The sequence below is a fragment of the Miscanthus floridulus genome, chromosome 8, assembly GCF_019320115.1.
Source record: "Miscanthus floridulus cultivar M001 chromosome 8, ASM1932011v1, whole genome shotgun sequence".
In the NCBI taxonomy this organism is placed as follows: domain Eukaryota; kingdom Viridiplantae; phylum Streptophyta; class Magnoliopsida; order Poales; family Poaceae; genus Miscanthus; species Miscanthus floridulus.
The window spans coordinates 170,472,819-170,533,766 of NC_089587.1; the positions used below are offsets into that span (position 1 = coordinate 170,472,819).

Sequence of the window (60,948 nt, forward strand, 5' to 3'; positions counted from 1 at the left end):
CAAAACCATGCCATGTTGTCTTTGTAAGTTTCCCCTCCTCATACCTCCTCTTTAATTAGTTTTTTGACCTCTTGATACTAACTTTGAGAGGGACAGGATCAGCCGAGGGACCTTATCTTCATGGATCACCTAGCGCCATTACCGAGGGATTCATCTGTGAGGGCAGTGAATCACGCTGAGGGCGAGCGGCTAAGGAAGGCAAAGGAGGACAAGAGGAAGAAGAAGCAGCAGAAGCTGTAGGTGTGGGAGCGAGGGGAGGATACCAATAGTGATGATGATGATGGAGACAATGATGAGGTAGCCGACGACATCGAGTGGGATGACCTGGAGAACAAAGATGCACTGATAGGTATTGGTTCATCCTTGTAGCAGTCAGGACCCTTCCTGTTCCATAGAGGGGAGGGCACGTCCGAGGAGCTAGCAGAGACAGGTCGTACTATTGGCCTGCCCTAGGAGCCAACGGGGGCAGGCGGCTCTACTACCATGCCCACGGTGCCAGCGAAGGTGGGTGGATACGCCGTCGCACCCCAAGATCCAAGGGGAGCGAGCCCCTATGCCCAGGAGCAGGGGGCGGGCTCGAAATGGCCTCGCTCTGATGAGGTAGAGTAAAGGTTGGGGGGTTCACCCCCAAACGTATCTGCCACCCGACAGCGCGGAGGCGAGTTAACAGCTCCTCTATTTTTCCTATTTTGGTCGGATTTCAGAGTGACTTATGCTTTTTGTCTCTTGTAGTGTCAGGAGACAGTGTAATCCTTTGGCGCTGGCACCAAAGAAGAGCATCACCCTTCAAGCAAGGCGGCAGCCATCGGCTGACATTGCGCCCATTTCGGGTGGGAGCGGTACTAGTGTGACTGTGTCGCCAGCCAGTCAAGCAACGCCCATGGTGGCGCTCGTGCCCTCGCTAGGATGGGTGGACACGGGGGCTCAAGGGATGCCTTCGGTGGTTGCAGAACAGCCAACGATGGTGGTGATACCACTGCCGACAATGGGGCGGACGGAGCTGCCAACCGCGCTCGCGGTGCTGACGGTGGCGGGCGCAGCATAGCTAATCAGGACTCCGCCGATGCACTCTCATTGTTGAATCGGGTTATTGGTGAGCCTTATGGCACTCTCATTGTCACATAGCAATAGCACTTGCTTGAATTTGATTCCAAAGTCACTCAAAGTAGTCTTCATCCAAAGTAATTGAGCACAACAACTACCGGCCAAAATGCACTCCACTTCAGCAGTTGAAAGTGCTACACTATTTTGCTTCTTTGATGACCAAGACACAAGTGATCTTCTCAATAGTTGACATGTGCCCGATGTGCTCTTTCTCTCAACTTTACATCCCGCATAATCGGAGTCCGAATATCCAATCAACTCAAATCTTGCTCCTTTGGGATACCACAATCCAACATTTTGTGTATGCTTCAAGTACCTCAATATTCTCTCTGTTGCCTTCAAATGACTTTCTCTTGGTGAGGCTTGAAATCTAGCACACATGCATACACTAAACATCACATCTGGCCTTGATGCGGTCACATAGAGTAGGCTTCCAATCATAGACCGATATATCTTTTGATCCACCATGTTGCCACTAGCATCACTATCCAAGCTTCTATTTGTCCCCATTGGTGTACTAATAGCTTTAACATCGTCCATTCCAAACTTCTTGAGTATGTCTTTGATGTACTTGCCTTGACTCACAAATATGCCATTCTTCATTTGCTTGATTTGAAGACCAAGGAAGTAACTAAGCTCTCCAATCATGGACATCTCAAACTCACTTGCCATCATCTTGCCAAACTCCTCACAAAAACTTGATTGGTTGACCCAAATATGATATCATCAACATAGATTTGTAATACAAACAAGTCATTTCCAAGCTTCTTGGTGAAGAGAGTGGTGTCAATCTTTCCCATCTTGAATCTCTTAGAGAGTAGGAGATCCCTTAATCTCTCATACCATGCTCTTGGTGCTTGTTTCAATCCATACAAAGCCTTTCTCAACTTGTAAACATGGTTGGGTTTCTTTTCATCTTCAAAGCAGGGAGGTTGCTCAACATACACAAGCTCATTGATGTACCCATTGAGAAATGCACTCTTCACATCCATTTGGTACAACTTGATGTTGTGGACACAAGCATAGGCTAACAAGATCCTAATTGCTTCCAATCTTGCAACCAGGGCATATGTTTCTCCAAAGTCAAGACCTTCAACTTGAGTGTAACCTTGAGCCACTAATCTTGCTTTGTTCCTTATTACTATCCCATCTTGATCTTGCTTATTCCAAAAGACCCACTTGGTTCCAATTACATTATGATTCATAGGCCTCTTCAACTAACTCCCATACTTGATTTCTCTTAAAGTTGTTTAGTTCTTCACGCATAGCATTGACCCAATGAACATCCTTCAGAGCTTCATCTATCTTCTTAGGTTCAATGGATGACACAAATGAGAAATGTTCACAAAATGATGCCAATTTAGATCTTGTTTGCACACATCTTGAATTATCACCAATTATAGAGTCCAAAGGATGATATCTTGCGATATTGGTTGGTTGGAGCACTTGCACTTGATTGCTTGCATTTGGTCAATCATTTGGTTGAGATGATGAACTAGCCACTTGTTGTTGATCTTGCTCTTTGTCAACACTAGCACTTGCTTGACTTTGATCTTGAGAACCAACAGCTTGTACATTTGAGTTAGAGAGCACTTGATTCTTGTCATCTTCAACATCAATCACCTCTATAGGTCTTATATCACCAATGTCCATGTTCTTCATTGCATTGACTAATTGAGTGCCTCTCACATCATCTAGATTCTCATCTTCCTCTTGGGAACTATTTGTTTCATCAAATTCCACATCATGAACCTCCTTAAGAGTACCACTAGCCAAATTCCAAACTCTATATGCATTGCTAGTAGTGGAGTAACCAAGCAAGAAACCTTCATCACATTTCTTTTCAAACTTGCTCAATCTAGTGCCTTTCTTCAATATGTAGCATTTACAACCAAAAACCCAAAAGTATGCTATGTTGGGCTTTCTTCCATTCAAAAGCTCATAAGGTGTCTTATCCATCATGGGGTGACAATAGAGTCGGTTGCTATAATAGCAAGTCATGTTGATTGCTTCAGCCCAAAAAGAATGATTCACATTGTACTCACTCAACATTGATCTTGCCATGTCAATCAAAGTTCTATTTTTTCTTCCAACTAGGCCATTTGATTGTGGAGTATACTTGGCCAAAAATTGATGCCTAATTCCAAACTCATCACACAAATCATCCACTATTGTGTTGTTGAACTCACTTTCATTGTCACTTCTCACTTTCATGATGGTTGTTTCAAACTCAATATGAATTCTCTTGATGAATGTCTTGAAGGTTGTAAACACATCACTCTTGTCAACAAGAAAGAACACCCATGTGTATCTAGTGAAATCATCCACAATCACAAATCCGTATTTGTTTCCACCAATGCTAGTGTATGTGGTTGGTCCAAACAAGTCTATGTGCACCAACTCAAATGACTTAGATGAGCTCATCATGGTCTTCTTAGGGTGTGTGTGTTACCAACTTGCTTTCTGGCTTGACATGCACTACATAGCTTATCCTTCTCAAATGTGACATCTTTTAAGCCTCTAACTAAGTCATGCTTGATCAACTTGTTCAATTATTTCATTCCAATATGACCTAGCCTTCTATGCCATAACCAACCCATGCTAGACTTAGTGAGCAAACATATTGACAATTGAGCTTCTCTAGCATTGAAATCAACCAAGTATAGATTCTCATATCTAAATCCTTTGAATATCTAGTTAGAGCCATCTATACTTATGATCTCTACATCATCCACACCAAATATGCACTTGAAACCAAGATCGCACAATTGAGCTACCGATAATAGGTTAAAGTTCAAGCTCTCTACTAGTAGCACATTGGAAATGTTTAAGTCATTGGATATTGCAATCTTACCAAGCCCTTTGACCTTGCCTTTGCCATTGTCACCAAACGTGATACTATCAATCCCATTGCTCTTATTTTCATTGATTGAATTGAACATTCTTGGATCACCAGTCATGTGTTGTGTGCACCCACTATCAAGCACCCAATGCCTTCCTCCGGCTTTATAATTGACCTACAAAAGAAGATCAATTCTTTTTAGGTACCCAAACTTGCTTGGGTCCTTGAAGGTTAGTTACCAAGGTCTTTGGTACCCAAATGGCCTTCATCTTTGGGTCCACAATTGGTGTACCAATGAACTTAGCCTTCACACCATTGGCACCCTTAACAAGCATGTAACAAGAATCAAATCTAATTAAGGATATATTAGTTTGCTTGTTCTTGTTAGTCTTGCAATATTGCTCTATATGCCTAACTTGCTTGCATCTATTGCAAAACCGACCATTGCCCTTCACAAAGCTAGCTTTGGGAGTGACAAAGGTCAACCTTGCCTTTCTTGGGGGTATAGCCTAATCCCTCTTTATTGAGAGAAAACCTTTGGCTACCCAAGCACTTTAGCAAGCGGGCATCTCCACCATAGGCATTGCCTAAGGCACGAGTGAGCTCATTCACCTCCTTCTTGAGGGTCTCATTTTCCACCATTAGTGAGGCATCACAAGTGAAACCATCACTCAAAGGTGAAGTAGAAGTAGTAGTGCTACAAGAAATGTTAGTGGGAGCAACAACAATGGGCTTATAAAACGATTCATCAATAATATCACATGTTAGTCACACATCACATGACACAATCACTTGCTCCTTCTTGGCTTCCTCCATATTGACTTGCTCGATGAGAGAGGAGTGAGCCTTTTCAAGCTTAGAGTGAGCTTTGCCAAGCTTCTCATGGGCTTCTATTAGCCTCTCATAAGTGGCATTTAGCTCATCAAAGGTTTGCTCAAGAAATTTGACTTTCTTGCGCAATTATTTGCACCCCTTTCTCATTATATCAAAGCAAGTGTGCACTTGTTCACACATGTCCATGAGCTCCTCCTTGGTATACTCCTCATCATCATCATCACTCCTACAAGCATCACTTTCACATTCATTATCATCACTCACATCATATTTTACCTTGGTAGGCTTTGTCATGAGGCATGTCGATGGAGTGTCGAAGATGAAGGGCTTGTTGTTGATGGCGATGCTTGCTAGTGCTTTCTTGATAGATTTATTGCCATCATCACTAGGACGATCACTATCTGAAGAGCCATCACTATCCCAATTGACCACATAGCCTCCACCCTTCTTCTTTTGGAAGGTCATCTTCTTCTCCTTCTCCTTCTTGTGCTTCTTCTTCTTATCTTCATCATTGTCACTATTGTAGGGACAATCCGCTACAACATGATCGGGGCTCTTGCAATTGTAACATCTTCTCACATATTCTTTGTTTTTGGTGTGATCTCTTCTCTTTCTTGCACCATAACCTTTTTTCTCCATGAATTTGCCCATCTTGCACACAAATAGAGCCATGGCCTCATCATCAATGTCACTAAGATCCTCATCATCACTTGATTCTTTCTTAGACTTGCCCTTGTTCTTGGATGATGAGCTAGCCTTGAATGCTACACTCTTCTTCTTTTCTTCATCTTCCTTCTTGTCATCCTTGTCAACCTCTTCCCTTTCCACATGTTATGTCTCTTGTGTCATGACATCACCTAGTACTTGGTTAGGGGTAATCTCCTTCAATCTTCCTCTTATGATAAACAATCTCAACATCTCAAATCTTGGAGGTAAGCACATCAAGAACTAATGAGAGACATCATCATCATTGATCTTCTTTCCCAAAGCCTTCAAGTCATTGATAATCACTTGCAACTGATGGAACATCTCCAGAATGCTCTCATTATCCTTCATCTTGAAGCTTGTCAACTTGTCCTTGAGGATGTACAACTTGGTACTCTTCACCGCCGGTGTGCCCTCATATGTTTCCTCCAATCTCTTCCACACCTCATTAGCTCTATCACAATCCTTGATTTGCTCAAACACCTAGGAATCAATGGCATTGTATATGGTGTTGAGATCCATTGTATTGCATTGCTTGTTGGCCTTGTCTTGCTTGGTGAGATTGTCAGGATCAATGATAGCATAGTCACTCTCGGTCACATCCCACACTTGATCATTGATTAAACCAAGATACATCTTCATCTTTCTCTTCCAATAATCATAACATGTGCCATCAAAGAACGGTGGTTTGCCCCCCACATGGTTGAACACAATTTGAGCCATCTTTTGACACCGAGGTTGTTAAACCCTTCAATCAAACGGTGACCATAGCTCCGATACCACTTGAAAGGTCCTAATATGGCTAGAGGGGGGGTGAATAGCCTATTTAAAAATCTACAAACCAACTAGAGCAATTTGATTAGTACGACAAATAGTGAAAAGCAAACTTGCTCTAGCTCTACAATGGTTGCAAGCCACCTATCCAACAATTCTAGTTACTATGATCAATAGACACACAATTTATTAAGTCACTACTCACTAAGAGATCTCACACTTGCTACACTAAAGAGCTCCACTAGATGAACTTAAGCTACAAAGCAAGCTCTCAATTCTAGCTACACTAAGGAGCTTGCTACAACTAGTTCGCTAGAATGTAAATGAGTAAGTAAGGTGATTATACCGCCGTGTAGAAGAGTGAACCAATCACAAGATGAATACTAATTTAATCACTGGGAGAATACCAAAGGGCAAGAGACAACCAATTTTTTCTCCTAAGGTTCACGTGCTTGCCGGCATGCTAGTCCCCGTTGTGTTGACCAACACTTGGTGGTTCAGTGGCTAAGAGGTGTTGCATGAACCTCGTTCACATAATTGGACACCGTAAGAACCTACCCACAAGGGAGGTAACTCAATGACACGAGCAATCCACTAGAGTAACCTTTCGGCACTCTGCTGGGTAAGGCACAAGACCCCTCACTATCACTGTGATCAGAGCTAGAGATAATCACCAACCTCTACTCGACGATCCTCGCTACTCCAAGCCATCTAGGGGGCGGCAACCACCAAGAGTAACAAGTGAATTCCGCAGCAAAATAATAACACCAAGTGCCTCTAGATGCAATCACTCAAGCAATTCACTAGGATTCTCTCCCAAACTCACAAAGATGATGAATCAATGACGAAGACGAGTGGGAGGGCTTTGGCTAAGCTCACAAAGTTGTTATGTCAATGCAAATAGCCAAAAGAGAGAGAGAGAGAGTTAGAGATGGCCACATGCCTTTAATAGAGAGCCCCCATGAATAGAGTTGTTGGCTCTCTGTTCCTAGAAAAATTAGGGCGACCGGACATGTTGGTCGGATTGACCAGACATAGGACCCTAGTGTCTGGTCCTGAGATTTTTGTCCCCTGCTTCAAATGCTAATCGCCCAATCTTAATGGCTAGTCTACTTCACGCCATGTGTTAAGTTGCGACTGGACGAACTGCTCAAAGTGACCGGACGCTCCATCACTGGAGTCTGGTCGTTTCCAGTAAGGTTCTAGAGATGGTTTTTCGTGACCGGACGCGTTCGGTTGCTCATGACCAGACCCAGGCCAGCGTCTGGTCAACTCAGCCTCTCTCTATTGCTTGTGTCAGCATACGTCACTAGGTGATCGGACGCAACCCCTGCATGTCCGGTCCCTCTTTCTCTTCAGCATCCGATCAAGGGACCGAGGGCGTCCTTCACTATGCGCCACTGATTGGACGAGGGGTCATAGTCCGATCACTACCTAATGCAGAGTCTAGTCAATATGAAGCTTCTCCTCTTTCGATTCACCAACTTCTCCACCCTTGCTTAAATGTGCCAACCACCAAGTGTATCACCTTGTGCACATGTGTTAGCATTTTTTCACAAACATTTTCAAGGGTGTTAGCTTTCCACTAGATCCTAAATGCATATGCAATGAGTTAGAGCATCTAGTGGCACTTTGATAACCGCATTTTGATACGAGTTTCACCCCTCTTCATAGTATGGCTATCGATCCTAAATGTGATCACACTTGCTAAGTGTCTCGATCACTAAACTGAAAAGCTCCTATAAATTTTACCTTTGCCTTGAGCTTTTTGTTTTTCTCTTTCTTCTTTTCCAAGTCCAAGCACTTGATCATTACCATGGCATCACCATCATCATGTCATGATCTTCATTTGCTTCACCACTTGGAATGTGCCACCTATCTCATAATCACTTTAATAAACTAGGTTAGCACTTAGGGTTTCATCAATTCACCAAAACCAAACTAGAGCTTTCACCAAGGGGTCCTCAGAGGTTGTGGTGCTGAGAGAGGAGTTAGTGTCCATACTGCTGACCCCTTCTGTCGCCGGAGGGAGTGTCCCATCGGGGACATCATGGCGAGAAGGGTCGATGGCGATCGGAGCCGGTAGGGAGCCATCCCTAGCCCTAACATTGGTGGGTAGCGACTCGCCTATGCGGGGCAAGCCCTTGCTCTGGTGGGCGAGTCTAGAGGATCCAACATCGACGCTCTTCACTCTCAACGATGCCATAGAGAGCATGGAGCAGGAGAGCCTCAATGTGGGGATCACACCTAAGGTGCCTTGCGTGATGTTGTCATTCCCTCTGGCCAGGTATTCACTTGACCCTACTTATTGCCCTTTTCTTTCTCTACATATTTTTTTTCATTCTGACCATCGTCTCCTTTCAGTCCCTTATCACTCTCGGCCGGGGGAAGTCACGGTTCCTTCATGAGCAGAAGCAAACCTAGGACTGCCTTGTTGAGGAGGCATGGCTGCATAGGGAGGTGACTACTCAGCTTGTTGTCGCCCAGCAGAGGGTGGTCGAGCTGACTCCCCACACCGAGGAGGAAGACAGTCTTCGGTCATGGGTGGTCGAGGCCTGTCGGCATGCTGATGAGGCCGAGAGGGCGTTCGAGGCCATGTCAGCGAGATCACGGAGGGACGATGAGGAGGCCGCCAAGGTCAAGAAGGAGCGGGACGAGTTACTCTAGAAGGACACCGAGACCCGCCAGCGGATCCTTGACCTTCTGGCCGAGGTTGAGAAAGAAAGGGAGCTAAAGCTAGGGGCCAAGGAGAAGCTCGTGGCCCTAGAGAAGAGGGTGAGTCTAGATGCCATGGCAGTCACCTAGGTGTGCAAGGAGTAGGATGAGTTGCTCCAAACTATGGAGAGGCTCCTCTCAGAGCATGGCGTGGCTCACGAGGAGCATGACCAGGCCCTCCAAGAGCATGCCTAGGCCTACCAAGAGTGCGACGATGCGCAGCAAAAGGTCGGCTCCCTCCATGCTGAGCTCAGAAGCGTGATGACCTAGAAGCTAGAGGCCAAGAGCGTCTCTACTGGGCTGACTGTGGACCTCACCGAGGTGAGGAGGAATCTTCAAGCGGAGAGCGATGAGCTCAAGATCCTGAGCACCACCCTCAGAGTGGTCTACGATGACCTTGAGGTGGTACGGTCGGAGGGGACTAGTTCACTCAAGGCCCATGCCATCGAGATCATGGTGCGGGTGTGCCAACTCGAGAGGAATGCCCTTCACACTAGGGTCAATCAATCCTTCATGATTGCTCATTCTCACTATGGGGACAGCATCAATCTGGAGGCAATGAGCCATGGCTTCACGCCTAGCTATGAAGTCCACAACCTAGATGAGATGGAAGCAGCGGTGGCTCCCCTTTTGCATGACCTGGTAGACATAATAGAGAGCATAGTTCTCCCTTGGAGGGGTTAGTTAGCTAGATAGGTTGGGCAATCATTTATGTAACAAGCGAACAAGCTCGACCCCTCTGTATAACACTTTAAACAAAACTTGTCATTTTGTTTTGTTTGACCAAGTCTGTTCTTTTGTTTTGGTGCATTCCGACCCTTCCATTTGTTAAGACCATAGAGCTTGAGGTGTAGGAGGGAAACTCTGATCACACTAGTAAGCAAGAGTGCCGTAGCCACTGGGGCGAAAGTTTCTCATAGTCCGACCAGCCTTGGTTAGTCGTTCATTTCCACAGACCTTGCTACTAGGTTTAATGTGAGGAAGGGTGTTGGGCACGGTGACTATTTCAAAAAGGGTGTATGTATACCCTTATCAGCCCTCGAGTGAGACCCGACCCCTTGCCATTGCTAGGTCAGGTGTCACTAAAGATCGAGGAGAGGATAGCAAAATTAGTACGAGAAAGCGTCTCTTATTTTAGTGCGTACCCCCTCCCTAGGATCTGAGCCATCGTTCTACGACTGTGCATTCGGTCTCTTTGCGAGTCCAATCTTTCCTCAAGCCCCTACGCGTAGTAGGGGTCTAGACGAGGGTTGGCTTGTCTTTGTGGTCATCACCCCGTCCATAGTTTTTGCAACCAGTGGGGTTGAGCTAACGTCACTTGCCTCGATGGCTCGAGTGATGCGCTCGGTGAGCTTGCTAACAGGCATGTTCGAGTGGAATATGGGTCCATCATTTGTGATGGGGTCAGCATAACCCTCATGTGGCATTCCACTGCTCCTTAACTCGCCTCTTGGCGGACACCCATGTCACTCCGGAGAGCGACTAAGGTTGTCTACTGACCTCTCCTTGATGGAGATTCTATGGGCTCAGCTCAAGGTTAGGATCGAACAAGATGGTCGAGATGACCCTGTCTGCCTCTAAGCAGGTCAGGCGAAGGCCGCTAGGGCTCATCTGTGTTTTCTCCCTTGGCTTTGTTTGATGCGAGGCCAGCCTTCGAACCCTGGTCAGGTGGATTCCTGAGTTTAGGTCGGGTGGCTCAAGCCCCCGAGTTCCATGGGGTTTAGAAAGGGTCAGCTAGATTTCATTTGTCACCCCATCCTTGGTTTCTGCAACCAAAGGAGCTGAGCTAATGACACATGCCTTGATGGCTCGAGTGTCATGCTTGGTGAGCTCACTAACGGGCATGTCTGAGTGGAATCAAGGTCTGTCATTCGTTGATGGGGTAGGCATAACCCTCATGTGGCATTCCACTACTCCTTAACCCACCTCCTGGTAGATGCTTAAGCCATTCGATTAGCTCAGGTGGCCCACTGGCCTCTCCTCGATAGAGATTCTATGGGCTTGGCTTGAGGTTAGGATCGAATGAGAAAGGTCTAGATGTCCATGTTTGCTTTTGAGCGGGGTCGGACAAGGCCGCTAGGGCTCATCTAAGTTTTTCTCCCATGGCTCTATTTGACATGAGGCGGCCTTGAGCCCTTCATGGGCTAGCCTTCGAACCTCGGTTGGTTGTCGCTCATGTCGAATGAGATGGCTACCACTTCATGACACAACGTGAAGCGTTGTGATGCAATAATTGCATATGCAATGCTTGACTATATGAGATGAATGTATGAATGAATGTATGAATGCATGCATGAGAATGGATGAGTGAATGCTAATGTACTAGAAAAGTAAAGCGGGGGTTGGTAAAGTTACTCGATGGTTTGAGTTACGGGTTCGGGGTGCCCTTACCAGATATGTCCGTGTGGGGTCTAGGTCCGCCATTCATGACAGAGCGAGTGTAACCTACATGAGGCATCCCACTTCTCTATACCCATATCTCAGTAGTGGCCTGAGCCATCCGACCAACCTGGGTGACATGCCGGCCTCTCCTTGATGGAGATTCTGTCGATGGGTCCCTCCATGACCTTCCTGAGAAGGTGGAGGCTAAAGCTTGGGGTGCAGGGATAAAAACTCTGATCATGCTGGTGAGCAAAGACACCATAGCTGTCGAGGCTTAGGTTTCTCATAGTCTGACCAGGTTTACTCTGAGTTTGTTTCTGCATACCTTGCTTCTAGTTTTTAACGCAAGAAAGGGGTCAGGCATTGAGAATGTCTACCAAATAGACACTCTTGCCAGCCCCGAGCGAGACCCGACCCCTTGCCATTGCTGGGGTCAGGGGCTCAATAGCGAAATTAATACATGTAAAGTAAGGGTGACCCATCTCTCGATAGCGGTCAGAATCGTTCGATCGATTTGGGTGGCCCGCTGGCATAGGACTTACCTCGAAGGCACGAGTGACGGATCCAGAGAGTTCTTATTAGATATGTTCGAGTGGAATCCTAGTCCGTCATTCATGAAGGGGTCGGCATAACCCGTGTGGGGCATCCTGCTGCTCCCGACCCGTCCCACGGCTATGGCTAAGTCGTCCGGTCGACTTGTATGACTTGATGGGACAGGACTTACCTGTGAAGATACAGGATGAGAACATCCCATGCAAGAATTTAGTTAGGCAGATAAGCCAGGCAGTGAACTTGTAATAAATGGACAAGCCCTTAAATTTCGTTAAAGCCAAATAGCTTTTTAGCCCTTCTCCCCTTTTTGTATAAAAAGGTTAGTGCATTCCAATCCTTTTCGTTATTAAGATCGTAAAGCTCAGGGTGCGGGTGAGCAAATTCTGATCACACTGGTGAGCAAAGGCGCCGTAGTCGCTAAGGCATAGGTTTCTCGCAGTTCAACTAGTTATACTTAGAGCTTGTTCCCATAACCCTAGCTCCTAGGTCTTTAACGTGATAGGGGGTCCAGCATAGAGAAAGTTGTCCAGGTGAACAAACTTTTAGACATGCACCGACATCTTCAGTAGCTAAGGCCAAAAAGCCCAGGGTGTAGAAAAAAACTCTGATAACGCTGGTGAGCAAAGGCGCCGTAGCCGTCGAGGCGTAGGTTTCTCGCAGTCCGACCAGTTTGACTCAATGTTTGTTTCTACAAACCTCACTTCTAGGTCTTAACATGAGAGAAGGTCGAGCATAGAGAGTGTCTACCAGATAGATATGCTCTTATTAGCCCCTGAGTCAGGCCCAACCCCCCACCGTTGCTGGGGTCAGGTGTCACTAAAGGTCAGGGAGTTCAATAGCAAAACTGATAAGAGAAAGTATGTGTTTATTAAGGGTAAAAGCAACATAGCTGCTCGATGTTCCAGGCATTAACAAAAACCTCACTGTCAATGGTCTTGAGCTTGTAGGTGCCTAGCCAGAGCACCTCTACGACGACGTACGGTCCCTCCCATGGTGGGGAGAGCTTGTAGCGGTCCTTGCTACTCTAGACGAGGTGGAGGACTAGGTCTCCGATGTTGAAGGCTCGACCTTGCACTCAACGACTATGGTACAAGCACAACGCTTGCTGGTACTTGGCCAAGCGGAGGAGGGCAACATCACGCCCTTCATCCAGCTGGTCCATGGTGTCCTCGAGGGACACCTTAGCTCCATGTTTGTCATATTCCCTAACCCTTGGTGCTCCATAGTCGAGGTCAGTTAGGAGGATAGCCTTGGAACTATAGACCATGAAGAATGGTGTGTAGCCGGTGGCCCGATTGGGGGTTGTCCTTAGGCCCCAGAGCACCATGGGAAGCTCCACGACCCATCGTCCACCAAACTTGTTCAACCGGTTGAAGATCCTAGGCTTGAGGCCTTGTAGGACCATGCTATTCGCGCGCTTGACCTACCCATTCATGCGAGGGTGCGCCACAACAACCCAATCGACCCAGATGTGGTATTCATCGTAGAATCAGAGGAACTTCTTTCTAGTGAACTGTGTGCTGTTGTCCATGATGATGGAGTTCAGGACTCCAAAGCGATGGATGATGTTGAGGAAGAATAGCATGGCTTGCTCAGACTTGATCGTGGAGATCAACCATGCCTCTATCCACTTTATAAACTTGTCTATGGTGACAAGCAAGTGGGTGTAGCCCCCGGGCACCCTTTTGAGGGGTCTAACCAGATTAAGCCCTAGACCATGAATGGCCATGTGATGGGGATCGTTTGGAGTGCTTAGGCCAATAGGTGAGTCTGTCGAGCGTTGTACTAACACCCTTCATAGGTGCGCATAATCTGGTCGGCGTTGGCTACTGTGGTTGGCCAGCAGAAGCCTTGTCGGAACTCATTTCTAACCAGTGTTCTAGGCACGACATGGTGACCATAGAGCCCACCATGGATATCGCTCAGCAAACGCTTCAACCATTCGATGGGGATGCAGCGCTACATGATCCTGGTGTGGCTTTGCATGTAAAGTTCGCCCTCAACAAGGACAAAGGACTTGGCGTGATGCGTGAGCCATCGAGCCTCCATCTTGTCCATTGGTAGCGCCTCACAAAGGGGGTAGTCATGGTAGAGCATCCTCCAGTCGACCAGAGGGTCGGGCTCTATCGTTGGGTCCTCTTCGAGCTCCTTGACTTTAGGGTTAGATGGAGCCGACGGTTGGTCAGCCCTCGAGCCCAGGGCGGGCGGCCCATCACCAATTTGTTCTGGCCCCTCGTAATGAACCAAGGGCTTATGCTGATCATTGGCGAAGATGCCCATTGGCATCGGCTCTCGGCCGAATGTCACTATTGCCAGTGCGTCGGCCGCCTCGTTGAGACACCTTGGAATGTGGTTGAGCTTGATGCCATTGAACTTGTCCTCCAGCTGGTGGACTTCTTGGCAATATGCAACCATCTTGGCATTGTGGTAGCTCGACTCCTTTATGACTTGGTCGATGACCAGCTAGGTGTCGCCCTGGATGTCAAGGCATCAGATGCCCAACTCAATGGCGATGCGTAGGCCATTAATGAGTGCCTCATATTCAACCACATTGTTGGAGGAGGGGAAATGGATGCGGACCATGTACCTCATGCGTACCCCGAGGGGCGAAATGAAGACTAGCCCTGCACTGGCACCTTTATTCATTAGTGATCCATCGAAGTACATTGTCTAGTACTCTTGGTCGATGACCACTGGTGGCATTTGGACCTCGGTCCACTCTGCAACGAAATCAACAAGCACTTGGGACTTGATGGCCGTCTAGGAGACATACACAATGCCTTGACCCATCAGCTCGAGCGCCCACTTCGTGATCCTTCCCATGGCATCTTGGTTTTGGATGACCTCGCCAAGGGGGAAGGAAGCTACGACTATCATCGGATGTGACTCGAAGTAGTGGCATAGCTTTCTCTTAGCGATGAGGATGGCATATAGGAGGTTCTGGATTTGGGGGTAGCAGGTCTTAGAATCGGATAGGACCCCGCTAATGAAGTACACGGGGCACTGTACTTTGTGGGCGTGCCCCTCTTCTTCTCGCTCCACTACCAAGGCGGCGCTGACCACTTGCGTGGTGGCCGTAATGTAGAGCAGAAGGGGCTGTCCATCAGTCAGAGGAACCAGGATTGTGGCCTTTGTTAGAAGCTTCTTGACCGTGTCAAGTGCCTCCTGGGCCTCGAACATCCATTCGAAGTGGTCGGCCTTCTTCAGAAGTCGATAATGTAACACCCTAGGTGTTTGGCTTCCACATTTGCACTTGCATTTCATGAACATGAGCATCATTCATCCATTCATGAGCTTATATTGCATGAAACATGTTTTCGAAACATTGCAACATATTGTTATATTTCATGTGTGCTTGTTTTATGAAATGAATAGTGTGCAACACTCAAGTGCAACATGTGCAACTCACTTTAGTGAAACATGGTTAGTTAGTACTATGCAACAAAATCATGAAACATGTGAAACATGACTTTGAAATAAAGGTAAATTTTCACTTGTTTTTCCTTGTTTCAATGCATGTGATGCTTGCTTTTGGTGTGACCAATGTGTGGTGTGGATACTAATCCTCTTAAGCAACTTAGTTATACTTATAATGTCATTAGGAACAATGTTCATGTTGATCATTTTGCCTAATTAGGTTTCCAAGTCATGGTTTGACCATTATGGACCCCTAGAGCTCCTGAGTTTGACTGTTTAAAAAGTGTAGCTTAGAGTGTTTGCATGTCTGAGCAACCTAAAGCAAAGTTGTAGTAAATTTTATAAGTAACAAACTTTGTTTAGAAGCCAAGTCATGAAATTGTGCACAACATGCTCAAAAAGGTCCCACAAGTAAGTATTGAGGGCTGATTCAACACTTAGAAAAATTTCTAAGTATGAATTGCAATTTTAGTTTCTTGTACCCGACTTGTTCACATTGTAGCTCCCTAACCAAGCCGAACCAGCTCGAGCTCCAATTGGCAAAGTTGAAGATCTCACATAGTACTACAACTTTATCAATTACACCATGAGCTGAATCATTATGCTTTAGGGGATATGGAGCAATGAACTTGCTCTGTCAGTCGTCACCATGGGCACTGAATCGAGAATTTCAGACCGGCACAGTGGCTGACTGGCCATAGGCCGTTGCTGTCGCGTGGCCGCCACACGCTTGGCTGGCCCTAACCATGCTACGCGTTGGCCGGTGTGAAGAGGAGGATGCCTGCTACCACTCCGCTCGCTCTCAGTCATTTCCTCTCTCGCGCGTGCGTCCGTAGCACAGAGAAGAACGAGCCGCCGCCGTCGCCATTGCCCCGCCGAGCTCGCGCGCGCTCGCCGTCATGTCTTACCTCGCTCCAGCTAGCCCAAAGCTCCGCCGTGTCCTCCTCTACATCCTCCACCTCTTAGTTGAGCCTATTGAGTCGAGGTGAGGGCACATTTACCACTTCCGCTGTCACCGCCATGAGCGTGACCTCGTCGGAGTTCGAGGCCGCCGTGGTCGGGGTAGCTAGGATCCCTCTCGTCCTCCTTTTTCTTCTTTGTTAGCCCTATTGTGACCTCGTGAAGCTCGTACTAAGCTCGGAAGAGGCAATGGGGCTTGCCATCGCTAGCACACCTCCAGCGGAGCTCCGCCGTGCCGCCTTGGCTGGCGACGAGCTATCTCTAGTTAACTCTAGGTCATTCTGGTAGCATCACTCGACACGGCTCGTCACGTAGATCATGTAGGTGCCGACCATCTCACCGGAGTCCTCGCCATCGGCGAGCTACGCCGCTGCCGCGCCATCGCAAGCATCTCCCCTGTTCTGGTGTCAATGACAAGCGGGCCCGGCTAACATGCGGGTCCCTGCTGTCAGTGACCGCTTAGTAGAAGCCAGTTCAAATAATTCTAGTTTTGAATGCTGTTTTGTGAAATTTGTATCTCTAGTTTTATAGATCCAAATTAGGTGGTTCCAATTTTGTTAGGATCATAGTGAAGTCTAGTATTTAGGAAAAATATGACCTGAACACTTGTAGTGGAAATTTTGGATGAATTAAATAGGAACTTGAAATGTGTTTTTAAATGCATGAAAATTTGTTTAAATTATATCTTGAGTTGCTGTGCTCCAAAAATTATGAAATTTTGTTGGTAAGCTATTCATGCTTAGTAGAAGCTCTAGTAAAAAATTAAGAGTCATTGCATGTATGGTTTTTGAGTTATAGATTTTCCTTTTATCATTGATTGATACTTGTGTGAATTTTTGTAAATTATCTAGGAATCCAATGACCATGAAATTTTGTGGGGAGTATCCTAGTACCTTAAGGATGCTAGAAAAAATATAAAATTTGTTGCTTGACACTTTTCACTAAGGTTTCCTAATTATGTCATTTTAAGCCAGTATGTCTTATCATTTTTGTGTAGGCTGTTATACTTGCTCAAATGGTAGTCTACTTAGAGCATGTAGTACCTACTGTAATTTTTGTAGATTAAATAGTGTAGTTCTCATATATGTTTGTTATTTCTCTTAATTAATTAAATAAATTAAGAAAGGCATTAAAAAGAAATGGAATGATGGTGAACACCTTACTTTCTGGTGTTCTTGTGATATGTGTGATGAGTGAGTATAGTTAGTTTTGTCCAATTATATGTTTGGAACATAAGTTAATAATTATTTTTCTTCATTATGTCTTTCAGGACAGTTCTAGGGACTTTGCAAAGTTTCCCATGATAATTTGGTTTGCTGGAAATGTGGTGAATACAAAAGTTGTAGATAACTTATGTATCTAACTCTTGTCAAATTTGGTGGCATTTGGCCTAGTAGTTTAGGAGTTACAGTCATTTAAAGTTGGATCATAGTTTTGCCTACTCTCTGTCTTGTGAAGACAGATTTCTGTTGATTAAAGGATTTCACCTGGTAAAGGTTAGAATCATGCCTTGAAGTCTGAAAATGAATTGTAGACAATTTCATAAGCTTTCCAAATTGTCTTGTTGCATGTCATTTGGATTTCTAAATCTCCAGTTATGGCCAGTTTACTGTACCACTATATAGTTCCTATTTTGTTGAATAATAAATGCTTGTGTGTATGCTTTGTTGCAATGTTCTTGTTGATTGTTTCGGGGCTAGCCTAACTTGAGAACATGATTAGGTGCAGGTGCTAGGTCCTTAACTGAAGATGAGCAATTATACATTAGGTTGTATAAACTTGGTAAGTCAAAGTGATTTGAATAGAGCCTAAGTCAGAAAATGCGGACTGCAGTAAGCATGTGCATTCCCCGAGCATTCCTAACTTCGTTCATGTGCATCATTGATATTTATCTTGCGCATTCATAAAATAGGTGTGCCGGAGGGAGTGACACTGCTGGAGTTCAAGGGAGCCAACCAGAAGGAGGAGCCCAAGGTGCAGGAAATCGACGAAGCAGACGCCGAGGAGGAGTTGCCCGAGTGCCCTAACCACCGTCCTTCCTCTTTCCTGAAAGGCAAGCCCTGGAGCATATTAAGCCTCCTATGTTTTTACAAATATCTTGCGTATCTTTTATTCGTTAATGATGCATTAAGTATAGGAATTGGTTGGAACCAATTGTTGCATTATATATCTATCCTTGTCTAGATATCGCACTGGAATCCTATTTAAGTTCAGGAACGAGTTAAATGCTTAGCCATGCTTAGTGCGGTAGAAGTCAGGTGATTTCCTATCACCTGCGAGCTTTAGGATGAGGTGGATCATGGTTGGCTATATTTGCTATCATGGAAAAGAACCATGTTAATAATGAATTAAGACTGGGCGGAGTCTTATGTAGGTTGGACATAGTGACTCCATCTGTGTCGTTTAAGGACCGATACGATGTACGTCCTTATGTCATGTTGAACGCAGCCTAACACTTAGCTGGCCGGATAAGTCGTTCCGACTGTGAAGCCTAGTAGCTCGACTCAGGCCGGGGACACGAGCAGTGGCGTGCATTCTAGAGGTAGTAAGGATGTGTGGAGAGCCATTAGCATAAGTCCAAGGCGGGTTAGAGTCCCGAACAACCTTGGCAGAGTGGTTCTCTAAGAATGTCGATCTATTCGAACTCGTGACTCTTGAATCGTACCAAAGGTGACTTGTTTATGACCCTAACGGGGGAAGCAAGGTTTGTGTTCAGAATACCCCTCAAGCTAGATAGGAATCGATTCGAATCGTCGTCTCTCCTAAATAGTGAGAACTTGACTGAGCAGCGGCAACGTAGATTCAATTAATCTAACAATATGGTTAAATGATGATGATGATAACGTTGCCATGATTTATACCTGATATGGTTATTAATATTTGCATCTTAATCAAATGATTGCTTAGTACAAGTGCTAATATAGATGATAGGTTAATGGCTAAAAGTCACTGCTAGTTCGGGTTAAGAGTTGCTCATGATTACTTATGCTTTTCCACAAAAAGAAAGTGTCAGCCAGATCCACTAAATTAAGCTATGCATGATCCTTGGTGTCATTATTTTGGTTTCCGACGGGTAAGTCTAGCTAAGTACATTCTCGTACTCAGGGTTTATTCCCTCTTGTTGCAGATGACCTTCTATATCAAGGATTCTGTAAGTATTGTCTCCACCCGGCGGGTGATGAAGACTAGATCATGGGCATGATCTCTGTTTCTCTTATCTAAATGCTTTTGCGGGTTGTGATCAGCAAACCAGTATTTGTATTTGAACTCAGGTATGTAAGTTAAACTATTTGCTTCTACGTACTTTATAAGACTTGTTTTGTAATAACGATGACTCTGAGGTGTTGTAACCTATTTGCAAATCGTCTGTGAAATATTGTAACGTATGATATGTTATGTTGAATTACTATGATCTTGGTTGTATGCAAGTTGGTTTGAAATCCTTCGAGGTTTCAGTTGACTACCGGGTTTATATGGGCTCAAGTGTGAGAATTTGATCGTTTCGGCGATTGTTTTTGTACTTGTGCTCTTATAAATTGGTCGGTTCTATGACAGATAAAGGGGGAGACCTCATTCGTTGAGGCATGAGATGAAGCGGTCGAGCGCGGCAAGGAACCCTGTAACTCACCATACCCCTTTATGTTCTGAATCGGGCCCATCCTTGTGATGGCCGAGATCTTCTCCGGGTTGGCTTCAATGCCATGCTTGGAGATAATAAAGCCTAGCAGCATACCCCTTGGGACCCCAAAGACGCATTTCTTGAGGTTGAGCTTAATGCCATTTGCTCAAAGTTTTGTAAAGGTCTGCTCAAGGTCAGCTACGACTTGGTCAGCCCATTTGGACTTGACCATGATATCGTCGATGTAGGCCTCAATGGTTTGCCCGATGAGGTCTCTAAAACACTTGAGCATACAATGATGGTATGTAGCCCCAGCATTCTTTAGACCGAACAGCATTGTGACATAGCAGAATGATCTAAAGGGGGTGATGAAATATGACACGAGCTTGTCAGACTCTTTCATCACAATTTGATGGTACCTAGATTACGCATCAAGGAAGCAAAGGGTTTCGCACCCTGAGGTAGAGTCGACTACTTGGTCTATGCGTGGCAAAGGAAACGAATCCTTTGGACATGTTTTGTTGAGACTCATGTAGTCAACATACATTCTCCATTTCCCACTCTTCTTTCGTACAAGAACAGGATTGGCAAATAACTCAGGGTGGTACACCTCCTTGATGAACCCAGTCGCCAAAAGTTTCACAATCTCCTCACCGATGGCTCTGTGTTTCCCCTCGTCGAAGCAACGTAGGCGTTGCTTCACCGGCTTGGTGCCTGGTTTGATCTTCAATGTATGCTCAATGACCTCTCTCGGGATGCCTGGCATGTCCGAGGGTTTCTAAGCAAAGATGTCTTTATTGATGCGGAGAAAGTCGACAAGCGCACTTTCCTATTCAGAGGAAAGCGCGGTGCCAATGCGCACCACCTTGTTTTTGGAGCCACTAGGGTCTATGAGGACCTCCTTTGCGCCCTCCATTGGCTCAAAAGACCCAGCCAATCACTAGTGGTCGGGTGTTTCTTCAGCGACCTCCTTCCTGATGGCCGCAAGCTCCTTGGAGGTGATGATTGTCGCGGCATGATCGTAGCATTCAACCTCACACTCGTAGGCGTGCTGAAATGAGGTGTTGATGGTGATGACCCCGCCTGGGCCCAGCATCTTTAGCTTTAGGTAGGTGTAGCTGGGGACAACCATGAACTTCGCGTAGCATGGATGTCCAAGGATGGCGTGGTAGGTTCCATGGAACCTAACCATCTTGAAGGTGAGGGTCTCCATCCTATAATTGGATGGATCCCCAAAGGTGATGGGCAGATCGATCTACCCAAGTGGCACGGCTTGCTTTCCAAGCACGATGCCATGGAAAGCTGCTCTGGTCGGTCGGATGTGGGATCGGCTGAGGCCCATGGTGTTGAGCATCTTGGTGTACATGATGTTGAGGTCGCTGCCTCCGTCCATTAGTACCTTGGAGAGCCGCTTTGTGCCGATGATTGGGTTGACCACGAGCGGATACCTCCCTAGTTGTGGGATGCTCTTTAGGTGGTCGGTTTGATCAAAGGTTATGGCAGACTCTGAACACCAGAGGAAGGTAGGCATGGTCGGCTCGGCCATATAGACCTCACGTTGCATGAGCTTCTAGACACTTGAAGTCATAGGCCACTTACCCTTCGAAGATCATGAGGCAGCCATCTAGCCTAGAAAAGCCACCATCCATCCCCTCAACATTGTCTACGATCGGCTTGGGGTCCTTCCCATGCCCCCCTATTGAAGCCTCCGGACAAGAACCACTTCATGATGCCATGGTCCTTGTATAGATGCTTGATGGGGAAGGAATGGTTCAAGCACGGCCCTTCGAGTGGCTTCTTGAAGTGGTCCAGAGTACCCTCCATGGGCTTCCGGCCCCCCTTGCGGTCAGTGGTGGCCACGAGCGAGCTCTTGCGCCGCTGTCTATTCTTCTTCTTGACAGGATGATTGGAGGCACCTTCGCCGGTGTCCTCGTCCTGCTTTGCCTTGCCTTTTAGGCGGTCAAAGATTGCTCCGATCGCCTCCTCGCCCGAGGCATGGCTGGTGGTGATGTCAAGGAGCTCTTTGGTGGTTCATGGACCCTTACATCCTAGCTTGTGAACCAGGGACACATAGGTGGTCCCAGACAAGAAACCTCCTATAACGTCGATGTCGGTGATGTTAGGCAGCTCGTTGCACTGTCGGGAGAAGTGCCAAATGACCTGCAAAGGGTTTCTCCGGCCTTCTGTCGGTAGTTCTTCAGATCCCATGGGTTCCCAGGGCACTTGTACGTGCCCTGGAAGTTCCCCACGAAGATCTCTTTTAGGTCCACCCAACTTTGGATTCTGTTGGGCGGAAGGTGCTCCAACCATGTTCGCGCCGAATTGGCCAGGAACAATGGAAGGTTGCAGATAATGAAATCGTCATTATCCGCTCCACTAGCTTGGCAGGCAAGCCGATAATCCTCAAGCCATAGTCCGAGGTTCATTTCCCAAGAGTATTTCGAGATGTTGGTTGGTGGTTGGTACCTTGGCGGGAAGGCGGCATTGAGGATGTGTCAGCCAAAGGCCTGAGGCCCCGGTAGGTGAGGGCTCGAGCTTTGGTCCTCACTACAATCATAGCGTCTACCATGACGAGGGCAATAGCCATGGCTAGCTCCCTCTCTCGGCTTGTCATGGGTATGTCTGAGGGCATCGAGGGTGTCGCGTGTGTCACGGTTATGGCCAAGATGCTCATGCACCAGGACCGTGGTGCGTTGCCTGCCACCTTGTGGTGCCTGGTGGACTGACGCATCCTTGTTGGGTCACTTTGAGGGCATGCATTGGCTGGCGTCGAGCTTGGGTCACCAAGACAGTGAGCTCTTGGCCTGCTGCACCACCGCACACTCGAGTAGCGTGCGAATCTTGTGGTGGGCCCGACGATCCTCGGGCGTCACGGGCCCCAAAAGCCCATGGAGCAAGGTCACCGTAGTAGCGATGTTCTAGCTCGCCCAGGCAAAGTGTGGGAGGGCTTCATTGTCTGTGATGATCCTCTGGTTCATGTTGCGGGCCATGTGCACGCACCCACCGTCTCCATGGTGCTTGATCTCCCAATTGAGCTCTGCACATTCCTGCTCGATCTAGAGTCATGCTTCCTTGAGCTCTAGGTGCCGGGCCTTCAGCTGCAACACCCACATGCAGGGTGGGGGCCCTATCTCCCCCTTGACCTCATCGGCGAGGCTATTCATCGGGGTAGCCTCCTCTTTGTGGATGGTTTCGATGTGTCCCTCGAGTGTACCTATCATGAAACACTCACGAGAGGGGTGATGACTCCTCCTGCTGGAGTCAGAGCAGGAGGACGACTCTAATTCTCCCGTGAGGAGGTCATGGAAAGACTCCACGACGTATTCGGTCATCCCCATGAACTCATCGTTCGCGTAGGATGGAGGCGTGTGTTGCACCATAGGGTGGCCATCGGTCTCTATGGCATTGCGGAGACTGAACGGGAGTGCTATCGAGGCGCTCTAGATGAGGTATTCCGGAGAAAGCGGCTCCCCTCTGGCAAGCTACGCCATGACGTTGGCAAACAAGAAGGTGAGCTGGCATAGGTCCTCCCGGGTCGGCCAGGGTCCCAAGAAAATGCCGAGCTAGTGCTCTAGCCTCCCATAGTCAAAGTCGAGGAGTTGGTCGCTTTTGGAGGCGCAGGCCTCCGATGCGTGCAGCTATAGCTCCTCAAGCGCCTTGACGATTGCATCGAGGCCGGTGGAGTGGAGAGGTTCGACGGCGGCAGGAGCCATTGCCAACTCTCCCTCCATCATGACGATGAAGTCTAGGTCCCCAAAGCGCACGTGCGCGCCCAGGACCCAGCGGACATTGTGATTAGCCATCTGAGGCCTGGTGTGGATGTTGTGATGCGCAAAAGGCCCCTACCTGATGGGCCAACTGTCGGTGTTTTGAGTTGCCACCAACAAGAAAATTTCTAATATTGCGTGTCTAGCCCGGATGGTGTGCTAAGAGGACACGAGGTTTATACTGGTTCGGGCAGAATGTCCCTACATCCAGTTCGTTGTTGCTGCTCATGTTTCTAGCACTGAAAATTCATAGTAGGGGTTATAAATGGTCGACAGAGGGATAGGTCCCAAGTCTCTGATGGAAGGAACGAATGGGTGCCGAGAGCTCGATCGCTGCTCGGCTGCGTGTTCGGGGTTTGGTGGATCGATCAGATTCGAGTCCGATGGTTCGATGCGATGTGTTGCGATCGTCGGTCTGATGGTTTTTTTTTATAATTGGATGCCCTGCTTTCACATTTATAGGCCAAGGGAAAGCAGGGCTTAAAGTGGAGGGAAAAAAGGAGAATTAGAAGGAGAAGAAGTCCCCCAGGATCGCTAGGTCCTTCTCTTCTATGTGGGTCTCGCTGACCTAGTAGACGTCAACAGGGACAGCTTCACGTCGCGGCCGTGTCTGTCACTGGCGCCATGTGCAAGCATCGTCTCCCGGTCGTGGCGCTCCACTCCGTCCTAGCGGACGTTGTGGCGAACTGACACGCCTGTCAGTGCCTGTACGAGGGTTAGGCAGAACAGTACTAGTACGTCCAATGTTGTTCCTGATGTGAGTCCCTAGGTATGGTCTGTCATGGCCACGGGTTACCTCGGGGTGTGTCGATCACCTCCCTAGTGTCAGAGCCTTAACCTAGGGCCATACGTTTGGATCTGGAGTGGTTGGCGGCGGTATGGGTCTCCGTCGAGCGAGGCAGAGCCCACGGCCTCGGTGTCGGGCGAGATGAGAGGTTGGGTGAGGCAGAGCCAGTGGCCTCGGTGTTGGGCGAGGCGGAGCCAACCCTCTGGAGTTGGGTGAGGCGGAGCCTGTGGCCTCGGTGTCGAGCGAGGCGGAGCCACCCTCAGGGGGCGAGCGAGGTAGAGCCCGCGGCCTCGGTGTCAGGCGAGGCAGAGTTCGCCCTCAGGGGTCGGGCGAGGCGGAGTTTGCGCACCTAGGGTCGGTTGGAGCTGTAGTCGCACTCTTGACTGCTAGGACGAATCAATGTTAATGGTTATTAGCTCCTCCTCTTTGGGTACCCTAGTATTGGTCCCCGACAGATTTGGTCTTATTTTTCTAGACAACCCTTGTGGCACTGGTACGCAGAATCATGCCTCATAGCCTCCATCTTCATGGTTAGAATAAAGCACAGTTCAAGCAAGGCAAAGTGAGCACTGAATAGATACCAATACTCATATATACCTAATAATAAAGAGGTAAAAAAAATTTCATCCAACTCTCATCTGTATTCGGATCCTGATTTTTTGTCAAGCGTATTCATATCTTTTTCTTCCTCCCTGTATTCACGTTGGGCCCATCTGCCTCTCTTCGTGTGAGGAATCCAACCCACTTGTAGGCACACGCCCTGCGCACGCCCCTTCCCATTGCACGCACGCAGCGACAACGCAAGAGCAAGCGAAGCAAGCAGCTCCGTGTGTGCCTTGCTCCAATGCTCCTTATTAGCTTGATGACATCATGCTTATGTCACACCTAAATAAGTCTATTTTCCTTTAGAAAAATAAATCAAGATATACCGCTGCGACAACGCGAGAGCAAGCGAAGCAAGCAGCCCCGTGTGTGCCTTGCTCCAATGCTCCTTATTAGCTTGATGACATCATCTTACATCACACCTAAATAAGTCTATTTTCCTTTAGAAAAAAATAAATCAAGATATACCATCTAAATATAGATATAAATAAAGGTATCCTTAGCCGTCCATCCTAAGATCTATGGCCACGATTAAAAGAACCCATAACCCTTCGAGGTGAACACGGTCCGTGCTGGACTGCACTCTCATCCCGCCGCTTGTCCATGGCTCGTGGATTGGGTGCGCAGCATAGTGCTTGCCCATTTCTCAATCTAGCCCCTACCTTTATTCTATGTGCACGTACTAAGTTATCCTATAGAACTAGCCAACTACCTCTGCCATCTATAGTGAACTAAAAATAGACCCTCACCAGATTAAAGACTACTTCAAAAGAATGTTCTAAGTATTTTGTTTTAAAAAAACTACTAATTTCATAATTACTTTAGACGACAATACAAATCGGTTTTAAGTACAAAAACATTTCCAAAAAGATTTAATGTTTGATTTTTGTGAGCAAATTGTAGATTGCTGTGCTTCAGGCAACGACAATGCCTTTTCTCTATATTACAGGTTTATCTTAGTGTATTTTTTTTGCTTGCACAGATTCATCATTTTTAATTAAAAACCAAAAAATACAAGTACCAAATAATTAAAATTTAAATATTTGGGTGCATGACTAAATTAGTTTGTTTATACTTTTTGCCAGTTTCCTAATATATTTCTCTCTTGATAATGTTTACACACATTGATTCCTTTGATTTATAGGAAGCGAATAACCACACAAGCTTGAATCATTTGTTCTCCTGATTATCAGTGGACAAACTCGCCTCTCTTCTCTATGCATCTCCACCAACCAAACATGCAATCCGAGGGCGGCAGGTCTTAAAATTTATTTGATTCACTTAAGGTTAGATTAAGCCCAATTAATAAATTCGATAAACATTGTCAGTGTTTCGAGTTGCCACCATAAGTAAATTTCTAATATTGCGCGTCTAGCTCGGATGGTGTGCTAAAAGGACACGAGGTTTATAATGGTTCAGGCAGAATGTCCCTACATCCAGTTCGTTGCTGTTGCTCATGTTACTAGCACTAAAAGTTCATAGTAGGGGTTACAAATGGTCGAGAGAGGGACAGGTCCCAAGTCTCTGGTGAGAGGAACAAATGGGTGCCGAGAGCTCGGTCGCTTCTCGACTGTGTGCTTGTGTGTTCTAATCAGTTCGGGGTTTGAGTCCAAAACGGTGTGATGTGTTGCGATGCGTATGAGTCCAGTTGAGATGGAGTCCCGATGGAGTCCCTACTTTCCCTTTTATAGGCCAAGGGAAAGCACAAGTTATAGTCGAGAGAAAAGGGGAGAACGAGAAGGAGAAGAGGTCCTCCGGTATCATCGGGTCCTTCTTTTCCTTCACGTGGGTCCCATCGACCCTGTAGACATAAATAGGGACAGCTCCACATCACGTCCCTATCCATCACTGGCGCCATATGCAGGCATCATCTCTCAGTCGTGGCACCCCACTCTAGCCTGACGGATGTCGTAGTGAACTGACGCACCTATCAGTGCTCGTATGAGGGTTAGGCAGAACACCACCGGTACGCCCGACGTTGTTCCTGATGTGAATCCCCAGGTATGGCCCGTCACGGCCACGGGTTACATTGGGGCATGTCGATCACCTCCCTGGTGCTAGATCTTTGACCCAGGCCCATTTGCTAGGACCTAGAGTGGTTGGCGGCGGTATGGATCTCTGTCGGGCTAGGTAGAGACCGTGGCCTCAGGGTCGAGCGAGATGGAGTCCTCCCCTAGAGGTCGGGTAAGGCAGAGCGCAGACCCAAGGGTCAGGCAAGGCGGAGCACAGACCTAAGGGTCGGGCAAGGCGGAGCCTACGGCCTCGGGGTCAGGCAAGGTGGAGCGTAGACCCATAGTTTCGCTAGGCGCTCACCTAGGCGCGACTAGGCGCGACTAGGCTCTAGTTGGAGGGTGTCCGCCTCGCCTATGGGGGTAGGCGGACCCCTAGGCGGTGGCGGCTCGTCGGCGGCGGCAGTGGTGGTGGAGGAGCGCCTGGCGGAGGTCGTCGGTGGGGGAGGAGGAGGAGCTGCGAGTGGCGGTGGTGGTGGAGGAGCGCCTGGCGGAGGTCGTCGGTGGGGGGAGGAGGAGCTGCGAGCGGCGGCGGGCGCTCGCGTGGGCTTGCGCGGGCGGCGGTGGTGGTGGAGGAGCGCCTGGCGGAGGTCGTCGGTGGGGAAGGAGGAGCTGCGAGCGGCGGCGGGCGCTCGCGCAGGCTTGCGCGGGCGGCGGGCGCTCGCGCGGGCTTGCGCGGGCGGCAGGCGCTCGGGCGGGCGCAGGTGCGGGCGGCGGCGGTGTGGGAGGAGGCGTGGATAAGGTGCGCTGGGCCGTTTTTAACGGTGGATAAGGTGGGTTGGGCCGTTTTTATGGGCCTTTCTTCTCTTTTCTTCCTGTTCCATGACCATGGGTCTTCTATTTTTTCTTTTCTTTTAAGTACTTAAGTATGTATTAATAAATTTAAGTATGTATTGGAAAACGCCTAGGAAAATGCCTAGGAACGCCTAGGCGCGATTAATCCCGCCTAGGCGCTAGGCTGAGGGTCAGCGCCTAGATTCCGCCCAGCGCCTAGCTGAACTTTGCGTAGACCCAAAGGTCGGGCGAGGCAAAGCGCAGACCCAAGGGTCGGGTGAGGTGAAGCCCACGACCTTGGTGTCAGGTGAGGCGGAGCCCCCCTCAGGGGTCGGGTGAGGTAGAGCCCGTGGCCTTGGTGGTGGGCGAGGTAGAGCCACAATCAGGGGTCGAGCAAGGCGGAGCCCATGGCCTCGATGTCGAGGGAGTCAGAGCCAACCCTCAAGGGTCGGGTGAGGTGGAGCCCGTGGCCTCAGTGTCGGGTGAGGCGAAGCCAACCCTCAGGGGTCGGGCGAGGCGGAGCTAGCGCACCTGGGATTCGATTGGAGCTGTAGTCATGCTCTCAACTGCTCGGGCGAATCAATGTTGATGGCGATTAGCTCCTCCTCTTCGGGTACCCTAGTATTGGTCCCCGACAGTAGCTCCTGAGTCTACGGAGGAGTAGAATACTCCTTCGGAGGATTTTCCAAATGGGAGGATTCTAAAGGCCTTGGCCTTCTTTTGTCGCCCACAGCATGATCTGGGCACGGTGATTCCCTTTCATCGAGATCAGACCCCTTGGGGGTATAGCCATGAGGTTTGGTAAAAAGGTCCTTCCCTAATTTTGACCCCTTCAGGGGTCTGTTGTTCTGCGACCGTGTGTTCGGTCTCCTTGTGAGCCCTACTTTCCTTGAGCCCCCAAGCGCAGCCAGGGTCTGATCGAGGGCCAGCTCATCTTTGTGTCCGTCACCCCATCCACAATTTCTGCAACCAGTAGGGCTGAGTCATGTCATGATTTTCCTCTATGGATGAGCCACAGTGCTCAGTGAGTTGTTAGCTGGCTAGTCCAAGTGGGGCCTCAACATCCCGTTCGCGGGGATCCGGCTTGGGTCAACTGGTGATCGACACCAGACCCTTAGCGGTCAATCCATATAGTTCTCGAGTCTGTTCGACTGGTCCTAAGGGCTTCTACCTTTCTTCTCGAGGGAATGTGTGTTGGGATGCCTGTGGTGTTTGTGTGTCTAGGTACCAGCCGTTAGCGGGCCTACCCCTTTCCACCTCTCACCCTAAAGGTGCCTGGAGCGGTTTGTCGAACCCATTGATGGGCTGATATGTGAACTCCTAGGCCTAGTCGGGCCGTAGAGATGCTTTTAGATCTATATTCCTTTTACTCATGACGAGTCGTGACCCATTCAGCGAGGCAAAACATCTGGTGAGTTTTTCGAGGGAACAGATAGAGATTGTGTGCGCACATCCCACAGCGGGACATTGTGGTAGATCATGGTAGGCGTAGAGATCTAGGTGGATGGATGGTTTCCTTACATCCATCACCCCTATAAAACCAAAGGGTTCACCCCTAGGGTTCCATACCTAGCATCCTTGCCTCCGCAGCCATGACCGCCGCCACCAATCACCAAGGGTTCCCCGTCTCTGCATCCCCGCCGCCGTCGAGCCCACATCCAACTATGCCCACCTCTAATGGATCTATGGTACCATTCTGACATCACCTTCCAGCGTATGGAGGGCCTCGTCCATCATGGTCTTCTCCGCGCGCGGACCTCGGTCGAGGAGTGGCTGTTGCCCGATGAGGAGGACCTGCCATCACCGCTCGAGGGCTACATAGTGTCGTTTGCCCACTTCCATGAGCGTGGGTTCACGACCCCTGCCCACAAATTTGTCCAGGGGCTGCTGCACTACTACAAGATCGAGCTGCAGCATCTCAACCCCGACAGGATCCAGCACATGGCAGCGTTCATCGTCCTATGCAAGGGATTCTTGGGGATCCGCCCCCACTTCAATCTGGGGAAGTACTTCTTCGCCATCACCCTCTAAAAGAAGAGGGAGAAGAGCGGCAGGCAGGAGCTGCACATGCCGATGGGGTGCATCAACATCCAACTCTAAAACAACCAGGTCGGCGAGTACCCGTTAATGCAGTTGTCGACATCCAACAAGGGGTGGCATTCATAGTGGTTCTACCTCAAGAACGATGCCGCCACCCCTCTGCAGGAGTTTACCGGACGCCTGATCAAAGAGGCCCCGGAGTCATGGAGGAAATGGGGCATTCTAGAGAAGGACAAGAAGAAGATCTGGGACCACATCGCCGCCATCCACATCCTGAAGGAGAGTGGCCTAAAGGGGTCAGGTGTCATCGGAGCCTACCATGCAAGGAGGGTGGCGCCGTTGATGATGCGTGTGCTTCCGCTCTACGCGATGGCACCCGGGGCATCATTCAATGGAATGGCACTTGTCGAGCGCTCCTCCACTCTAAGGTCGCACAACGCATTAAGGAGGCGATGGAGCCTTCGTGGGATGACGTGGGCACCCCCCTAGATTTCATCTACCCGGTGCCAGGACATCCTCTGATGTGGCCAGAACCAGGCCATGTCGTCTTCATAAGTTTCCCCTCCTCATACCTCCTCTTTAATTGATTTCATGACCTCTTGATACTAACTTTGAGAGGGATGGGACCAGCTGAGGGACCTCATCTTCACGGATCACCCGGTACCATTGCTGAGAGATTCATCCATGATGGTACCAAATCACGCTGAGGGCTAGCGGCTAAGGAAGGCGAAGGAGGACAAGAGGAAGAAGAAGTAGCAGAAGCTGCAGGCACAGGAGCGAGAGGAGGACATCGATAGCGATAATGATGATGATGATGATGGAGACGATGATGAGTTAGTCGACAAGATCAAGTGGGATGACCTAGAGAACGAGGATATGCTGACAGGTATTAGTTCATCCTTGCAGGAGTCAGGACCCTTCCTGTTCCAAGGAGGGGAGGGCATGTCCGAGGAGCCAGCAGAGATGGGTCATACCGTTGACCTGTCCCAAGAGCCAATAGGGGCAGGCGGCTCTGCCGCCGTGCCCGAGGTGCCAGCGGAGGCGGGTGGCTCCACCATCAAGCCCCAAGATCCAAGGGGAGCGAGCCCCTCTGCCTGGGAGCAGGGGGCGGGCTCAAAACGGCCTCGCTCTAATGAGGCAGGGCAGAGGTCAAGGGGTTCGCCCCCTAAACGTATCTGTCGCCCGACGGTGCTAAGGTGAGTCATCAGCTGCTCTATTTTTCCCTATTTTGGTCGGATTTCATCGTGACTTATGCTTTTCGTCTCTTGCAATGTTGGGAGGCAGCATAATCCTTTGGCGCTGGCGCCAAAGAAGAGTGTTGCCCTTCAAGCGAGGCGGTAGTTGTTGGCTAACGTCACACCCATTTTGGGTGGGAGCAGCGCCAGTGTGACTACGTTGCCAACCGATCAGGTGTCGCCTATGGTGGCACCCGTTCCCTCAATGGGACGGGCGAACACGGGGGCTCAAGGGATGCCTTCGAAGGTCGCGGAACACCCAGTGATGGTGGTGATACTGCTGCCAATGATAGGGTGGACGGGGATGCCAACCGCGCTCACGGCACCGACCATGATAGGCTTGACACAGCCGGTCAAGACTCTGTCGCCCTAGGCAGAGGTGGTGGCGGCTGTGACAGGCAGGTCATAGCCAAGAGCTATCATGGCGGCGCCTGAGGAATCGGTGCGACTAGCACCATCGGCAGCCTAGGCGATGGTGTCTGGCATGGGCCGAACAGAGGGGGACATGGCCGAGGGGTCCCTGAAGGTCATAGGGCTAGGAGAGGAGTAAGCGTCCATACTGCTGACCCCTTCTGTCGTCGGAGGGAGTGTCTCGGTGGGGACATCATGGTGAGAAGGGTCAGTGGTGATAGGAGCAAGTGGGGAGCTGTCCCTAGGCCTGACGTCGGTGGGCAGTGACTCGCTCGCCTAGGGTGAGCCCTTGGTCCGGTGGGCGAGTCCAAAGGACCCAACATCGATGCTCTTCACTCTCGACGACACCACAGAGAGCATGGAGCGAGAGAGCTTTGATGTGGGGATCGCATCTGTGCTCGAAGCCCTAGACCATGCCCAAGAAGCCTTGCGCGATGTTGTCGTTCCCTCTAGCTAGGTATTTGCTTGACCCTGCTTCTCGCCCTTTTCTTTCTCTATATATTTTTTATATTCTAACCATCGTCTCCTCTCAGACCCTTATCGCCCACAGCCAGGGGAAGTCTTGGTTCCTTCATGAACAAAAGAGACCCTAGGACCGCCTCGTCGAGGAGGCACGGCTGTGTGGGGAGGTGACCGCTCAGCTTGTTGCCTCCCAGTAGAGGGTCGCTGAGCTAACTCCCCTCACTGAGGAGGCGGATGGTCTTCGGTCATAGGTGGCCGAGGCTCGTCGGCATGCTGATGAGGTCGAGAGGGCGTTCGAGGCCCTATCAGTGAGATCATGGAGGGATGACGAGGAGGCCGCCAAGGTTAGGAAGGAGCAGGACGAGCTGCTCTAGAAGGACGCCGAGACCCGCCAGTGGATCCTCAACCTTCTGGCCGATGTTGAGAAGCAAAGGGAGCTAAAGCTGGAGGCCGAGGAGAAGATCGTGGCCCTAGAGAAGAGGGCGAATTTGGATGCCATGGTGGTCGCTCGGCTACGCAAGGAGCGAGATGAGCTGCTCCAAACCGTGGAGAGGCTCTGCTCGGAGCATGGCGCAGCTCATGAGGAGTGCGACCATGCTCTTCGAGAGCGTGACCAGGCCTACCAAGAGCACGACGACGCGCTGCAGAAGGTCGGCTCCCTCCAAGTCGAGCTCAGAAACACGGTGACCTAGAAGCTAGAGGCCGAGAGTGTCTCTACCGAGTTGGCCATGGACCTCGCTGAGGCAAGGAGGAATCTTTAGGCGAAGAGCGATGAGCTCAGTATCCTGAGCGCTACCCTCAGAGTGGTCTGCGATGACCTTGAGGTGGCACGGTCGAAGGGACCAGTTTGCTCGTGGCCCATGTCGTTGAGATCACGGCGTAGGTGCGCTAACTCGAGAGGAATGCCCTTTGCACCGGGGTCAATCAAACCTTCATCATTGCTCGTTCTCACTATGGGGATAGCATCAATCTGGATGCAATGAGCCACGGCTTCGCACCTGGCTATGAAGTCCACAAGCTGGAGGAGATGGAAGCGGCGGTGGCTTCCCTTTCGTAGGACCTGGCGGACAGAATATAGAGCATAGTTCTCCCCCAGAGGGGTAGTTAGTTCAATAGGTCGATCAATCATTCTTGTAATCAGTAGACAAGCGCTGACCCTTGTGTATCATTTAAACAAACTCGTCCTTTCGTTTGATCAAATCTGTTCTTTGTTTTGGTGCGTTTCAACCCTTCCATTTGTTAAGACCATAGAGCTCGAGGTGTAGGAGGGAAACTCTGATCATGCTGGTAAGCAAGAGTGCCGTAGCCACTGGGGCGTAGGTTTCTCATAGTCCGACCAACCTTGCTTAGTCATTCATTTCTATAGACCTTGCTACTAGGTTTAACGTGAGAAAGGGTGTTGGGCGCGGCGACTATTTTAGAAAGGGTGTATGTATACCCTTATCAGCCCCCGAGTGAGACCTGACCCCTTACTATTGCTAGGGGTCGGGTGTCACTAAAGAATGAGGAGAGGATAGTGAAACTAGTAGGAGAAAGCGTCTCTTGTTTTCGTGTGTACGCTCTCCCTAGGATCTAAGCCATTGTTCTGTGACCACGCGTTCGGTCTCCTTGTGAGTCCAACTTTCCTTGAGCCCCCACACATAGCAGGGGTCCGGTCGAGGGTCGGCTCATCTTTGTGATTGTCGCCCCATCCATGGTTTTTGCAACTCGAGGGGTTGAGCTAACATTAATTGCCTCGTTGGCTCAAGTGACGCGCTCGGTGAGCTCGCTATCGGGCAAGTTCGAGTGGAATCCGGGTCCGCCGTTCATGATGGGGTCGACATAGCCCTCATATGGCATTCCACTGCTCCTTAACTCGCCTCCCGGCATATGCCCGTGTCACTCCAGAGAGCGACTCAGGTGGCCTGCTGACCTCTCCTTGATGGAGATTCTATGGGCTCGGCTCGAGGTTAGGATCGAACGAGAAGGTTGAGATGACCATGTCCGCTTCTGAGTAGGTCGAGCAAAGGCTGCTAGGGCTCAACTGCGTTTTCTCCCCTGGCTCTATTCGACGCGAGGCGGCCTCGGGCCCTTCTCGGGCTAGCCTTCGAACCCCGATCAGGTGGATTCCCGAGTTCAGGTTGAGTGTGTAATAGAACCGACCAATTTATAAGAGCACAAGTACCAAAGCAATCACTAGAGTGATCAAACCATCATACTTGAAACCATATAAACCCGATAGTCAACTGAAACCACGAAGGATTTCAAACCAACTTGCATACAACCAAGATCGTACTCAATTCAACATAACAAGCCACATGTTACATACATTTCACAAGTAGTTCACAAGTATCTCATACATCAGAGTTCACATAGTTATTACAACATGAGTTCACAAATAGTGGAAGCAAAGTAGTTAGAAACCATCACACACACATAGTTTAAATACAAGCCAGTTCCATAGTCATATCCAGCAAAAGCATCATGATAAGATAACATAGAAGATCATGCCCATGATCTAGTATTCATCACCAGTAGGGTGGAGACAATACTTGCAGTAGCCATTATAAAGCACGTCATATGCAAAAAGAGAGAATAAACCGTGAGTAAGAGAATCTACTTAGCTAGACTTACCCATCGTAAACCAAAAATAAATGACACCAAGGAGTATGCAAGGCTTTATTCGGTGGATCTCGTTTGACAACCATTTTGCATAAAAACTTTAATGATACAAGAGCATAATTTAATTTTTGAGTTAAGCAGCAAGTTACCAATATTAAACCTGTCATCTAGATTAGCACATGTACTAGAGCAAGCACTTGATTAGAATCCAAACATTAGTAACCATATCCAATATAATGTTGTAACATCATTATAACCATCAAGTTCAATTAAGTGTTTCTATGTTGTCGTTGCTCAGTCAAGTTCTCACTATCCGGGAGAGACAGCGACTTGAATCGATTCCTACCCAGCTGGGGAATTATTCCTAACACACACCCAAGCAACCTGATCAGTGGTCGCCTCGGGTCACCTTTGGTATAGCTCAGGAACAAATTCGCGGGTCCGAGCAGCGCCACACTCTCAGGGAATCCACTCTGCCAGGACGTCAATCTGCCCTTTGGACTTACGCCAATGGCTCTCTGCACATCCTTACTACTACCAGAGTGTGCACTTTCACTTCCCGGCTTCCGGCCTGAGTTGAGCTACTCAGTTTCATGGTCGGAATGAGTTATCTGGCCAACTAAGGGATAGGCATGCGTTCAACTTGACATGAGGACATACAGCAAATTGGTCCTTAACCAACACATACAGGGATAGATCCACACCCAAGACCTCCTTGCCTTGTTGCTTCTCTATCGACATCCCGCCCGGTCTCCATTCATTATTAACACATGGCTATTTCCACGATAGCCAATATAGCCAATTGTGACCAGATATCATCCTATCTTGCAGGTGATAGGAAATCACCTGACTTTACCAGTCTAAGCATGGCTAAGCATTGATTCGCTCCTGGACCTAAATAGGATTCAGGGTATGTTTACTGGACAAGGAAGAGATAGGTATGCAATAAGTGTTTGCATCCAACTCCTATCACTTAATGCATCAAACATATAAAGATACTCAAAGTAACATTTTTTAAACATAGGAGACTTAGAATGCTCCGGGGCTTGCCTTTCAGAAAAGATGAAGGTTGGTGATTGGGACACTCAAGAACATCTTCTTCATTGACTCCTCCTTCTAGGGCCTGCACCTCCGGCTCCTAAACTTGCTGCTGCTCCTCCGGAAGTCCTTGTTCGAATTCCAGAAGCGTAACTCCCTTCGGAACACCTATTGCATGCATATGCATAGCATAAGAGTCATGCATGCAAAAGAGATGGAAGGTGATGATGAAATGTACATCCATGTATAGGTGGACACATGAATGACACGATGGCACAAGATTAATATCGACTTTACTGAGTAGGTGCGTATCTCTTTATGAAAGCAAGAACTACACACTCACCAAGCTCTAACAACCTAAGATAAAGTTGTTCATCTTCAGTAAGAGGTCTAGCACCTGCAACTAACAATTTATCTTAATTAGCCAAAGCATCTAAATCATCACATCAACTCACATAAAGCAATCAAGTTATTCACTGCATTCACAGATTTAGGGCTGCAGACAGTAGCTGCTAGTTTAACTCATAACTGGAGTTGTACTAATCCACAAGATATGCAACAAGACAATCTGGAAAGCTTATGAAATTGTCTACAATTCATATTTAATCATATCAGCATGATTCCCAAGTTAACAAGACCAAACAGGCACATTTATCAAACCTGGTCCAAAAATTCCAGAGAACCACAAGTTCTGAAGACCAACTTTGAACAGTCATAACTCACAAACCATTTGGCCAAATGCCATGAAAATTCATCACAATCTAGATAAGTGAGTTATCTACAACTTTGTTATAGACAAGATTCATAGCAAACATCATCTTAACCATGTAATTTGCTTAACTCTAGAATCTGTCCAGAAAATCACTATAAGTAAATTTTAGGAAAAATAATATTTCACTACATACAAAAACAGTACTTTGAGCACTACCAATGTTACCAACAGTTAACATACCTCAAATGAGCACTAGAAAATATAGTGGTCATTCCTAAATAAATTTTTTCATGTCTTTATAAATTTATTTAGATAATTAGGTGAAATAATAAACATATAGCAAAAGTGTACAGTAAATCCAACGAAATTACAGTAGCTTATAAATATCCCCAATAGGCTACTGTATAAATTTCATAGCATTTTAACAAGTAGAACATCCTACACAAAAAAGACAAGCCAGTAGGGCTTAAAATAACATAAAAAGGAAATCCTATTAAAAAGTGTCAAACAACATAACTCATATTTTTCTTAGCTTCGTCATAGCAGAAAAACACTGTGCAATAAATTTCATGCTCATTGGATATATATTTTACCACGAAAAACAGCACAAGAATCTAGCATTTATTTAAGTTAAATAGCAAACTCCTATTTCCAGCAAGATCACTGCGCAACCAATATTTTTCCTAGGTAGTACATGACAATACAAGACCAACAAAATTGGGATCACATATTTATCACTTTCCTAGCTCAAGCTATAGATTTTACAAGATTGAAACCATTTAAAAGCATTTATCCAGCTCTATTTTATTCTCCAAGAAAAATACCAGAACTAGTGCATTTCATATTTTTATCACATACTACACTTCATGAGGAATCCTACAAAATTTGGTTCACTCAATTTGGACACTCCTAACTCCAGATATGATTTTCCAAAGTTAGCACAAAAATCTAGAAAAGAAATAAACAAAACCTAATACTACAGACGCTGACATGCGGGGCCCCGCAGTCAGTGGACCCCACTGGTCAGTCACATAGAGACAGGGGAGGTGGTTGTGCTAGCTCGCCGACGGTGAACTTTCCGGCGAAACCGACCCCACCATCAGGTTCCTTACATTCTCCCACATCGATAGAGGTAGGTGGCTCGCACGGGGACACACCGGAGATGGCTCGTCGCCGGCCATGGCGGCACGGTGGCGCTATGCGAAGGTGCGCCGGCCATTCGTGGCCACGGCAGGTCCAGGCAAGAGGCGCAATAGCTCCGTGGTGACCACACGGACCTATCTAGGCTAGCTAGGGTTCAGGTGGATGCACCGGCGAGGGTCGTCCACGTGAGCGGCGGTGTGGTAGCAAGAGCGCGACGACGATGACTGTCGTGTTCAACACCGGCAAAGCTACAGTTCGTCGTGAGATCATCACTGATGCTAGACTACACCCTTAGCTAGTGCTAACGCGAAGAAGAACAAAGAATGCACGAGGGAGCAGAGCAGCGATGAGCTCACCGTGACGGTGGCCATGGAGGCAGCGACTCCGACAAGGTCAAGAACGGCGAAATTCGCCCTCACCGTAGCTTGACCGGTCCAGCAACTACGTCGAGCAGGTAGAGAGGAAGACGATGAAGCTATTTGCTAGCTAGAGGCGGTAATGGCGCGGTGGCGAGAGAGCTACATGGTGGCAGCGCTCTCGGTGGCAATGGCGCGGCTCGGCGCTTTGCTTTCGCGTGCTGCCAGCAATGAATCAACAAGCGAAGGGCGTTGAGGTGTCCGCGATGGCCTGACTAGTGGGGACGCCGCTGGCGTATGGCTGCCAAATGACGCATGCGGCCGGCGCCCTATCGGCCACGACGGTCTAACAGAGATGGCCATCAGTCGCCTGACAGCACAATTTCTTCCCCTCCTAACTCCTAAACCAAGGTCAGTTAGCACAAGATACGCTAACAAAAGTTGGAGATCTATGTGATGGCTACAAAATTGCCTTAGAAATCGAGCCATCGAGGCAAGTGTCGTTCAACTCTGGTCAAACATGCCACATGAAATTGATGATTTACACTATAGATATGACTTAGAGACCAAACTAGCTTTAGTCATGAATACCAAAGTTATTCCATGTGATATTCTAAACATGTTTAGGGTACCCCTAAGGTCCCACAAGCATTTCATACATGGGTCACACATAAGTACTTCCTAGGTCAACCAAGCATGTCATCACTTAGGAGCTTAATTAGGTAAAGTGATCTACATGAACATTGTTCCATTAGGCATCCTAAGTGTAGCTAAGGTAATTTAGTCACCAAACATCACCACTTGCATTAGCCACCCATGATCATAAAGCATACACATAAGGTAAACATAGAATAACAAGGCATGTCTCACATGTTTCAATTGTATGTTTCACATGTAAAAGCTCATACAAGAATGCTTGATGCTTATGCTCATGCAAATGCAAGTGCAATTATGCAAGCCTAACACCTAGGATGTTACAGGGTGGCTCGAGCCCCCAAGCCCTGTGGGGGTTAGTAGGGGTTGGCTAGATTTCATGCGTCACCCCGTCCTCAGTTTCCTCAACAGGAGGGGCTGAGCTAACGACACTTGCCTCGATGGCTCGAGTGTCGCGCTCGTTGAGCTCGCTAACAGGCACGTCCGAGTGGAATCAGGGTCCGTCATTCGCTGATGGGGTCGGCATAGCCCTCATGTGGCATTCCACTGCTCCTTAACCCACCTCTCGGTAGATGCCCGAGCCGTTCGATTAGCTCAGGTGGCCTGCTGGCCTCTCCTCGATGGAGATTCTATGGGCTTGGCTCGAGGTTAGGATCAAACGAGAAAGATCTAGATGCCCCTATCTGCTTTTGAGCGGGGTCAGGCAAGGCCACTGGGCTCATCTAAGTTTTTCTCCCCTGGCTTTATTTGACGTGAGGCAGCCTGGAGCCCTTCGCGGGCCAGCCTTTGAACCTTGGTCGGTTGCCGCTCATGTCGAATGAGATGACTACAGCTTCGTGACGCGACGTGAAACGTTGTGATGCAATAATTGCATATGCAATGCTTGGATGAATGAGATGAATGTATAAATGCATGCATGAGAATGGATGGATGAATGCTTATGTACTAGAAAAGTAAAGTAGGGGTTGGTAAAGTTACATCGATGGCCCGAATGACGGGTTCGAGGAGCTCTTACCGGGTATGTCCGTGTGGGGTCCGGGTCCGACATTCGTGACGGAGCTTGCGTAACCTACATAGGGCATCCCACTGCTCCCTAACCGTCTCTTGGCCACGACCCGAGCCCTTCGACCGGCTCGAGCGACCTACTGGCCTCTCCTCGATGGAGATTCCACCGGTGGGTCCCTCCAAATCCTTCCAGGGAAGGCGGAGGCGAAAGCTCGGGGTGCAGGGACAAAAACTCTGATCACGCTGGTGAGCAGAAATGCCGTAGCCGCTAGGGCGTAGGTTTCTCACGGTCCGACCAGTTTCACTCAGAGTTTGTTTTCGCACACCTTGCCTCTAGGTTTTAGCACGAGAAGGAGGTTGGGCACCGTGAATGTCTACCAAATAGACACTCTTGCCAACCCCTGAGCGAGACCCAACCCCTTGCCATTGCTGGGGTTGAGGGCTCAATAGCGAAATTAATGCACGTAAAGTAAGGGTGACCTATCTCTTGGCAGCGGCCCGAATCGTTCGATTGATTTGGGTGGCCCGCTGGCACAGGTCCTACCTCGATGGCACGAATGATGGGTTCAGGAAGCTCTTACCGGATATGTTTGAGCGGAATCTGGGCCCGTTGTCCGTGACGGGGTCAGCATAACCCACGTGGGGCATCCTGCTGCTCCCTACCCATCCCTCGGTAGTGGCTAAGCCGTCTGGTCACTTGTATTGCCCTGCTAGGACAGGACTTACCTACGGAGATAGAGGATGAGAACATCCCACGCAAGAATTTAGTTAGGCAGATAAGCCAGGCGGTGAACTTGCAATAAATGGACAAGCTCTTCGATTTCATTATGGCCAAACAGTTTATAGCCCTTCTCCCCCTTTTCGTATAAAAAGGTTAGCGCGTTCTAACCCTTTTCGTCGTTAAGGCCGTAAAGCTTGGGGTGCAGGTGAACCAACTCTGATCACGCTGGTGAGCAAAAAAACGCCATAGCTGCCGAGGCATAGGTTTCTTGCAGTCCGACCAGTTTTACTCAGAGTTTGTTTATGTATCCCTAGCTCCTAGGTCTCAACATGAGAGGGGGTCGGGCACGGAGAATGTTCGCAAGGCGGATAGACTCTTAAACGCGTACCGACTCTTTCCGTGGCTAAGGCCAAAAAGCCTGGGGTGCGGAAAAAAAATCTAATCATGTTGGTGAGCAAAGGCGCCGTAGCCACTGAGGCATAGGTTTCTCATAGTCCGACCAGTTTTACTCAACGTTTGTTTCCACAAACTTGGCTTCTGGGTCTTAATCGTGAGAAAGGGTCGAACGCAAAGACTGTCTATCGGCCACGACGGCCTAACAAAGATGGCCATCAGTCGCCTGACAGCACAATTTCTTCCCCTCCTAACTCTTAAACCAAGGTCAGTTAGCACAAGATACGCTAATAAAAGTTGGAGATCTATGTGATGGCTACAAAATTGCCATAGAAATCAGCTTCTAATTCGCAAGGGTTTGGAAGTTATATCATCACAAAGTAAGACACATCAAAACTGTAAACTCGGTTTGACTTAGAAACTTTTCTAAGTTTGAAAAATAGTATTGCATTGATTTTTGTGATCCAAATTCAAGCATGTTAGGAGCTGAATTAGCCTATGACCCAAAATAAAAGTTGTTACACTACTCAAGTACTACAACTTTGTTTTAGGGTGCACAGCCATGCAAAGTTTCTAAAGTGATGTTCAACTCTGGTCAAACATGCCACATGAAATTGATGATTTACACTATAGATATGACTTAGAGACCAAACTAGCTTTAGTCATGAATACCAAAGTTATTCCATGTGATATTCTAAACATGTTTAGGGTACCCCTAAGGTCCCACAAGCATTTCATACATGGGTCACACATAAGTACTTCCTAGGTCAACCAAGCATGTCATCACTTAGGAGCTTAATTAGGTAAAGTGATCTACATGAACATTGTTCCATTAGGCATCCTAAGTGTAGCTAAGGTATTTTAGTCACCAAACATCACCACTTGCATTAGCCACCCATGATCATAAAGCATACACATAAGGTAAACATAGAATAACAAGGCATGGCTCACATGTTTCAATTGTATGTTTCACATGTAAAAGCTCATACAAGAATGCTTGATGCTTATGCTCATGCAAATGCAAGTGCAATTATGCAAGCCTAACACCTAGGATGTTACAGGGTGGCTCGAGCCCCCAAGCCCTGTGGGGGTTAGTAGGGGTTGGCTAGATTTCATGCGTCACCCCGTCCTCAGTTTCCGCAATAGGAGGGGCTGAGCTAACGACACTTGCCTCGATGGCTCGAGTGTCGCGCTCGTTGAGCTCGCTAACAGGCACGTCCGAGTGGAATCTGGGTCCGTCATTCGCTGACGGGGTCGCCATAGCCCTCATGTGGCATTCCACTGCTCCTTAACCCACCTCTCGGTAGATGCCCAAGCCGTTCGATTAGCTCAGGTGGCCCGCTGGCCTCTCCTCGATGGAGATTCTATGGGCTTGGCTCAAGGTTAGGATCAAACGAGAAAGATCTAGATGTCCCTATCTGCTTCTGAGCGGGGTCAGGCAAGGCCGCTGGGCTCATCTAAGTTTTTCTCCCCTGGCTTTGTTTGACGTGAGGCAGCCTGGAGCCCTTTGCGGGCCAGCCTTCGAACCTCGGTCGGTTGCCGCTCATGTCGAATGAGATGACTACCGCTTCATGACGCAACACGAAGCGTTGTGATGCAATAATTGCATATGCAATGCTTGGATGAATGAGATGAATGTATGAATGCATGCATGAGAATGGATGGATGAATGCTTATGTACTAGAAAAGTAAAGTGGGGGTTGGTAAAGTTACATCAACGGCTCGAATGACGGGTTTGGGGAGCTCTTACCGGGTATGTCCGTGTGGAGTCCGGGTCCGACATTCGTGATGGAGCTGGTGTAACCTACATAGGGCATCCCACTGCTCCCTAACCGTCTCTCGACCACGACCCGAGCCCTTCGACCGGCTCGGGCGACCTATTGGCCTCTCCTCGATGGAGATTCCACCAGTGGGTCCCTCCAAATCCTTCTAGGGAAGGCGGAGGCAAAAGCTCGAGGTGCAGGGATAAAAACTCTGATCACGCTGGTGAGCAGAAACGCCGTAGCCGCTGGGGCATAGGTTTCTCGCTGTTCGACCAGTTTCACTCAGAGTTTATTTCTACACACCTTGCCTCTAGGTTTTAGCATGAGAAGGAGGTTGGGCACCATGAATGTCTAACAAATAGACACTCTTGCCAACCCCCGAGCGAGACCCGACCCCTTGCCGTTGCTGGGGTTGAGGGCTCAATCGCGAAATTAATGCACGTAAAGTAAGGGTGGCCTGTCTCTTAGCAGCGGCCCGAATCATTCAATTGATTTGGGTGGCCCACTGGCACAGGTCCTACCTCGATGGCACGAATAATGGGTTTAGGGAGCTCTTACCGGATATGTTTGAGCGGAATCTGGGCCCGTTGTCCGTGACGGGGTCGGCATAACCCGCGTGGGGCATCCTGCTGCTCCCTACCCATCCCTCGGTAGTGGCTAAGCCGTCCAATCACTTGTATTGCCCTGCTAGGACAGGACTTACCTGCGGAGATAGAGGATGAGAACATCCCGCGCAAGAATTTAGTTAGGCAGATAAGCCAGGCGGTGAACTTGCAATAAATGGACAAGCTCTTCGATTTCATTATGGCCAAACAGTTTTTAGCCCTTCTCCCCCTTTTCGTATAAAAAGGTTAGCGCGTTCCAACCCTTTCCGTCGTTAAGGCCGTAAAGCTCAGGGTGCGGGTGAACCAACTCTGATCACGCTGGTGAGCAAAAAACGCCGTAGCTGCCGAGGCGTAGGTTTCTTGCAGTCCGACCAGTTTTACTCAGAGTTTATTTCTGTATCCCTAGCTCCTAGGTCTCAACATGAGAGGGGGTCGGGCATGGAGAATGTTCGCCAGGCGGATAGACTCTTAAACGTGTACCGACTCTTTCCGTGGCTAAGGCCAAAAAGCCCGAGGTGCGAAAAAAAAATCTGATCACACTGGTGAGCAAAGGCGCCGTAGCCACTGAGGCGTAGGTTTCTCATAGTCCGACCAGTTTTACTCAACGTTTGTTTCCACAAACTTGGCTTCTGGGTCTTAATCATGAGAAAGGGTTGGACACAGAGACTGTCTATCGGATAGATATACTCTTATTAGCCCCCGAGTGAGTCCTGACCTTTTGTCGTTGCCAAGGTTGGGCGTCACCTAAAGATTAGGGAGTTGATAACGAAACTGATAAGAGAAAGTGTGCGTATATTAAGGATAAAAAGAGACGTAGCTGCTTGATGTTCCCGGCATTGACAAAAAATTCATCGTCAATGGCCTTGAGCTTGAAGGCTCCTGGTCAGAGTACCCCCGCAACGACGTATGGTCCCTCCCATGGCGGAGAGAACTTGTGGCGGTTCTTGTTGCTCTGGACAAAGTGGAGCACCAGGTCCCCGACGTTGAAGGCCTGACCCCACACCTGACGGCTGTGGTACCGGCGCAATGCTTGCTGGTACTTAGCCAAGCGGAGGAGGGTGACGTTGCGCGCTTCATCTAGCTAGGCTCCTTCCTATGCTCCCCTTGTCAAAGCCTCCGGATAAGAACCGCTTCAAAAGGTCACAGTCCTTGTATAGGTGCTCAATGGGGAGAGAATGGTTCAGGCATGGCCCTTCAAGAAGCTTCTCGAAGTGGTCCGGGGTACCCACTATGGGCTTCCGCCCCCCCCCCCCCCTTGCGATCGGCAGTGGCAACAAGCGAGCCCTTGCGCCGCTGCTTGTTCTTTTTCTTGATGGGACGGTTGGAGGCGCCTTCATCGGCGTCCTCGTCCTGCTTTGCCTTGCCTTTGAGGCAGTCGGTGGTGGCGATGTCGAGGAGCTCCTTGGTGGTTCGCGGGCCCTAACGTCCCAGCTTGTGAACCAGGGACTCGCAGGTGGTCCTAGACAGAAAAGCTCCTATAACATCGACATCGACGACGTTAGGCAGCTCGTTGCACTACCGAGAGAAGCGCCGGATGTACCCATGAAGGGTTTATCTGGCCTTCTGTCGGTAGTTCTTGAGATCCCATTGGTTCCTAGGGTGCTTGTATATGCCCTAGAAGTTTCCCACGAAGATCTCTTTCAGGTCCGCCCAACTTTAGATTCTATTGGGTGGAAGGTGTTCCAACCATGTTCGCGTCGAATCGGCCAGGAACAATGAGAGGTTGTGGATAATAAAATCATCATTATTCACTCCACCGGCTTGGCAGGCAAGCCAATAATCCTCAAGCCATAGTCCGAGGTTCATTTCCCCTGAGTATTTTAGGATGTTGGTTGGCGGTCGGTACCTTGGCGACAAGGCGGCGTTGAGGATGTGTCGTCCGAAGGCCTGAGGCCCCGGCCGGGGCGCGGGCTTCGGTCCTCACCGCTGTTGTAGCGTCCACCACGACGAGGGTGATAGATGCGGCTAGCTCCCACTCTCGGATCATCGTGGGTATGTCTACGGGCGTCAAGGGTGTCGCATGCGTCACGGTTGCGGCCGAGACGCTCATGCACCGGGATTGCGGTGCGCTGCCTGCTGCCTTATGGCGCCTGGTGGACTGACGCGTCCTTGTCGGGTCACTCTGAGGGCGTGCGTTGGCTGGCGTTGAGCTCGTGTCGCCGAGACAGCGAGCTCTCGGCCTGCTGCACCGCCGCATGCTCGAGCAGCATGTGAATCTCGCGGTGCCCGACGATCCTCGAGCGTCACGGGCCCTCAAAGCCCACGGAGTAAGGCTGTCGCAGCAGCGATGTTTTGGCTCACCCGGGCGAAGTGTGGGAGGGCTTCATCATCTGCGATGATCCACTGGTTCACATCGCGGGCCATGGCACGCGCACGCCCATCGTCTCCGTGGCGCTCGATCTCCCGATCGAGCTCCGCGTGTTCCTACTCGAGCTGGAGTCATGCTTCCTTGAGCTATAGGTGTCGAGCCTTCAGCTGCTCCACTCGTAGGTGGGGTGGGGCCCCTGTCTCCTCCTCGGCCTCGTCATCGAGGTCGTTCATCGGGGTAGCCTCCTCTTCATGGATGCTTTTGACGTGTCCCTCCAGGGCACCTGCCATGAAACATTCACGAGAGGAGTGATGACTCCCCTGCTGGAGTCAAAGCCGAAGGGCGACTCTGACTCTCCAGCGAGGTCGTGGAAAGATTCTATGACATATTCAGTCATCCCCACAAACTCGTCGTTCATAGGGGACCGAGGAATGCGTTGCGCCACAAGGTGGCCAACGGTCACTGCAGCGTTGCGCAGACCGAACGGAAGCACTGTCGGGGCGCTATGGATGAGGTATTCTAGGAAGAGAGGTTGGCGATGACGTTGGCGAGCGAGAAGGTGAGGTGGCGCAAGTCCTCCCGGGATGGTCGGGGTCCTAGAAAGGCGCTGAGCTAGCGTTCTAACCTCCCGTAGTTGAAGTCGAGAAGCTAGTCGCTTCCGAGGGCGCGGCCTCCGGTGCGTGCAGTTGCAGCTCCTCAAGCGCCTCGGCGATTGTGTTGAGGCCGGCAGAGTGAAGAGGTTGGACGGCAGCGGGAGCCATCGCCAACTCTCCATCTGTCGTGACAATGAAGTCTAGGTCCCAGCGGGAGCCATCGCCAACTCTCCATCTGTCGTGACAATGAAGTCTAGGTCCCCGAAGCGCACATGTGCGCCCGAGGCCCAGTTGACGTTGCGATTAGCCATCCGAGACCTGGTGTGGATGTCGAGACGCGTAAAAGGCCCCTACCTGGCGCGCCAACTATCGGTGTTTTGAGTTACCACCAAGTAAATTTCTAATATTACGCGTCTGGCTCGGATGGTGTGCTAAGAGAACACGAGGTTTATACTAGTTCGGGCAGAATGTCTCTACGTCCAGTTCGTTGCTGTTGCTTGTGTTACTAGCATCAAAAGTTCATAGTAGGAGTTACAAACGGTCAAGAGAGGGATAGGTCCCAAGTCTCTGGTGAGAGGAACAAATGGGTGCCGAGAGCTCGGTCGCTTCTCGGCTGTGTGCTTGTGTGTTCTAATCGGTTTGGGGTTTGAGTCCGAATCGGTGTGATGTGTTGCGATGCGTTCGAGTCCAGTCGAGATGGAGTCCCTGCTTTCCCTTTTATAGGCCAAGGGAAAGCACATGTTACAATCGAGGAAAAAGGGGAGAACGAGAAGGAGAAGAGGTCCTCCAGTATCGCCGGGTCTTTTTCCTTCACGCGGGTCCCGCCGACCCTATAGACGTCAACATGGACAGCTTCACGTCGCGGCCCTGTCCGTCACTGGCACCATGCGTAGGCGTCGTCTCTTGGTCGTGGCACCTCACTCTGTCCTGACGGACGTCATGGTGAACTGACGTGCCTATCAGTGCCCGTACGAGGGTTAGACAGAACAACACAGGTACGCCCGATGCTGTTCCTGATGTGAATCCCCAGGTATGGCCCGTCACGGCCACAGGTTACATTGGGGCATGTCGGTCATCTCCCTGGTGTCAGAGCTTTGACCCAGGCCCATTCGCTAGGTCCTGGAGTGGTTGGCGGCGGTATGGGTCTCTGTCGGGCGAGGCGGAGCCCGCGGCCTCGGGGTCGGGCGAGACGGAGTCCTCCCCTAGAGGCCGGGTGAGGCGAAGCGCATACCCAAGGGTCGAGCGAGGCGGAGCGCGCGGCCTCGGGGTCGAGCTAGGCGAAGCGCAGACCCAAGGGTCGGGCGAGGCAAAGCCCGTGGCCTCGGTGTCGGGTGAGGCGGAGCCCCCCTAAGGGGTCGGGCGAGGCGGAGCCCGTCCCAGGGCGAGGCGGAGTCTGCTGTCAGGGGTCGGGCGAGGCGGAGCCCGCGACCTTTGTGTCGGGTGAGGCGGAGCCCCCTCAGGGGTCGGGCGAGGCGGAGTCTACCTTTAGGGGTCGGGCGAGGCGGAGCCCACGGCCTTAGTGTCGGGCGAGGCAGAGCCACCCTCAGGGGTCGGGTGAGGCAGAGCCCGCGGCCTTGGTGTCGAGCGAGGCGGAGCCAACCTTCAGGGGTCGGACGAGGCGGAGCCCGCGGTCTCGGTGTCGGGCGAGGCAGAGCCAACCCTCAGGAATCGGGTAAGACGAAGCCCGCACACCTAGGGTCGGTTGGAGCTCTAGTCGCACTCTCGACTGCTTGGACGAATCAATATTAATGGTGATTAGCTCCTCTTCGGATACCCTAATATTAGTCCCCAACAAACATGGATAGTGATGTCCGAGAATCATACAATAAACCATGCGTCCATTTGCAACACCCGGACATTCTTGCTAGTTCCAAGAATAAAGCACAAAATTAAGCATTTTACTCCTACACATGATGACAAACTCTCTATGACAATTCCCTGACAACAGAGCACAATCACGGGCACAAACAGGCAGGTACAACAAGTTTACACAGTCACCCCCCACACTATTCAGCTACTTACCATAATTCAATGCTAATTCTTGCTTCTTGTCACTGACACCACCACTACCACCCAGAGTCTGGAAGCAGCAAATTTTCTGCTAGCGCAAAATACAGATTACTAACTGATGAAAATTTCTGGGAGTTACCATTCCATTGCCGGAGAAGCACCGGAGAGGAGAGCAATCATCACTGGCTCTCTTCCTCCTCGTCTTCCGCATCCTCCTCCTGTGCCGCTTCCTTGTTATCCGAGTCGCTGGCGTCGCCGTCGCCCTCGCCCCCGGTGGGGCTCGTGCTGTTCTGGTAATGTGCCTGCTGCGGCGGGGCAGGGTGGTGCCTGCTGCTGCCGGCCTTGATGCGGTACCGGACGCGGTGATTGCTGCTGGTGGCGACCTCGGCGGTCACGCCGGCTCTCCGCGCGCCGTTGCCGTCGGCGGGGATGGGGACGGCGGCCATGGGCGCAGTGGTGACCGCCGCGCCGGCGCCGCCCGTGGCCGCCTTCGAGAGCTCCATCTGCATCTTGAGGAAGAACTGCACGCGCTGCTCCTCCAGCTGCCGGGCGGACTCCAGGCGCTCCCGCTCCATCCGGAGCTCCTGCTCCCTCCTGGCGCTCTCCACGCGCTCGTACACCTCCCCTAGCCGCCGGATCGCCTGCGCCAGGTCCCGCAGGCCCTGCGCGCGGCTCACGCTGCTGCTCTCCACGCCGCCGTTGGTCGCCGCGGCGGCGGCCAAGGGCTCTTCCACGCGCTCCTGCCTCTTCCCGTTCGCCACCGCGGAAGACGGCGGGAACCCGTCGGAGGAGTCGGACGACGCCGACGGCTGCGGCGGCGGCATCCTCCGCTTGGCCCCCGCCGAGGAATGGAGCGGCGTGCGGGTGCGCTGGGGGAAGTTGATGCGCGGCGGCACCATGGGCCCCGCGCTCCGGGCGGCCGCCGCAGCGGCGGCAGCAGCTGAGGAGGAAGAATTGAGCTTGAGCACGGGGGCCAGCAGGTAATCGAGGCGGTCGAAGTAGCGCCAGTCGGAGTCGTGCTTGGCCTTCTCGATCTTGTACTTCTTCTTGAGCGTGTCGATGCGGTTCTTGCACTGCACGTCCGACTTGGGCGCCTTGGAGTAGCCGTCGCGGGAGGAGACGACCTCGGCGACCTCCTGCCACTGCGGGTGCCGGAGGCTGCCGCGGCCCAGCGCCACGAACCGCTCCCCCCAGGCGTCGATGAGCGTGGAGGTGGCGCCGTCGCTCCAGGCGTCCTCACGGCCGCCGCCGCCCGAGGAAGGGGACGGCTTGCGGAGCGGGATAGCGACGGCGACGTGGCCGGGCGGCGCGGCGGCGACCGTGACGGGGTCGGCGACGGGGAGCGGGGACGGGGAGCGCGACGGCGACCGGGACGCCGCGCCGTCGTCGTCCATGGCCGGAGATCTGGCGGCCGGCGGCGGGGGAGGAGGGGGGCGAGGGTTTCCTTGGGGATATTTCCGGGATGGATGGGGAACGCGGAATTGTTCCGATTATTTTCTGCGCTTCCGGTTCCGGTGTGTTGTGGCCGTCGCGTCCGGCGGCGAGGGGAGCGAGCCAGTCGTCGCCTGGACGGAGCGGGACGGCTGGCTGGCTGCTGCCTTCCTTGCTGGGCTGAAATGGGCCAGGCCGGACAAGAGAGAGAGACGGGCCTCCTCAGGTTAAGTCCACCGCCGGAGAAAACGGGACATCTGGTCCTGTGTCGGCTGGCTGAACCGATCTTTTTTTTAATAGACAAGTGGGCTTGGGGGGGGGGGGGGGGGGGGGGGGGGGGGGGGGGGGATATGTCATCTCGCAACGGGGCTCCACCAGCTTGTCATTACGAAATGCGACCCACCCGCTAGAATGTCGTCAGATGCCTTTGGAATCCTTTTATTCCTCTTCTGCCCCTGCCCCTGTCTTTTCTTTCACCGGCCTCGTGCCTGGGACAGAACGGAGTTAGTCGTAGAACGGATCGAGCGGGGCGCGGTGCTCCTGTCCGACTCCGACGAGAGCCGCCCCCACGGCGCCCCCAGTCAGCTCCCCACGGTGCCGCCCCTTTTCGCGCTCCCTCTCCTGTTTCTAAGTTGCTGCTGCTGCTTCTTCAAGCGTCGATGCAGTGACCTTCCCCAATGGATTGCAGATGAAGTGACCTCATTCGGTATGATTCCTCTTTATTCCAGTGTTTGTATTCCTCTAACTGAGTTTGGGAAGCCAATACAGTGACATGGCCCAATAGGTTGCTAACACTATAATTTTTCCTAATTTCTCCAGGCTCGATGAGGAGCCTGACGTTAGTAGATGCAGTAGAAGAAATTGGAGATGTTGGTAGCAATAATAAGCCTGCAGAAAAGGAAGCATGTGATGTCCTTGGTAGTTCACAGGCTGTAGAATGTTATGGAGGTGTTGATTGGGACAGACTGCAGATTGCTGATACAATTGATGAAGAGGATGAGGGTGTGCTATATATAATTGATGAGGATCAGTTGTTCTGTCTTCTAGGTTTGAGAACTGATGATGATCAGTATGATAGGCCTAGTGAGGCTGAGGCTCAGGCTACTGCTGAGAGGGACAGCACAGCTGAAAATAGAACTGCTGACATTGATATTGACACAACTGGTGCTTGCAATTCCTGTTGATGATCATGTACCAGGGAAAAGACTCTATACTTATGATCCTATCAAGCCTTGTATGGATATTGGCACCGTGTATCCAAACATGAAGGAGTTTAGACTGGCCATGAAACAATTTGCAATAAATGAGGAGTTTGAATTTCACTTAGTCAAAACAGATAAGAAGAGGTACACTGCTAATTGTGCTGATGGTGATTGCCCATGGCATATTAATGGGCGAACACAACCTGATGGGACGACCATGAAGGTGTATAAACTATTTGCTAACTGCATGTCAACATTTTTTGTTGTCGTAAATATCTAATATTTTTGGCTATTGGCTTGTTGCAGGTAACAGCTTTGATTGCTCTGCATACCTGTACTTCTAGCGCAAGGAGGAAGACCACCACTCCATCAACTGCTTGGGTGACATCAAAGGCCATTCATCACCTCAGGAAGGATTCCACCATAGGCACCATAAGCATACAAAAACTGCTACAAGATGATCACAAGTGTCAAATTCACTATGACACCGTATGGAAGGGAAGGCAAATTGCCATGGAGGAGTTGTTTGGCAGCTGGCAACATAGCTTCCAAATATTGTTCAATTGGAGGGCAGAGGTACTGCAGCGATCACCTAGAAGTATCATTGAAATTAACATAAAAGCAGGTAGATGGGCAATTGTACTTTCACAAATTTTTGTGTGCATTAAGTCCTTGCATTGAGGGATTTTTTAGAGGGTTGTAGGCCTTATGTTAGCATAGACTCAACATCACTTAATGGTAGATGGAATGGGCATATGGCTGCAGCTACTGCTATAGATGGTCACAATTGGATGTATCCACTTGCTTTTGGTTTCATAGATGGTGAGACAATAGATAATTGGACATGATTTATGACTCAGATGCATAAGGCCATAGGACACTGGAAAAACCTTGTCAGCATGCCTTGGTGCTCATAACAGCGTAACAAAGTATTAATGTTAAGATGAAAGACTTTGTTCATGATTATTACTCAGTGGAGAGGTTCAAGAATGCTTATAAGAGACTGATAGAGCCACTTCCAGATAAGACCCAGTGGCCTAAAGTTGAGCTTGACTTTGCAGTTAATGCACCATTAGGTAAAAGACCTGCTGGAAAGCCCAGAAAACTATGAATCAAAGAATGTTTGGAGGGGGGAAGTGGTGGCATGAGCAAAAAAGATGCAAAGGATGTCGCCAATCAGGCAGAAATGGAAGCCGAGGAAGCTGCTAAGGGAAAGAGACAACTAATTATGGAAAAAAGGAAGTGCAAGCGGTGCGGTGAATTGGGTCATGGACAAACTAGCTGCAAGTGCAAGCTTAATGGGACAAAGAAAATGTAGCATCTTTTGTTCTTCATTTTATTTATTGACTGATTGCACCATGCTGTTTTAAATATTCGTTTAATGTTTTCCTCGCTGTAGGAAAAGAAAGTCCAGGGAAAATACTACTAAATATGGGCCAAATGCTAAAATCCCAACAAAAAGAGCAAAGAAGCAAGATAAGGAGCCTACAAATCCTACTGTGCAATCTGAGCAGGCAATTGTGCAAGATGAAAATGCAACTGTGCAAGATGAGAATGCAATTGTGCAATCTGAGTAGGCAATTGTGCAGTCTGAAAATGATACTTCTATAGTTGTAGGGTCGAGATGGCGACTACAGGGGGTGAATAGTCGTTTCTAAAACTTAATCTCGTCGGCTAACCGAAACAAGTGTAGAATTAAAACTATCGGTCTAGCCAAGACTACACCTCTCTATCTATGTTCTCTAACACCTTGCAAAGATCCTAATTAAGCAACAAAGGTGCCGGGCTAACTAGAGCTCATCTAACCAATTCTAGGAGCAAGGTCACACAATCTATGTCACTAGTATTTCAAGCAATAAGGGAGCTCCTACACATGCTAGTAAGCAAAAGCACAAAGCTAACTAAGCTTACTAGCAATGCTTAATAACAAGGCAACCAATGCTAAATTAGAGAGCGCAAATACTTAGCAACACAAACTAAACAAAGTGACTAATAAGGTTACACAAACCAAATTAGCCACGCAAGTGAGCTACTTCTATGCTACACAAGCAAGAAGATAACTAGTGAGCCACACAAGCTAACTAATTACAAGAGCAACTACACAAGCACAATGTATATAAAAGTAATTAGAAGCTTGTGTAAGGGGATTGCAAACTAACGGAAAGAACAAGGTAGACACGGTGATTTTCTCCCGAGGTTCATGTGCTTGCCAACACGCTACATCCCCGTTGTGTCGATCGCTCACTTGGTGGTTCGGCAGCTAATTAGCATCACCCACCAAGCCCGCACGTAGGGCGCCGTAAGAACCTACCTCGAAAGTGAGGGTAGCTCAATGACACGCTCAACTAGAGTTACTCTTCATGGCTTCCGCAGTGAAAGGATCAAGATGCCCAAGAGGGGGGGGTGAATTGGCTAATTCTAAATTTTCTTGCAATAATCAAATCCTACAGATAGCCCAATTAACCCCTTGTGCCTAGAAAAGAGTCTCTATCAAATCAACGCACAAAGGACTTGCAACCTATGTTCCAAACTTACTCTAGCATAGCAATTCTATGAATGTAAAGACAAGTATTGAATTTCTCAAAGTAAATACTTAAAGTAAATGCTCAAAGTAAATGGAGAGAGGAAGGAACGTGGCGATGTTTTGCCGAGGTATTGGAGAGTCGCCACTCCCCACTAGTCCTCGTTGGAGCACCCACGCAAGGGTGTAGCTCCCCCTTGATCCGCACAAGGATCAAGTGCTCTCTATGGGTTGATTCTTCGACACTCCGTCGCGGCGAATCATCCAAAGCCGCTCACAACTTGAGTTGGGTCACCCACAAGCTCCGCCGGGTGATCACCAAGCTCCCAATCACCACCAAGCCATCTAGGTGATGGCGATCACCAAGAGTAACAAGCATGAACTCTCACTTGACCACGCGAAGCCTAATGAGAAGATGGATGCACACTTGTCTACTCTTGATTCACTAATAAGGTTTCACTCTTGGATTCTCAAATCACAAACACCTCACTAGGACCTTGCTCTTCTTGGCACTCACAAACGTGTTTCTCAGCTGTTGGAATGAGCAAAAGTGACTCCACTCATGAGTGGAGCTTCTATTTATAAGGCAGCCTGAAAACGAACCATTATGAGCTTCTATGGGGTGACCAGACGCTCTGATCGTTTTGACCGGACGCTCCGGTCAGTTCAACCCGCGCAACAGTTTTCACGTGATGACCGGACGCTGTCAGGGTCCGGTCAGTACCGACCGGAGGCATCCGGTCGCTCTTGGATGCTTACTGTAAACGACCGGACGCTGGATACTCAGGGTCCGGTCACCACTAACCGGACACGTCCGGTCGCACTTTCTCAAGTCTGGACCCCTTATTGGAGTCGACCGGACGCTGGCCCTCAGCATCCGGTCACACGACCTTCCAGCGTCCGGTTCACTCCAGACTTGTTCTCCTCAGTTAAATAAACTGACCGGACCCTATGGCCAGCGTCCGGTCGCACCGGAGCCAGCGTCCTGTCAGTATTTGACCCTCCATTCACTTCCAACTCTCAATCATATGTGAATGAAGTTTGCTCCAAAGGATCTTAGGCATTCATAGGAGCTACCTAGAGCTAGTTTTAATAAGTGTGCACCACACCTAACTCACTAGACTCAACTAGGTCAAGCTACCCGTTCATACCCCCCTTAATAGTATGGCCAAAGGAAAAACAAAGTCCTAAACTACTCTAAGTGTCTCTCCAACTTCAATTGACACTTAGAACTAGTTATCCTTAACCTTGTCGTCCATCCTTTGAAAACTAAAACGATTTCCATCGTAGGGGCATGACAACCTCGATTGCCCCAATCGATCTCCATTACCATGATCTAACTTAATTGCCTCTACAAAACACACGTTAGTCATAGTAATCTTATATTGACATTAATCACCGAAATCCACTTAGGGGCCTAGATGCTTTCAATCTCCCCCTTTTTAGTGATTGATGACAATACGACCTCGAGTATGTTATGGAGTGAGGTTTTTGAAGGGCTTGGTTCATATAAGCTTTTGTCGTTAAGAATAAAAGAGTTAGGCAAGCTTATATGACCCATGCTAACACAGTGTACTCAAAGGATATGAATTAAGCATGAGTACAAGTAACAAATCTCATTTGCTTCGAAGTATAAACGCGGAAGCAAAAGCAAATGAGCATAACACAAGTGATATGACATAGAGATAATGCAAAGTGGAAATCACACATATCAAATATCATAATCACGTAGATAGCACTATCACATATATATAATAGTATGCATGAAAGTAAACACACGAATGCATAAGTAATAGTGTATCACACAAATAAAACTCCAAATGTATATAATAAGCTAATACTATATAACTAGCTCCCCCTAAATGTAGCTCCCCCTGAGACTACATACTCGAACTCCCTCTCCCCCTTTGGCGTCAAACACCAAAACCTAAGGGTCGGTCGGCGGGGCTATAGTGGATGAGTCGGGCGCTGAAGTACGTGGGGCAAGCTAGAACTGGGCACCATCATCATCTGACCCTGAGCTCTGAACTGACTGACCCTCTGTGGCAGGAAGTGTCGCTAAAGTGGTCTGGGTCTGAGCTGGGACTGGTGCTGCCTGTGAAGCTGCTAGTATGTCTGTCGTAGGATCTGACGAGGCAACAGACAAGGGGAGCCTCTGAGTAGTCACTTGCAACAGGAGCTGCTGTAGATGGACCGGCGTTGTGCATATGAGGCGGAGTAGGCATGCCGGTCAACTCACTAAAGGATGCTCCAAGACTCCTGGAGACTGACGTCTCAGGCATGAATAGCGAGGAAGACTGCTCTGGTGTGAAGCCCGTCTGAAGTGGAGTGAACTGCAAGGCTACCACGGGTGAGGCTAACCACTGGGACACCTGTACAAGAGGTGAAGCAAACTGAGCTGGAGGCTGTCCCTGACTCTAGAGCCCACTGGGCTGTAATGCTGGAGTCGTCGAAGTGGTAGGAGGTTGTGCAAGCTAGGGTGAAGGCTGTGGTAGTGGGACCCCAATGGTTGTCACTACATGCTGCATGAATCCCATGAGCTGCTGCTACATAAGTAACTGCTGGTGCCTGAAGGAGCTACTGTTGCCGCTGAAACTCGTCTTGACGAGCCTGGAAACTGTGCGAAGTTGGCAGTTGTCTCCTGTGCCTGTCGTGTCTGATCCTACTGCATCTGCTTAAGAATAGCAATGAGAGCAGGGTCTGTCTGTGGAGCAGGTGGAAGCAGAACTGGAGCTACCGGCCTCTGCATCGGTGTCTGCGTGGAGGCATCTGAGGTATAGGCTACTAGTCGTCATTAGAGCTGTCACTATACTCGCTCACCTCCTGCTGTGCCCTCTAGCTCCTCCTCCTCAGTGGCTTGCAATCCCTCTGATGATCTCATCCTACTGAGCCACAGACTCTGGCATGTTGGTACAATGGCTAGGCTGTCTGGGTGCCTGAGGTGTGTGGCGTGTCTGATCCTCTGTGACAGGTTGTAAGATAGGAACTCTGTGGTGGCACCTGTATACTCATCCATCATACCAGGGGGCTTATCAAGCACCAACTCTGCGAATGAGGAACGTGATCTAGTGAGCATAGGGAAGCTGCCTGCGATCCTTGAATCCCTCAGCTATTGTGTCCTCCATCTCTGAAAGCAGAGAGAGATCTCAGATATCAAATACTGTCTGCCTGCATGATGGCATTGAGAAGCCAGAGCTATAAGCGAGTCAGGCCCTCCCTGTATCCCAACCTAGAAAGCAGTGGTCCTCCTGATGATGGCCTCTAGTACCTCATTTGTAGAGTCAAGTCACTGGGGTTCCCTGCTCGAACCCCTCTCCAAATGGCTCCTTGAGAAGCAATGTCACACAACTAATCTGTACGGAACACCAACCCTCCATGAGGACGCTAGGAGGCTCCTGCTGTCCATAACAGACCTCATGCATCTTGACGAGCTGCTCCTGTAGCCTCAGTATCTCTCTGGCTCTGCCACTTGTCACTCTCTGTAGTCCTTTTTGCCTTTGAAGGCAAAGTGAATGAATCTGTGATGTGGATCGATGTAGAGCGAAGCATAAACTGACAGACCCAGATGGTACATATATGCCCGTCCGTCCAATCAAATCTGTAGTCCTGGCAAATACGTATAAGTATGGCCGAATGCTCTCTCCCTCTCAGGCTGCTACCATAATAGACTCTATCTGATAGACTCTCTGAGATCTGAACACTGCCCCACTGTGAGATAAGCATTGTAGAAATCCTCTCCTGCAGTGACATGTAGAACCCTCAGCTGCTCTCTCATCATCCCTCCTCGTAGCTCCTGCTCCCTCCTGGCGCTCTCCACGCGCTCGTACACCTCCCCTAGCCGCCGGATCGCCTGCGCCAGGTCCCGCAGGCCCTGCGCGCGGCTCACGCTGCTGCTCTCCACGCCGCCGTTGGTCGCCGCGGCGGCGGCCAAGGGCTCTTCCACGCGCTCCTGCCTCTTCCCGTTCGCCACCGCGGAAGACGGCGGGAACCCGTCGGAGGAGTCGGACGACGCCGACGGCTGCGGCGGCGGCATCCTCCGCTTGGCCCCCGCCGAGGAATGGAGCGGCGTGCGGGTGCGCTGGGGGAAGTTGATGCGCGGCGGCACCATGGGCCCCGCGCTCCGGGCGGCCGCCGCAGCGGCGGCAGCAGCTGAGGAGGAAGAATTGAGCTTGAGCACGGGGGCCAGCAGGTAATCGAGGCGGTCGAAGTAGCGCCAGTCGGAGTCGTGCTTGGCCTTCTCGATCTTGTACTTCTTCTTGAGCGTGTCGATGCGGTTCTTGCACTGCACGTCCGACTTGGGCGCCTTGGAGTAGCCGTCGCGGGAGGAGACGACCTCGGCGACCTCCTGCCACTGCGGGTGCCGGAGGCTGCCGCGGCCCAGCGCCACGAACCGCTCCCCCCAGGCGTCGATGAGCGTGGAGGTGGCGCCGTCGCTCCAGGCGTCCTCACGGCCGCCGCCGCCCGAGGAAGGGGACGGCTTGCGGAGCGGGGATAGCGACGGCGACGTGGCCGGGCGGCGCGGCGGCGACCGTGACGGGGTCGGCGACGGGGAGCGGGGACGGGGAGCGCGACGGCGACCGGGACGCCGCGCCGTCGTCGTCCATGGCCGGAGATCTGGCGGCCGGCGGCGGGGGAGGAGGGGGGCGAGGGTTTCCTTGGGGATATTTCCGGGATGGATGGGGAACGCGGAATTGTTCCGATTATTTTCTGCGCTTCCGGTTCCGGTGTGTTGTGGCCGTCGCGTCCGGCGGCGAGGGGAGCGAGCCAGTCGTCGCCTGGACGGAGCGGGACGGCTGGCTGGCTGCTGCCTTCCTTGCTGGGCTGAAATGGGCCAGGCCGGACAAGAGAGAGAGACGGGCCTCCTCAGGTTAAGTCCACCGCCGGAGAAAACGGGACATCTGGTCCTGTGTCGGCTGGCTGAACCGATCTTTTTTTAATAGACAAGTGGGCTTGGGGGGGGGGGGGGGGGGGGGGGGGGGGGGGGGGATATGTCATCTCGCAACGGGGCTCCACCAGCTTGTCATTACGAAATGCGACCCACCCGCTAGAATGTCGTCAGATGCCTTTGGAATCCTTTTATTCCTCTTCTGCCCCTGCCCCTGTCTTTTCTTTCACCGGCCTCGTGCCTGGGACAGAACGGAGTTAGTCGTAGAACGGATCGAGCGGGGCGCGGTGCTCCTGTCCGACTCCGACGAGAGCCGCCCCCACGGCGCCCCCAGTCAGCTCCCCACGGTGCCGCCCCTTTTCGCGCTCCCTCTCCTGTTTCTAAGTTGCTGCTGCTGCTTCTTCAAGCGTCGATGCAGTGACCTTCCCCAATGGATTGCAGATGAAGTGACCTCATTCGGTATGATTCCTCTTTATTCCAGTGTTTGTATTCCTCTAACTGAGTTTGGGAAGCCAATACAGTGACATGGCCCAATAGGTTGCTAACACTATAATTTTTCCTAATTTCTCCAGGCTCGATGAGGAGCCTGACGTTAGTAGATGCAGTAGAAGAAATTGGAGATGTTGGTAGCAATAATAAGCCTGCAGAAAAGGAAGCATGTGATGTCCTTGGTAGTTCACAGGCTGTAGAATGTTATGGAGGTGTTGATTGGGACAGACTGCAGATTGCTGATACAATTGATGAAGAGGATGAGGGTGTGCTATATATAATTGATGAGGATCAGTTGTTCTGTCTTCTAGGTTTGAGAACTGATGATGATCAGTATGATAGGCCTAGTGAGGCTGAGGCTCAGGCTACTGCTGAGAGGGACAGCACAGCTGAAAATAGAACTGCTGACATTGATATTGACACAACTGGTGCTGCAATTCCTGTTGATGATCATGTACCAGGGAAAAGACTCTATACTTATGATCCTATCAAGCCTTGTATGGATATTGGCACCGTGTATCCAAACATGAAGGAGTTTAGACTGGCCATGAAACAATTTGCAATAAATGAGGAGTTTGAATTTCACTTAGTCAAAACAGATAAGAAGAGGTACACTGCTAATTGTGCTGATGGTGATTGCCCATGGCATATTAATGGGCGAACACAACCTGATGGGACGACCATGAAGGTGTATAACTATTTGCTAACTGCATGTCAACATTTTTTGTTGTCGTAAATATCTAATATTTTTGGCTATTGGCTTGTTGCAGGTAACAGCTTTGATTGCTCTGCATACCTGTACTTCTAGCGCAAGGAGGAAGACCACCACTCCATCAACTGCTTGGGTGACATCAAAGGCCATTCATCACCTCAGGAAGGATTCCACCATAGGCACCATAAGCATACAAAAACTGCTACAAGATGATCACAAGTGTCAAATTCACTATGACACCGTATGGAAGGGAAGGCAAATTGCCATGGAGGAGTTGTTTGGCAGCTGGCAACATAGCTTCCAAATATTGTTCAATTGGAGGGCAGAGGTACTGCAGCGATCACCTAGAAGTATCATTGAAATTAACATAAAAGCAGGTAGATGGGCAATTGTACTTTCACAAATTTTTGTGTGCATTAAGTCCTTGCATTGAGGGATTTTTAGAGGGTTGTAGGCCTTATGTTAGCATAGACTCAACATCACTTAATGGTAGATGGAATGGGCATATGGCTGCAGCTACTGCTATAGATGGTCACAATTGGATGTATCCACTTGCTTTTGGTTTCATAGATGGTGAGACAATAGATAATTGGACATGATTTATGACTCAGATGCATAAGGCCATAGGACACTGGAAAACCTTGTCAGCATGCCTTGGTGCTCATAACAGCGTAACAAAGTATTAATGTTAAGATGAAAGACTTTGTTCATGATTATTACTCAGTGGAGAGGTTCAAGAATGCTTATAAGAGACTGATAGAGCCACTTCCAGATAAGACCCAGTGGCCTAAAGTTGAGCTTGACTTTGCAGTTAATGCACCATTAGGTAAAAGACCTGCTGGAAAGCCCAGAAAACTATGAATCAAAGAATGTTTGGAGGGGGGAAGTGGTGGCATGAGCAAAAAAGATGCAAAGGATGTCGCCAATCAGGCAGAAATGGAAGCCGAGGAAGCTGCTAAGGGAAAGAGACAACTAATTATGGAAAAAAGGAAGTGCAAGCGGTGCGGTGAATTGGGTCATGGACAAACTAGCTGCAAGTGCAAGCTTAATGGGACAAAGAAAATGTAGCATCTTTTGTTCTTCATTTTATTTATTGACTGATTGCACCATGCTGTTTTAAATATTCGTTTAATGTTTTCCTCGCTGTAGGAAAAGAAAGTCCAGGGAAAATACTACTAAATATGGGCCAAATGCTAAAATCCCAACAAAAAGAGCAAAGAAGCAAGATAAGGAGCCTACAAATCCTACTGTGCAATCTGAGCAGGCAATTGTGCAAGATGAAAATGCAACTGTGCAAGATGAGAATGCAATTGTGCAATCTGAGTAGGCAATTGTGCAGTCTGAAAATGATACTTCTATAGTTGTAGGGTCGAGATGGCGACTACAGGGGGTGAATAGTCGTTTCTAAAACTTAATCTCGTCGGCTAACCGAAACAAGTGTAGAATTAAAACTATCGGTCTAGCCAAGACTACACCTCTCTATCTATGTTCTCTAACACCTTGCAAAGATCCTAATTAAGCAACAAAGGTGCCGGGCTAACTAGAGCTCATCTAACCAATTCTAGGAGCAAGGTCACACAAATCTATGTCACTAGTATTTCAAGCAATAAGGGAGCTCCTACACATGCTAGTAAGCAAAAGCACAAAGCTAACTAAGCTTACTAGCAATGCTTAATAACAAGGCAACCAATGCTAAATTAGAGAGCGCAAATACTTAGCAACACAAACTAAACAAAGTGACTAATAAGGTTACACAAACCAAATTAGCCACGCAAGTGAGCTACTTCTATGCTACACAAGCAAGAAGATAACTA

The 60,948-nt window shown here is 49.6% G+C and overlaps 3 protein-coding genes and 1 pseudogene across 4 annotated transcripts; 1 reads left to right on the plus strand and 3 right to left on the minus strand.

The window, feature by feature from the left end:
• Window positions 1–13,867: 13,867 nt before the first annotated feature.
• LOC136470166 (uncharacterized) lies at window positions 13,868–14,323 on the minus strand. Its single transcript, XM_066468105.1, has one exon. The coding sequence runs from the start codon at window positions 14,321–14,323 to the stop codon at window positions 13,868–13,870; it is 456 nt and encodes a 151-aa protein (XP_066324202.1).
• A 20,261-nt stretch (window positions 14,324–34,584) lies between these two features.
• LOC136473975 (trihelix transcription factor ENAP1-like) lies at window positions 34,585–49,531 on the minus strand. Of its 2 annotated transcripts, none has more exons than XM_066471592.1 (2): window positions 48,034–49,531; window positions 34,585–35,799 (listed from the first exon to the last, which is right to left on the minus strand). In XM_066471592.1, the coding sequence occupies exon 1, from the start codon at window positions 49,286–49,288 to the stop codon at window positions 48,074–48,076; it is 1,215 nt and encodes a 404-aa protein (XP_066327689.1). In that variant the 5' UTR covers window positions 49,289–49,531; the 3' UTR covers window positions 34,585–35,799; window positions 48,034–48,073. The 2 variants fall into 2 exon arrangements, with proteins under 2 accessions (XP_066327689.1, XP_066327690.1); XM_066471593.1 differs by lacking the exon at window positions 34,585–35,799 and adding an exon at window positions 35,968–36,034.
• Window positions 49,532–56,718: 7,187 nt separating this feature from the next.
• On the minus strand, window positions 56,719–57,902 carry LOC136470167 (trihelix transcription factor ENAP1-like; annotated as a pseudogene).
• A 488-nt stretch (window positions 57,903–58,390) lies between these two features.
• Window positions 58,391–59,995, plus strand: LOC136470168 (uncharacterized). Its single transcript, XM_066468106.1, has 3 exons — window positions 58,391–59,110; window positions 59,193–59,511; window positions 59,859–59,995. Exons 1-3 carry the CDS (start codon window positions 58,511–58,513, stop codon window positions 59,993–59,995), a joined length of 1,056 nt encoding a protein of 351 aa, XP_066324203.1. The 5' UTR covers window positions 58,391–58,510.
• Window positions 59,996–60,948: the final 953 nt, after the last annotated feature.

Coding starts and splice junctions, on each gene's coding strand:
- LOC136470168 (XM_066468106.1), top strand. CDS start 58,511: ATGAGGAGCCTGACGTTAGTAGATGCAGTAGAAGAAATTGGAGATGTT. Junction 59,111..59,192: donor CTGATGGGACGACCATGAAG/GTGTATAACTAT, acceptor GGCTTGTTGCAG/GTAACAGCTTTGATTGCTCT. Junction 59,512..59,858: donor TGAAATTAACATAAAAGCAG/GTAGATGGGCAA, acceptor ATTATTACTCAG/TGGAGAGGTTCAAGAATGCT.
- LOC136470166 (XM_066468105.1), bottom strand. CDS start 14,323: ATGGTTGCATATTGCCAAGAAGTCCACCAGCTGGAGGACAAGTTCAAT.
- LOC136473975 (XM_066471592.1), bottom strand. CDS start 49,288: ATGGACGACGACGGCGCGGCGTCCCGGTCGCCGTCGCGCTCCCCGTCC.